The sequence below is a fragment of the Hakea prostrata genome, chromosome 7 (assembly GCF_041222555.1).
Source record: "Hakea prostrata isolate BN-2017 chromosome 7, UWA_Hpros_2, whole genome shotgun sequence".
NCBI classification, from domain to species: Eukaryota; Viridiplantae; Streptophyta; class Magnoliopsida; order Proteales; family Proteaceae; genus Hakea; species Hakea prostrata.
Genome location: NC_142606.1, coordinates 20,321,600 through 20,393,051, shown reverse-complemented (window position 1 = coordinate 20,393,051; position 71,452 = coordinate 20,321,600). Strand labels below are relative to the sequence as shown.

Genomic DNA, 71,452 nt, shown 5'->3' with positions numbered 1-71,452 from the left:
TCTTTTATCAAATTCAGGCATTGATATTTCATAATTACTCTTATTACAATAAGGACAATCATCTACATGGAACTAAAGCCTGATCATTAATGCATTATCAGTCGCACAAAAACAACCTACATTGGCATACAGATTATTGAAATATACATATTTTTCTCCACTTCCCCAGAGAACCTTAAGTCATATCCCTAAATGACCAAATTCTTATATTTGTGACCATGTTGTGGAAGGAAAATCACTAGATAGAATCCATTCTACATGTCCTCAGACTTACTGATACAGTAACTACGACAATCATTAAGGCTCTTTGGCTGCTATATAGGTCAGGTACTTTAGTCTCATTGTCATTCTCTTCAGAGAACATGGAATATCCTACTTAACTAGATGAAACCAAGTCAACGGCACAGTAAGATACGAAAACCGTATGGCACTAGGAGGGTAAATGAAGGAAAAGAGATTTAATAAAGGAAAAAAGTTAAGACATACACAGAAGCTCTGGATCATGCTTAATTCAATTCCAAAAGTATGGAAAGAATTTGAAATTGCCAAACTGGAGAAAAATAAGCATCAGACGGAGGCTGCTTCAAATTCCTTAAGTACAGCTAGGAGGCCAGGAAAATGGATTATCTATTTTAAGTTGTCGAAATCAAGGACACTAGGTAAGAAGATGCTCCCCACCAACCCAAGCACAGCACAACTTACAAATTCTTCCAGTGTTTTGCATCATAGAGAATTGTTCTGTGCCACTTTATTTCAAAAGCCACAATAAAATTTTGCAGGCCATATCTACTAATGTTCAAAACGAATATTAGCTCAAAGGAGGTAGTTTCCTTGATAATGAATGGGGGAGGAGGGGGAGGGGAGTGTGGGTATAGATATAGTTGCACAGGCCTGCATCTGTAGGAGCATGTCAGCTACAAGCTCTATTCCTTTTCCAAGAAAAAAGTAACACAGAAGGCAATTTTGCAGGTTAAACCAGTCCAGAAGGTTGGGATTTTACTTCAAAACTTACACATTAAATAACTTCCACGAGAGCTGAAAATTTCAACTTTCATTCCAAATCATTCCACCACTAACACAGGAGTAACAATGAACATGGTCACCAAAAGTGTTGGAGATGAAAGCATGAAACAGTCTAAGACCATAATAAGAAAATACGCTACTGTGCTTAAAACAGATACCTGAGCATTATTAAATCAAGGAGGCAACTAACTGCTCAGTTATAGACCAATTAGCCTCTCGATAAATCTTCTATAACTGCTCAGTTATAGACCTGCAATCCTCTAAAACTGCCACTACGCAAAAACTGTCACTAAATAAGTAGTTTAATTTCAACAAATCTTCTATTAATGCTTCTTTGACAATGATACAGAGCTTTTCTGGAGGGCACACATGAGCCTCACCCTTTCAATCCCTTAAATCCCCACTCATCTTATGTTGGCATCCAAGGTTACTACAATGCACCAGCCAGAGATGAAAGACTCAACTAACCACTGTTTAGAACGCAACAGAGTGTCTCTACCTACAAATTTTAAAATCTGAGCTACACAATCACAATGTTGAATAAACAAAATGCATTCATCTGAGAGTAGTTAGGATAAAACTATATAACAAATGAAAAAAATGGTTCTCCATGTACATGTGGTGGAATGTAGCAGACAATGATGAGTGGGCTTGGCATTCCTTCCCAGGTTTCTTAAGTGATCTGTTATATCAAATGGAGAACACTGTAAACATCCTTAAACCCTTGAGGAGCATGGGCAGCTTTAAAAACTTCCCAAATGGATATTCATATCAATTAATCAGTATGTATTTTTGTGGCTAAAAAAATGGTCCCTGTTTACATTCCTCTGAATGAAAGTCATCAAGTTGGATAGACGCCCTCCTTGCCCTATACTGGGTTCTTATATCTAAAATTTCTTTAGCAGACCTCCCATATGCAATAGAACCAAAAGATTGAATATGTTTCCACTATAAGCTGATGGTCAACCCAAGGCTACCTGGTTCCTACCCTACCTAACCTTATTGGTTCAAAATCAAATTTACTATTTTTCATCCATGTTTTTGAATGATGGTCACTGCATGGAAAGCACACTAACAAAGAAGGCATTAAGCAGAAGAAGATGCAAGCAGAAATAAAATGTCAATTAAATGACAGATGAAGAAAAGAATCATTCACCTACCAACACTTTTGCTGCCAGAAATCTGGAGGGACCCCTCTTTGAGAGTGTGCTGAGTGCTACCTCGGCTGCAGAATGCTCTGCTTGTCTCAGGGTGGTGCAGAAGGTTGGACTTTCAAAGGTCTCCCCATTGAAGTTAACAGTGGCTTTGAATCGAGGAGCATGATCAGGTCCTTCACGAACATAAGCATACGTTGGCAAGTTGAAACAGCTTCTTTGAGCTAATTCTTGCAACTGGTTTTTATACATGCCTGGATGTTACAAAAATCATGTAGAATGAACAAAATATACAATAGAGAGAGAGAGGGGTTGAGGGGGGAGAACTAGAGGATTTGAACCGCAACAAATTAGAGCAAAGTACTCATTTCCATTATGGTTTACAACTTTAAACTCAGAAATAGGATCAACACCAACGACTTCAACTTACTCTTTCCCCTATACAAATTTGCACCAAAGTCAACTCATTCTGTGAAAGATACTAACAAACTTTTCTAAACCAATCTATTCTAAAGTTGCTCTAATCAAAGGCAAATATGACTAACAGAAGTCTGATTTCAAAATCCCATTTGCCCCCTTTTTCTGTTGGGTTAAACTTAAATGGAACCTGCAACCTCTCTCAAGTCTGATACAAGTTCATCAACAAGGAAATGAACTTGAAACTTGAAAGTGTCACAGCTAACCCAACGACCACGCCAAAGCATTCAAGGACAACAGGGGATATTTAATCGTTTAGGGCTCAAGAAGCTGAGAGCTTCTCAAAACTACCCAATGATGGAAAACAACTAAAACGCATTCTATAGAGGCAGAAATAAACGAAAAAGATACTGCCATAAATTATCTGATCTTCATAATTCAGAACTTCCATAGAACTCCACGTTCACATTAACCAATTCCGCAATGAATTCGGATACTGGGAATCAACTTCTTTAAAGACTAAAACCAAGCATTTACATCACATAACATCACCTCGATCAGATCGCCCATAAACCCCAAAACAACGCAGACCAAGAACTCATCGGAAACGAACCAAACAACCAATATGGTTGAAAACCCATGGAACTAAATAAGCCCAAAACTAGCCTCCACAGGTGACACCTCAATAAAACTTGAAAGAAACATAGAGAAAATCGAACCCATTTCATTTAGTCAATCAAAACGAGTAAAAAGGAAGTTAACTTGCTAAAAAACTAACCTCAGGCCCTCCAGGTGATGAATTCTCGACCTGCAAGTCATTCAAACGTTCGTTTTCTAGTCGGAGACTATCATGAGATTCAATGGAGAAAAATAACAAGATCTGAACAACAAACTGAATTTTCACGCTCTTTGATGAGATGTCTATGCATCCATCACTGCTTTCTCACTCCTTCCCTCTCCCCTCTCTCTCTACTACTATTCTGACTCCTACACTACTACTACGACGATAAAGAAGCTACTTTTCCATCGGCCATTAATACGAATTAAGTCTGGACGTTTTGCTAATGTGCACCTACCGCACTAAATTTCAAAGTGAATTTATCTAAATACCCTCTATAAGGTAATTAATGAAACAGACGACTTTACTGAAGTAAGAGAAGAGAGAGAAGTCGTGCACCAATTGAGTTTGACTTCAACTGAGATTCTTCTGCCTATCAGATAGTGGATTAATATCCTACCTGTCAAATGTGGGATTCCATACTATCACATGGGCCTTATAACCTAAGCCCATTTTATGTACAAACTGGGCCTAGGCCCATCTTGAGTATGAAGTGGGCTTGGGCCCATCTTCTAATCTTATTTCATTATTAACTATTTGTTTTGGACAAATTTTTTTGGCTCCAACTAGGTTGGGTTTCTAGGATTCAAGTTGACTCTGGCTGAATCCTAAGAAGCCAAATTTTGATCATCATTCATCTAGACTCTATCCATGATTCGTCGATGCGCACTATCGATCCTGATTTGGGCTAAACGGGGTCAACCAGTCCTTGTGTTAAAACTCCAAAGTCAAAGAGTTGGAATCCTCTACCCATAGGTGGGGGTGTCAATTTGTAGACCAGATCATTAAGCCAAACTAAACTGGCGGATTATTACCCGAACCAACCCTAACCGAAACTTAATGGGCTAGCTAGTTTGGGTCAACCATGTGGCTTGTTAGCCCTAACCAAATGGACCGGACTGAACCAGACTAAATTTCTGAACCCATTATAAACAAAATATATAAAGAAAGAAAGAGAAACAAAATGCCATATGGTTTATCTACTCAAGCTTGTTATCAATTATCATATTTGCTAACTAAACTAACTAAAAAGGTAAGCATGACTAAAATAAGTGGGTAGTGAAACATGGTTGTCCAATTCCATCTCTGCAATTCACATGTGCTTCTAGTGTTTTTAGATGGCTAATTAGCAATCTAAGGTTGTCTGCAAGTAGAGACACTCCCTGCACAAGTAACCCCACCTTTAACTGAGTGAGACATGCTAGTACAATTTATATGTAGGATAGACTATGATGTATTACCCACTTTTATTAATGCTAGGTTTTATTCTCACGAAAAAAAAAAAAGAAAAGAAGGAAGTCTGTGGTTGGACCTTAAGCCCAAGAGGTAAGATTCGAGACCCACATGAAATTTAATTCAGCTATAACAGTTTGATAACAGGTTGGTAATTGTCTCAAAACCGCCCCAAACTGAAAACCAAATCATTAGTCAACCGAACCCAAACTGCACTAAACCAAAATTGTTATTTTGCAAATGGGTCATGTTTGGGCTTAGTGTTTTTTAGCTCAAAACCATTAAACCCAAAGTGAAACTGCCCCAAACCGAACCGTTCACCCCTACCACAAGTGTTTTGGATTGCACCATCCTCCCACCCATTACCACACATTTAGGAGGGACTCACCTCTTAGTCCACATTGTCAGTGCTAAAAGGTGGACTCCCTTCTAAATGTGTAGTGGAGTGTGAGGGTACTATAATCCTCTACTCTCGTAGGATCTGGACTCCAATCCCAAGGTTAGTTTAGTCATAAACCAATTATGTATTTTCTAGTAGCATTTTCACACTTGGTGACCATAGCTGCAAATGAGCTAAGCTAGGAAATAGTTGAAGACAACCCATTATGCAACTCAACCCATTTAGGGACTACAGTGAAAAGGAGCTAAGTTGCCAAACGATGCAAGAACCCACTATGCAATTCAACTTCAACATAGATGAGGTAAGTTGGAAAAACCTACAAGAGCCCATTATGCTAGTGATTGCAACCATTACCTTGAAAGGGCGAACATATTGAGAGGCTTCTACACAATTAGAGTTTGGGAGAGCAGTTTTCTTATGTAGCCTACCCCCAACAAATTTTATTAAGAAACTACAACTTTGACATCAAGCTATAATTATGGTCCATCAACCATTGCACCAGCAACCACCCCCATCCATTTCTTAGTTAAATCAAGAAAAGTTTTTCCTAGCCAACATACATTGAAAGATTAATGCTAAGTACTCATTGTACAAGAATGGTGAGGCAAAGAATAATATAAGTATAATAACCATACATTTTATGAATCACGAAAAAACATGTAGTTATAGAATTAAGTAGTACAAAGATCAAGAATCTAATAAACAAATTTATAGATAAAAGAATTCTTTTTTTTTTTTTTTTTTTTAATAATCCCAAACTTGAGAAGGAGGTTCAAATCCAAAACTTCATTGGACTTACTATCTCTAGATACGAGGTTGCCACTACTGTATCAAAAGCACATCTACCAATAAATAATCTTATTTGAGATGGAGAAAAAAATCAATTACTATTTCCAGCAATGATATAGAAAAAATTTATTTAGAGAACACTTCGAATAAACAAAATTCAGAGATTTATAAACTACCATAAACAACATTTGAGAGATTTTTTTTTTTCCGTTGGTAGAAACATTTGAGAGATTTCAATTGCACACAGTCAAGATAAGTAATCCTAACAAAACTTGGAAGAATAATAAAACTTAACCCTAAAAACATTAATAAAATGTACATGCAAATATCAGGAATGAAAAATATGAAAAAACATGAAGATTTGTGCCTCCGAAGATATAAAACGATAATAAAAGAATAACCAATAATTATATAAGACAAAATGTGGAGCATTCAACAAATTTATTAACGAATTATGTAAAAAAGTTTAAAAAAAAAACCCAACAACTATTACAAGAACAAGGATATTCTAGCAACCATGATAATAAAAAAACATACAGAGAAAATAGGATGTTCGCAATAACATACCTCTCACATAGTACACCAACTTTTTATCTTCATCTTCTCTTCTCTGCGTCATGTTGTGCAAACTGAACATGGTTAATCAAACTAAGAATGGAGATATTGCTTGTTAATTTTCTTATAGAGAGCAAAGGTATAGAAGGACGGAATTCCATCTTCCCACATCTGGTGCACTATGAGGTGCCATCCACGTGATGCATTGAATAGTACAGGAAGCACAGTAAATATCAAATCTCATATAAAACGTATACCCTTTGATCCACCACTTAAATGTAAGACCGAAAATTTCGCATATAAAGAGTGGTTGTTGAATAGGAAAGTAGGTAGAGAAATAATGCAAAACATACCATATAGAAATTATATACTTTTTTACACTATACAAATATGAATCACAGGGTCATTTACAAGAAGTATGAACACGGATGCTTATCGGATCCAAATTAGACGTAAAACATCTCAATAAAATCCAAACTTGTTCTTTGATATCATTTCTAAAAATGTAATGCTTAGTGTGAGCTTCATGACCAAATAATACAATTTTTACAAATTAAAAATTTTCTTTTGCTAAAGATAGATTTAAATTTGAAATCTATGAAAAATAACTTAAGTGTTCAAAAGAAGCTGTAGATTAGTGTTAATATACAAGTGCATAGTTACTTAAGGGAAAATTTTGGAGAATACTTTCCAGGTATTTTATCTTTTCTTTCTTTCTTTCTCTTGGGAGGTAAAGAGAGACTCATTAATTAGTATTAAAGATCAAGTATCTGAGTTACATAGTTTGAATATCCATTGAGAGGAAATTGGTCAACCAGTCATTAACGCACCGTAAGACTAGGCAATCCGTGATAAGGAACAAAAATCCCGAGAAATACATGCTAAAGAACATTGGCCTTTTGTCATCATGCCACATGATTCTTGTGAAAAATCTAAGTTATCAATTGATCTTGAGGAGGCAATGTATGCATGTGGGGGTGATAAATCAACATGTTCAGTCATTGGCTCTTCTCCTTTTTTTATTTTTTTTGGGAGAGGGGGTTTAAATGTAGAATTTACATTCAAAATTTATAGTTTTCCCCTAGCGTAGGTGATATTTGTAAAAATAAAGCTTGTAATTTTATTTTTATTTTTTTTTTTTGGGGGGGGGGGGGTGGTATCCTAGTATATTAAGGTACACTTTTGTAAGATGACCATTATGGGTTGCAAATTATCAGGTAGAGTTAATACAAGAAGGATGGATGTGGATCTTGGAGTTTTGTGAGGAGACATATGTAGGAATCCTCACATGGTGTCGTGAAACTCATTTTTCCATGAACTTTTCCCCCCCATTAGGATTGAATAATTAAAAAATAAAAATGGAGAATCCAATATATTGCACACTTTTGAATTGATCCCAAACTGTTGGTTTAATCGGGTCTATGATCTTTGACTGAGAAGTCTGAGCCGATTAGGGGGCCTTAGCCCTGTGTCCTCTAGATGGCTTATTAATGGTATAGGATGAAAGGTTGGGGTTACTTCAGTTGCATGAACTAATAAGCTTGAGAAGATCAATGCTGGGGAATGCCTAGAGTAGTGATAGGAAAGGACTTGGAATATAATGTTGTATCCCACTTTAATGGGATATTCAATATCAGATCAGCAAGGATGACGCATCCACTAAGGAATTTACAAAGTAGTTAGGAAAACCGAATATCAAGCAAAGACCTATGCCAATTGGACTCCTACATGTCAAGTAGAGAGAGAATCAGAACCAATGTGGGAGATCCAATGCACAAGCATCTACTCTATGTAAACTACATACCTAACCCTACCAAAGGTTATAGAGTACCATTGAAATTCACCTACTGCGTCTTGTATATGCTCGTTTTCTTTTTCTCCAGCTCTGTAACTCCATATTTTGAGCGTTTTTGCACTAACGGCGTTGCAGTCATCTACTGACTTGATTGTTGGATGTACACGACCAACACTATCGGCTTGCTCTCACTGTTTGTTCTCATATAGGTGTTGAATTGAAATTGAGGTTCAACCTTGGTCCACTTAGAGAAGTTAGACTTGGATGCAACATGATATGTGGTAGATATGTACCCTTAGCATCTTGATATCTCTCTCAAAAGGACCTTAGCCCGTATGGGGTAATACTAAACATTTGACACAATAAACCTTTAAATTGGCTTGTTCACCTTTCCTGACCATGATGGCCCCACTTGTCAATGAGTGGAGTATAGGAGTTGCGAGGGACAATAAGCTTCCTGTCTAGGGGTGTAATGGGTGGAGCTCCTTGACCGATTTCTTTTGACATAATTCACTCAGGATGCCAAAATTGGATAGTTAGAGTTACCATTTTAGACTCATTTCATTTTTAGAAATCATTAATGCCACCCCATGTACTACCCCATAATATTAATGCTAGTTCAAAACAAATCAAAATATCTAATAGACCCCTTATCAACAAATCATTTTAAAAAGGCTAAAATAAGCCTCCAATAATGTGAAGTGTCCTTTAAATAAATAAAAAACAATCGTACGAACATGAATTCAACTTAGTGAGATATTAATCAATCAATCTTTGTTATTATTTTGATTGGTTTTAGCTAGGTTCGATACTATTTACATGTGTATTGTCCTCTTGGTTCAAGGAGTTCATAAGAGGGTGTAACAAATTCTTACCATAGAGGGATACTTTTATCTTTTTCAATAGATAATTTATTAGTTAGGGGTCTAGTTGATAAATGATTTGTAAAAATATGACATTAATATTAAGGAGTAACACAAGGGCTGACAACGATAATTTTCCTTTCTTTTTTGCTAGTTTGATGTTCTATATCTTTATCAAAAATGTATATAGACTTTGGGGTTCCAATTTGTACTGATTCCTATGACATAGTATTGTTTAGCAACTCTATGTAGACCATCAATTCACAATATCACGTGATAGATATCCCACTACAAAGCTATGAGATAACACAATTGGTCTTTGAGGATTCACATAATGCAAAACTGGTTCCAATGGTTTTATTATTTTAAATTCCATTCATTCAAATGAAGGCTTCCTATAAAGAATTGATCAACCTTAGTGAACTCGTTCAATTAATCATATAGTTGCAACGGATGTGCTTTTGGCATAGTGGTGTCAGTCTCCTCTACAAAAGCAACAAACCCAAAGATGTCTTGGGTTCAAACATCTACCCTCTACACTTTCCAACACCTCCCATCCATAGGGCCTATGGATTCCCCAATCATTGTGACTAGCTTGACAATGACAAAAAAATAATCATAAAGTGGTAGTGATTGGATGATAAGCATTTTTTATTATTTATACGCAAAATTATGGGTGTGTTTACCAAAAAAGACTATGGATGCATAGACATTACTACAATTAACCAATGATACAATTTCTTTCACATGCAATCAAGGAGGAATTACCTCACTAGTGAATATAGGTGCCATGAATGGGCATTGGGGAGAGCAAAGAAAGAATTATTATAGAACTTAGTGTTGCAAGAGTAATGATAATGCTATAAGGTTTTAATGATAATGCTATAATGTTTTACTTCTCTTTCACATATGACAAAATAAGACTTTCATCATTATATATTATCTAAAGGGAGCTCATTTGAGCTGATTGGGGGACTCACGGTGATCTTGGTGTATTTGTCGATGGAGCATAATTGTAGTTTACTCATTGTGATCCTAGTGTAATCGTCAATGTAGCATAATTGTAGCATGAGGTCAGGGCATTGGATCAATCTCTTAACACAAATTATTGAAATAAAGCTAGAAAGGAGAATTCCCCTCAAACTCTGCATGTGTAGAAGCTTTTAGCATCAAGTTTTAACTTTATTTGATTTGATTTGATTTTGTGACTTAGGTATATAATGTTAGATGTATTTAAACCTTTATATGTCTGTTTAGAAGTTGACAAACATTTTTTATTATTATGTATTTTCTTACTCCCATAGGTTCATATTATTTGACTACAAAAGGGTCTTCAAACATGACATGATAGTGATAAATCACTATGCCATTAATAAGTGATAGTATAGTTATGCTTGTATTTTGGAAAAGGCACGTGGAGTGATTTTTTTTCTTCTTTACTTTCATTAATCCAAAAAATAATATGCATGTAATACTTAGAGAGATGGATGATTGTTGTCTATGTTGTGTCACTTTGAGCACACATCAATGGGGATGATAAGGCATTGGGATACATTGGGATCGGACTTTGTTAAAAGAATACAACATTTTTTTTATGGAGGTTATATATATGCTTAGAAGCCTCAATAAGACAATCATCACCTTGATTCTGAAGAGATCCAACCCTCTGGAAGTGGCCCATCTTAGACCTATTAGTTTGTGTACGGTTCCTTACAAAATTATTGATAAATGTTTGACTAATCATCTTAAACCCATCTTAGGGACCATCACTAGTCACACATAAAGTGCTTTTGTCTTTGGGAGAACCATAACAATAATGTGTACTTAGCTCATGAGTACCTGCATTTCATGAAAAAATCTAGGTCCAAGAAGGGGTATATGGCTTTAAAACTTGATATATGCTTACAAGCCTTAATAAGACAATCATCACCTAATTCCAAAGAGATCCAACCCTCTAGAAGTGGCCCATCTTAGACCTATTAGTTTGCGTATGGTTCCCTACAAGATTATTTCTAAATGTTTGGCTAATCATCTTAAACCCATCTTAAGGACTGTCATCAGTCAGACACATAATGCTTTTGTCTTCGGGAGAACCATAACAATAATGTGTACTTAGCTCATGAGTACCTATATTTCATGAAAAAGTCTAGGTGCAAGAAGGGGTATATGGCTTTAAAACTTGATCATCTGTAAAGCTCATGACAAGCTAGAGTGGTCATTTACCGAGGCTTCTCTAAGAAGGTTTGGTTTTGCAGATAAGTGGATTGGGCTTGTGATGTAGTGTATTAGAACTGTTGAATATCAACTTAAAATCAATGAGGATCTCTCCGAAAAGATTACCCCCAAGAGAGGGTTTAGTTAAGGTCACCCCTTTGCCTTATATCTTATACTTTATCAATAAACATTTAGTCAAAGGTTATCCTTAATATTGGCATCCAAAGATTGTTTGTTAGCAGGGGTGGACCTATGAAGGGGCCGAGGGGGGCCATGGCCCCCCCAGGATTTTTAAAATTTTTATTTAAATTCCCTTAATTCCTTGTTTTTTCCATTTTTTTTCTCTTCCTATATGTGAAATGTCACTATTTGCCCCCCCCCCAAATATTGAGCACAATTTTTAAAGGTAAAATAATGGGCACATATGTCATTCCTAATAAAAACAATCCTCAATCCATACTCCCCACATCTCTCTATCTTTCTCCTATTTATCTCGTCATAAACCGAAAGGAAATTTTGGAAAAAAATCTATTAAGTATTCAAAATGTCATCATAATTAGAAAGTAACTCCAACCTAATCTCCATGTCCCTCCCTCGCCCTCCTTCTTATTTGGTCTCTCATTTCTCTCTATATCTCGCCTATAAGCGTGGGAGAAAAGGAGAAAAAAACACTCCACAAAGGTACCTCCCAAATATCGTATATTCCTTTTTTATTTATGATTTACTATGTCTTTATCCGCAATTTTGTTATTGATTTTGAACGAATAAAATATCAAATGGAGGAACAAGCCAGGTTGCACCTTACAAAAAAATTGGTTACATCTCCACCAAAGAAAATATGGCTGCATCAACTTTAGGGTAAGCAGGTAATATTTTCATATTTGCGGAAAAAAAATCATTACAAAAGTTACCTTTTTTTCCAAAAGGTGGGCCCCCAAAATAGTGGGATCTAATATAATAAAATAATTAGAGATGGGACCCAATAAATTTTTAAGGGCCCCTAATAGTGCAAAAAGTTATGCTTAACGGGAAGGTTATCGGCTTCGTATTGGCCCCCAATTTTCATCCGGGTCCGCCCCTGTTTGTTAGGGTTTAGTGCGATTAGGCATGCCCCATAAATTAATCATTTATTCTTTGCTAATGATTCTATGATTATTATTCCTGCTACAACACAAAATGCATCACTGATTAATGTTCTATTGCAGGAGTATAAATAAGTGTTGGGGCTTAATATCAACCCAGACAAGTCCACAATGATCTTCAATTCACATACTTGTCTAATTACAAGACCTAAGATAACCTCTTTACTAGACATTGTGGAGGTGCGGTCACATGGTATTTATTTAGGTCTCCTTTCCGCTTTTGGTAAGTTAAAATCCCGAAAATTCTCTTTAATTTTTGATAGATTAAATTAAAATTATTTGATGGGGGGGGGGGGAATTATCTTACCCATGTGGGAAGAAAGTCTTTATTAATCCCATAGCTTTGTGCTCTCCCCATATATACAATGTCTTGTTTTATTTAGGTCTCCTTACGCTTTTGTGCTTTTGGTAAGTTAAAATCCCAAAAATTCTTTTTTATTTTTTATAGATTAAATTAAAATTATATGGTTGGGGGGGGGGGGAGAATTTATATTACCCATGTGGGAAAGAAAGTCTTTATTAATCCCACAGCTTTGTGCTCTCCCCATGTATGCAATGTCTCTTTTTCAATGCCCCAAGAATTGTGCAATAAGTTACACCAGAAAATCAGATAGTTCTAGTAGAAAAGCAATAGTGGGAGGGGAGTGGACTAGGAACCTTGTGTAAAAGGAAGATGGAGGGGGTCATTGGATTTAGAGACCTAAATTGCTTTAATAGAGCCCTCTTAGCCAACATGCATGTAGACTTATTACTAGTCTCGATTTTCTATGAGCTAGGATTGCTAGATACCTCCGAGATCAGGACTTGTTGAAGGCGGGCGTCTCTAGAAATGCTTCGTGGAGTTGGAAGAGTGTTTTATTGGGGAGGGATTTATTACTATCTAGTTTGGGTAGGAAGATTGGCAATGGACTAAATACTTTGATATATGATGATCCTTGAATTTCATCCCTTCCATCAAAAGGCATAGCAAGTCCCCCAATACTTAATGGGTGTATCTTTGTAGGAAAACTAGTTGATTGGAATACTAAGTCTTCAAATAGACACCTCTTAGATACTCTATTCTCCCAGATGGAGATCAATGAGTTTGTCCTCTTGCCTATATTATCCCAAAGAACCTCAAACTCTTGATATTGGTCATAACATACTTAGGAAAATTCATTGTGAGATCAACATAATTCATATGCCTTTTACAATCTCCTGAGATAGCAATGCAATTTCTTCTTATGCCTATCTATCCTGCTCGAAGGAGATTTGAAACATTCCAAATGTTCCCAAGATAAAGCACTTCATATGGAGAGTTGCTAGTGAGGTCATTGCTACTAATTCAAATTCATTTAATAGGCAATGCTGCTTGTCCCCTTTATGTATGATTTGTAGTATGGAAATTGAATCCATAGTGTATATGCTCTAATATTTTGTCCCTTTGCAAAAAATTGTTGGAAAGCCTTAGCCCTCAAAGTTGATTGTTTGAATTTTGGGGCCCTCCTTTCGTGGGTGGATGTTTTTTTTTCCCCCCAAAATAAAAAAAAAAAAAAAATTGGGGTTTTTGTGGGGTGGGGGGGGGGGTCTCGGGGGGGGGGGGGGGGGGGCTCCTCTCGTATCCGGGACGATGAGTCCTGCAAGAAAGGTTAGATGCGGGCCGGCTTGTGTGCCGGGCAACCGCCTCCGATGGCAAAGTCAGATGATGAACCGAATGAGGTATCGTGCAAAAGCTACACAAGATTATGCTCAAAGTGTATTGGTTGCTTACCGGAGGGGTAGATCTATGCATTTATAGTGCGGGTGTTACCTTTTACGTGTTTGGTAAGTTGGTTTGACAAGGACTGATGTTTCTCCTCGGATCATGCTCCCTTGTTGTTAGCCCCCTTCAATCGGTGTCGAGTTGACCTTCTATAATAAGGATGATTGCTATATTTGTGGCGTCGTTACGCCTCGGTTATAGAAGATCGGCATCCCTCCCGACTAACGGCAATGTGGAGCCCCATTCAGCTGGGACCCGATTACGTTGCATCATGATATGGACGGGTGTAACCCGTTTAATATGACGGTACCCATTAACTCGGGTTATACCCGCCTGGTGCATATCCTTCGTATCATAAGCCCCCTATCCCGATCGTTGCTTGCGATGTTCGGGATAGTTAAGTGGTTGGAATGAGTCGTGTCTCGGGAGGCTCCTCGTCTTCCCTTCCCTCGGGACACTTCCGGGGATATCCCTTAGTGGGCGCATTGAATGCTGCGCACTAAAGTGACCAGCCGTTTTTGTAACGGCTGTCCTCGAGACTCGCCCAACTTGGGATTGACACGTCGGGTGGCTAGGCGTAGGCCTCATAATGAGAGCCGGGGGAGGCGAACCGTTTTGCTTTGCAACCGTTGATCGTCAAGAGTCGTAACCGTCGATCCGGGAAGTGTAACGCCTCTTCCGGTAGTATAAATAGGGGCCTTTACCTTCCTTTTCTTCTCATTGTTTTCTTCGCTCTCGACTAAGCAACGCTCCCGTCGACTCCGAAGCCTTCTCAAGCCTTCCTGCTTTTTAATCGGTAAGTTTCTTTTTCCTTATGGCCCGAGAAGATATAAGGCCCCGAAGAAGCCAAAAGTAAGCTTGAGAGGGTTTAGGTATCAAAACAAGGTTCCCGTCCCCATCTACCGTGATAGGCGTCGTCGGGCTGAGGGTTATACCGGCGAGGGTGATAGCGATCAAACGAAAAATACAACTGCCGGGGATCGCTTGAAAGAACTCCATGAGCAATCTTCGATGAGGAGAAATCCAAATCTAATAGCTGCTCAACCCGGGACGACGATCCCGACTCTATGATGAGATTCAAGAGATGTTCCGTAAGGACAAAGAGAGGCGGCGATGCAAGCCTCGGCTCCATCCCTCGCACCCGATGAAGTGGAAGGGAAATAGAGACCGGGGTAGAAGCGAGAGGAAGAGGCCGAGGTTGAGACCGTTCCAAGTGTAGAATCTCGGGAGGGTCTGATCAAAGTTTCGATTCGAACCCTGTCCTCGTTTCTGATTCTGCCACTCCTTCCGCTCAGAGTGCCCTAAGACCCGAGTCTACGGCCACTTCTCGAGATCCCCCTGCCGTATCTTCCCAAGCCTTTCTTGGACTGATGTCCCATCTACCTCCCGACCATCCGGATCAAAAGCTCCCCCTCGACCGCCCTTTCAACGTCCTAGCGGTTTCCGGGGGGCCATCCCTCGTAAACCTGACGTTAAGAAACTCGACTCCGCGGCCTTAGAAATTCTTCAAGCCGAACCCTTAACTCCCTGGCACATTAATTTTGTCCAGAACTCCTCGGGACCTGAATTCTATCTTTGCTCCTTGTTTCAGGGATGCTGGATAGGTTCTTGGGTAGTTTTGGAATTCTGAGGGGTATCGGGTTATTATCCCCGTGACGACGGAGAGTAAATAGTCCTCCCGAGGGATTTTATCCCTTATATTATGATGCTTTTATCGGGGGGTTACGTCTTCCGTTGCATGATCTTTTCATAGATGTGCTTGAGCATTATAAGCTCAGTCCTTCCAATTTGAGCCCGAACAGTTGGAGGATTATGATCGGGTTCGTCGGTTTCTGTAAGTCGATCGGGGTCTTCCCGACTTTTGGCTTATTCCACCATTACTATTCCCTTCATCCTCACGACCAACGCGGCTGGTTTTTCTTATCCAAAAGAATTTCCCCTTCTCAAGGGAACTTTATTCGAAGGATTCCCTCCCGTCCACTACCAAGAAATGGCGGGAGTTTTATCTCTTTTTTAAACCGCCTTCTCCCGAGCCCTTCCGTACCCAATTCCAAGAAGTCTCCAAGGGGAAGATTGGCCGTCTGAACATCCTGTCGCCCTTCATCCCGAGGAGGAGGACTATGTAGATATAATAAACTCGGTTGCGATGGCGAACTCGCAGGTCCATGGGTATTCCATGGAGTGCGAGTCGATTCTTCAGCTATGGGGTTTCTCCCCGAGTAAGTCTCTTTTTGTTATTTATGTGTTGTCTATGTTGTGCTTGACGATACGTACTCTTCGTCTTTCGGTGAGTCAAAACATCTCCGAAGATGATCTTACGGCCATGGCGCTCGGGAATATGGATGAGGCCAAGCGACAGGCTTTGTGTCTACAAGCAAGACTCCTTCGGGAGTACTCAAAAAAGTCCGGCTCAAACTCCTGCCGCTGCCAAGGCGATAGCCCTTCCTCCCGGGGGCATCCCCGGACAAGAGTTCAAAGAAAAAGGCTCCTTCCTCGGGAGCGAGAAGCGTAAGGGAGGCGGCGTCCCTCGTCCTTCAAAAAGGGTTCGTTTGACGAACCGGCTCGGGAGATTGCCCCTTCTTCCTCGGGTGGTGACCTTGGTTTCAACTCCGTTTTCAGCGACTCGGAGTATCTTGAGCAGTGGCTGAATGATGCCCTACGATCTGATGCAACATATCTGTGCAACCTCCCGAGCGGGGAATTTTTTAATGAGGGATTCGGGTACTGTCTTTCCTCTTTTTCTTCCGAATCACTATTATGAATCTTCTTACCGGGTAAATTCTTTCTTCGGATATGTTCTTGGTCTTTGTGCACATTTTTCTGAGTCTCTTCGCGAGCTCGGGACCAAGCCAGCGATTGCGGCGGCCGAACGGCTCCATGGGGAGTCGAACGTTCGGGCCCCGCACCGCTATTTGCGCCAAGGAAGATGCGGAGAAGAAAATGAAGGACGCGAAGAGAAGGCGGCGGCGAAGAAGGAAAGGGATGTCCTTTCCAAAAGCAAGAGCAAATACAAAGGGAAGGTCGGTGACTTGGAAGAGAAAGTCGGGAAGATGTCAGGGATGCGAAGGCATCATCGAAGCCCTTCTATTGGTGGAGAAGAATGAGAATGCCCGGTGAGAGCAGTTGAAAGAGGCTGGGTCCTCGGGTGCGGGGCTTCAAGGCGAAGTGTCTTTGGAGGAATACTTCTCGACTCCGGAGTTCAAGAGTCTCCTCTGGCGGTGGCTACCCCCTCCTTTAAGAGAGGTATGCGGGTTGCCTTTAAGAGGTCTGCAGCATGACCTTCCTCGCCCCCGAGGCTGGAGAAACTCTGGACCCCCAGTTTATGATGAACTCAAACGCCCTCGTCCGAAGGCCTTCCGAGTTGAGGATTTCCCCTTTCGATCTTGTGGACTACATTGATCCTCTTCCCCAAACCCCCCCCAAGCGAAGTAAGGGAGGAAGATGAGGCGAAGCAACACGGTTCGGGAAGGAGATAGTGAGTTGCCGGAGGAGCGAGCGGGCGAGGAGGAGATCCAAGGTTCGCTGCCAACGTAGGCTGCTGGAGTCCCTCAGGCTACCGAACCAGTGTTGCGGAGGACCTTCAGGGAGTCCTTGGTTAAAATTGATTAAGTCTTAATGCTGAATATTGTAATCCTTTTATGACTGAATCAAATTTTTCTTCGTTTTTGCATGAACCTGAGTATACGATATTTTTAAGAAAAAATGCAATTCCCATTTAAGAAAGAAGTAATTAATCAAACGGGAATCATCCCGAGTAAATGGTATCTTTAAGAAAAGATGCAAGTTCCTTTATAAAGGAGTAATTAATCAGACGGGAATCATCCCGAGTGTATGGTATCTTTAAGAAAAGATGCAAGTTCCTTTAGAAAGGAGTAATTAATCAGACGGGAATCATCCCGAGTGAATGGTATCTTTGAGAAAAGATGCAAGTTCCTTTAGAAAGGAGTAATTAATCAGACGGGAATCATCCCGAGTGAATGGTATCTTTGAGAAAAGATGCAAGTTCCTTTATAAAGGAGTAATTAATCAGACGGGAATCATCCCGAGTGAATGGTATCTTTGAGAAAAGATGCAAGTTCCTTTAGAAAGGGTAATTAATCGCGGGAATCATCCCGAGTGAATGGTATCTTTGAGAAAAGATGCAAGTTCCTTTAGAAAGGAGTAATTAATCAGGCGGGAATCATCCCGAGTGAATGGTATCTTTGAGAAGTCGTTCTTTAGAAAGAGTTTGATCCGAAAAGGAGCGCGGAGGTGAGGCATTGACCCGATGTCTTTATTGGTAAAACTTCTTCAAATTTGTGGATGCCATGGCGTCAATCGGGTTTCCGTCTTGATTCTCTTGTCGGTATGATCCTGGCCTTGTTTCTTTTTCCACGGATAAGGTCCTTCCCATGTTGGAGCTAATTTTCCTTGATTTCTTGGGTCTGAAGCCCTGTTCGTCTTAAAACCAGATCCCCGTCTATATCTTGGTTGTTAACCCGAGAGTTGTAGTCTTTGTGCCACTCTTTTTTGATACAATAGATTTTTCTGTTGTGCTTTTGTCGGGTTTCTTGTAAGAGATCTAAATTCTCCCTGAGTCCTTCATCATTTTGTTGTTCATTAAATGTATCATAGCATGATCCCCAATACTTCCACGGGGCTAGGGCCTCGGTCCCATAAGCCAAACAAAAAGGGGTTTCGCCGGTTGGGGTTACGTACCGTAGTTACGTATGACAGTACACTCGGGAGTTCCTCGACCCACATTGCCCGATTATCCTCCAACCTCTTTTTATCCCGTCAGAAGTGTCTGTTGGTGACCTCAAACCTGCCCATTGCTCTGGGGTAGGAAACCGAAGCGAATCGATGTTCTATATGGTACCTCGTACAAAGGCTTTGAACCGCACCTTCAAATTGTTTGCCATTGTCATTACTAGTATCAGGGGTATCCCGAACTGTATATTATCTTCTCTTGAAAAACTTTTCCTCGTTTCTCCGTGATGGAAGATAATGGCTCAGCCTCGACCCACTTTGTGAAGTAGTCTATTGCAACCACCGTACTCCCGATTCTTGGGAGCTTTCGGTAGTTTCCGACTAGGTCCATTCCCCACATCGCAAATGGGGTCGGGTTGGAGATGGATACCATGGGGACCGCTGGTAACTTTGGGACATTAGCGTGTTTACGCACCGTTCGCACTTACGAACATATTCAATCGCGTCTTTTTGTATTGTAGGCGGAATATTCCCGATCTTAATATTTTTTGTGCTAACGCCTTCCCACCCATATGTGCACCACATATGCCTTCGTGGATTCGGCAAGGGCGTAACTCGCTCGGGACGGTCCTACACATTTTAAGAGAGGTTCGTGAAGGACCTTCTATATAGGTGCTCCCAGACCATGGTGAACCGAGCGCTTGGTTCGAACTTTCTTTGCTTCTTTCGGATCGGTCGGGAGGATGTCATCCCGAATATACGAAATTAGAGGTGTGGTCGAGTCGATTCTTCGCTGATCTCAAGGGTTTCAGTTCTTGGATACTCGGGCTATTTAACTCTTCAATGTAAACCGCTGAGTCCAAGTTTTTGTAACTTGCCATTGTGATCGGGAGAGTTCATCTGCATTCTCATTTTCCTTTCTTGGTATCGTCGGTATGTTACTGCTCAAAGAAGGTTTGAAGCTGTCCAACTTTGACCAAGTATTTAGCCATTCTTTCATCCTTAGCTTCATACTCCCCCGTTTGGTTGACAACCAATTGAGAATCACTTCTCACTTCCGGCTCCGAACCCGGCTCGGGCCACTCAAGCTGCTATGTGCCTCTACTCTGCCTCATTGTTTGAGGTGGGAATTTGAATCTTATGGCGTAGCTGATGGTGAAGTTCTCGGGACTACGAGAGAGTCAATCCTGCTCCGATCTGAAATATTACTCGAACCATCAACATGTAGAATCCACAACTCGGTTTTCTTGTTGGCACTTGGTCATTTCTCTGTGGTATAGTGCTTTCGACTATAAAGTCGGCCACACACAGGCTTTTATAGCCGTCCTCGGCTGAATTCAATCTGGTACTCGCTAAGTTCCACGGACCACCGACCATCCTCTGCTCATCGGCCTTTGAAGTATTTTCTTTCGGAAGTTAGTCGGGACTATGATCGGGTGCGGCTGGAAGTAGGGTCTTAGTTTTCGTGATGCCACGAGAAGTGCCAACGCTTGCTTATCAATGTCAGGGTACCGTTTTCAGCATCTATAAGCACATGGCTCACATAATAGATTGGGTTCAGCTGTATCACCCGAACAAGCGCGACCGCTGTTGGCGAGTTGCGGATAAACCGTAAGAGCTTCTCCAGGAGGGTCGGGCCAACCGGTGTTGTCGAGGTATGTTACAAGATGATCGAAGGCTGTTGACACTCCGTTCAAGCAATTGTTCCCGAGCTGCGTGGTCTTCAAGGCTTTGAAGAATGTATTACACTTTTCCCCGGCTCGGGATATGAACCGATTCGCGGCCACCCTCCGTTAAACTTGGATTTCTTTTATAGTGCTGGTGGTGTCATGTTGGCCAATGCTTGAATCTTTTAGGATTAGCCTCGATCCCTCTTTGGAAACCATGAACCCAAGAAACTTTCCGAGGATACCCCAAAGGCGCATTTTTCGGGGTTGGGCGCATTCGGTATGTCCTAAGCACATCGAATGTCTCCTCCAAGTCGGCCAAATGTCTGCCGAACCAAACTTTTTACAAGCATGTCGTCCACATATACCTCCATGTTCCGCCCGATCTGTTTTTGAAAGATCCTATTGTGACCCTCGATAAGTTGCCCCTGCATTTTTAAACCGAATGGCATTACTCGGTAGTAATAGCTCTCCCGGTCATCATGAAGGAAGTGTGTTTCTCGTCTTCCCGACTCATTAAGATCTGGTTATATCCAGTATGCGTCCATGAAGCTAAGGACCTCATGACTGCGGTAGCATCGATCAAAAGATCAATCCTCGGGAGAGGATAGCAATCCTTGGGGCGAGGCCTTATTCAAGTCGGTATAATCGGTACACATTCTCCATTTCCCATTTGCTTTTTCACCATAACTACATTGGCAAGCCGGGTTGGGCATTCGATTGGTTCTATGAAACCCGACTTCTCCAATTTTTCTACTTCTACCTGATTGCCTCATGCTTTTCAATTGCGAAATTTCTTCGTCTTTGGATGACCGGGGTAGCATCTTTACGTATCCGAGTTTGTGCTCTGCTACCCGTCTGTCTATCCGGGCATATCATTTGCTGACCATGCGAAGATATCTGCATTATCACACAAGAACTGGGTAAGTCCCTTCTTGAAATCGTCGGCTGCTCTCGAACCAATGAGCGTTCCTCGATCGGGAAAGGATTGACTAAGTTGGATCCTTTCCAGCTTTCGACGAGGTTCCGCCCGCTGCATGCTTTCTTCATCGCGGTCATCCCGAACCTCGCGTTCATGGCCGTTCCCGAACTTTCGGCTTACGCTTTTCCTTTAGATAGTTTGTATAACATTGTCGGGAAGCCGATTGATCGAGCAACATTCCCCGACTCCGGATTGATCGGGAACTTTAACTTCATATGCGGGAGACACTCTTTGCTTCAAGTCGTTCAACGTTGGTCGTCCCGGAATGGCGTTGTATGCCGGCAGTTCCCGGACCACCATGAAGTTTACCCGAACCGAAGTATCTCGGGGTGACACTCCCACTTTAAGATCCGGATGGATAGTTCCATGCGCTTGTGGATGATCCCGCGAAACCATATAGTGGCGTTGATGATGGTGTTAACAAATCATCAGCCAACTTTAATCTTACGAAGGCATCATACGAGATGAGGTCGACGAGAGGATCCCGTGTCCACGAACTCGGTGAACCTCCCGGTTGGCTATCTTGACTTTGATGATGATTGCGTCATCATGCGGTGACATGACACCGTCAAGGTCAGCGTCAGTAAAGGTTATTGGCTCGGGACATCTTTGGATTTTGCCTTTTCTTAGGCAAATGTACAGCCCCCACGAACCGAGCCTTTTGTTTCGCCTTTCGATCGACTCCACAGTTGGTCCCCCCATTATGGCGTACACGGGTGTTTCCTCCCGATCTTCCTTCTCCTTGCCTTTGTCCGCTTTTTTGTCAAGCTCTTTTGGGCTTGGGGATCGACCTCTTTTCTTTGGCGCGGTGAATATGCTTGACTCTTCCCCGATCGCCTCACGTATTGACCCAACTTTCCTTGTTGAATCAACTTTTCTATTTCGAACTTGATTCCGACAAGCATCCGTATGGTGCCCGTAATCTTGATGGAATCGGCAATATTTGGTCATATCCGGTCTTACGGAGGTGCACGTATCTTCCGGGCCATTTCAACTCCTTTTTATCCCGGATATTCATCAGAATCTCGACGGCTTCGAGTTTAAAGGAGTATAGTTTACATTCACGCTTCAGTTACTTTTTGGCCTTTGATGCTTGTCACTTGGGGATGGTTTTTCCTCACGATCTGATCTTTTGTCCCGATCCGATCTCCTTTCCCGTCTGCTTTAACCGGGCATCTATCACCTCATAGACAACGGCTTGCTTTTGGCACTGCGTAACAGCATGCCGTACGTTTTTGGCTTGTCCGTAAGCAAGACCTCCAGAAGCCTTTGGTGAGTAATGCCACTCCAAAGCGCGCTGTATGCCACTTGGTCATCTAGCTCCTCGATCTCGATGGCAACTTCATCAAATCTTTTCGGATAATCCCGGATGGACTCATTTCGGCCTTGTCGTATGCCAAAGAGAGGCGTCGGATGTCTTTTTACTCCCGATCGCTTCGGAACCGAGCTATGAATTTTTGGGCCAGCTCCGGAAATTATTTATTGATGCCGGACGTGCGCTAAACCATTTTATAGCCGGGCCCTTCGGTGATCTTTGGAAAGGTTCTGCGAGAGCAATTCATCCTCCCGACCTAGCACCGTCATCACTGACTTAAAGTAGCTGATGTGCTCTTTTGGATTTGTTTTTCCTTCAAAAGGGGTGAAGGTTGGCATGATAAAATTCCTTGGTAGAGGCATGTTCATGATTTCATCTGAGAATGGCTCCCGATCTACTACATCAAGATCCTCGTCATGATCCCGATCTTCTAGTTTTCGCTCGACCTCGGCCACTCGCCTCCGCGCCGGTTACGCCTTGTACCTTCCTCATCGGATTCGACTCGTTCCTTTTTGAGTGAAGGTTTGTAGTTTCCTTCCTTTGGGATGGTGCCGAGAGGTCGAGATTCTCGATCTTGAAGGTTGGGGCTGGCTTTCTCCTTCCTGCTCCTTCTCCACGATCTTATCAACATGCTCCCGACTATGCACGGGGGCAAAGACCCTGTTTTAGGCGGCAACGAAATACGTTCTAAAGCACTGATCCTTGTCCCATTAGGCGTGGTTTGGCGCTTGCTTCGATCAGATTGTACCTCCCTCTGCTCCCGAGTTATTTTTGTTCTCGGGATGCGCCTTGGATGTCGGGCTCCTCGCACCGTCTGAAGGCTCTCATTAGCCTTCCCGGCCGAGTGTTACGCCTTGGTCCTTGTTCGACCCCAATTTGATGTACTAAACCACGTAATACCCCTTGCATTTCGAGCATACCTTTACGCGATTCGTCCATATCTGCCATAATGGCCCGGTCCCGAGGTCCTCGTGATGTCCCTTCTTCAATTGGATCGTCCCAGAACCATATTGTCCGGGAGCATCTCTTGTTCTTCGTGGCGGCGGATTAATCGTTTCTTCGGGAATTACTCGATCATCCCCCGCACTTTCTTGTCGGGAACGTCCATTTGTGCGTCTTACCATGACTTGAGGTTTTTGTCGTTCCCACAGACGGCGCCAAGCGATGCGGATCAATTATGCTTCGGATCCGGTGAGCCTCCTCTCGTATCCGGGACGATGAGTCTGCAAGAAAGGTTAGATGCGGGCCGGCTTGTGTGCCGGGCAACCGCCTCCGATGGCAAAGTCGGATGATGAACCGAATGAGGTATCGTGCAAAAGCTACACAAGATTATGCTCAAAGTGTATTGGTTGCTTACCGGAGGGGTAGATCTATGCATTTATAGTGCGGGTGTTACCTTTTACGTGTTTGGTAAGTTGGTTTGACAAGGACTGATGTTTCTCCTCGGATCATGCTCCCTTGTCGTTAGCCCCCTTCAATCAGCTGTCGAGTTGACCTTCTATAATAAGGATGATTGCTATATTTGTGGCGTACGTTACGCCTTTGGTTATAGAAGATCGGCATCCCTCCCGACTAACGGCAATGTGGAGCCCCATTCAGTGGGACCCGATTACGTTGCATCATGATGCGCCCCCCCAAACTACCCCCCGATATCCTCGTATCACTTGGCTATCACAACAAGTCACTAATCAAGTAGCTTGACAACAGTCATGGAGTTGGAGGCTATTAGGGATGAGGTTCTATTGGCAACAAGAGCTTCAAATCTCCAAAGTGATGATACACTTAGATTGTAGGGGTGTGGTTGAGGCACTCAATGGACAGGGATATTTTTTGGATTTGGCATGTTGCTATTTACTGAATGAAGTGCTTAAGTTTAGGAACTCCTTTGAATCTATTAGATTTTTTGTGATGTTAGTAGGGACAATAATGGTTTTTTATTTTATTTCATAGCCCACACTTTGGTGGAACTGCCCACGTTTATTATGTTGGCCAATAACTTTTTTTCCTCGAAGAGCGTTAGCTTGAAGTGCTTGATATAGCTTTTCCTTTAGACTAAATAAAGAAAAAAGAAAAAATGAGAAGTCATTTTTATTTAAATTTGCATCCCAGCTTAGATTGCACAAAGATTCATTCCCTTCATAGATATAAAAAAAAAATAAGAGATGAAATTTCTTAATGTAAAAAATTTGACCAAATAGTACCAATTAACTAAACTTGTCTCATGGGATTGAACATTAGATTGTGCTACGTACATCTAGATGCCTGACTAGGCAAATATCCAAATGTAACCTAAACGAGGGATGCCTCATTATTGATCCTTGAAGGCAAACCACCTATTGACCAGATGAACATCCACATAGATCAGCATCTGAGAAATAATAATTTGGGTTAAAATAGAAAAAAGGAAAAAAAAACATTAAGAGAATTAATAACCCATAAAATAATAAAAATTGATGGTTTTCATTTCACCCCTTGAGTTATCCTATAATATAAATGCACCCTCGAATTATTCAATTCATCAACCCTCTACTACTAACACCATTAATTTCAGTTAATTTTTATTTATTAATTTCTAATATTGTTTCATATTTTAAATTTAAAGATGCTATCTATGGATTATATCTCCCCACTCTAAACAATAGAGGGAGGAGAAGAAATGCGTTGTGATGGGGCCAGTGCTTGCGCTGGTAGTGCACAGGGTTAATGCTTGCATAGGTCGCACTCGATAAAAAGTTCGAACATTGCGTAGCGGGGGGCGCTAGGTCGCCACTGCATCCCCTCTTTTTATTTACCAAAAAAAAGAAGAAGAAATGCGTCGTGCGTAAAAAATTTTTGTTCAAGATATTCTTGTCTAGATATTTAACTTTTTTGATAATTAGGCGTTTTTGACATATTTACCACAAGACTAATAAAGCTTATCAGTCGTAGAAAACCGTGGTTCACGGTACAAAGATAAATAAGTTGAAGTCTGGCGTAAAAATATCAGATTTTACAGTAGAGAAGTTCCCGTCGCTGATATCTAGACGGCTCCACTTCACTTGCTGCGAACCTCCTCAGTTTATGAATTTAACGTTCATTTGGTGAAGCGGTGGAAGTGTGAGGCGGAGCACAGCGTCATTGATCTAGGGTTTCTTTGCTCTTTGGGTGAAATTCCAGATTTTCAGAAGCTCGTACGTCTTGGATTCCCTGGTAAGTTGTATCTCAATCTGTTAGTTGTTGCTTGTTAGTATTTATTCGTTTCCGTTCCAAATCTCAAGCTATCTTTGAGTGAATAAGACTTGTTGGTTTGTTTCGGTGCTTATTATCATTTTTTCTGACTTGTCATGTCTTAATAACATTGAATTGCTCCATCACTAACCTTATAGCCTATTTCTCATTCGGTGATTTATTTTTGAGATGGTTTGCTTATTATTTTTGCCTGGAATTATGGTTTTTTGGGCTAATATGGATTTGGATTAATGAGTTTTCTGGTCAAGTTCCTTGCTTCTAGGCTCATAATCGTTGTTACCATTAGCGTGTCAGTGCTACATAAGTGTTTTTTTTTCTTCTTTCTGGTTGAGCTAGTGTTTGTATGAGTTTAATAGGATAACCTCTGCAACTGTAAGCTTGGTGTCCTAGTTTAACTAATACACCTAACCTCTGTCGCTTTGGTCCCTACCCTTCCTGGTATGAGGTGGGAGAAGATGGTTGAGTATGTCGTCAGTGAAGGGAATTGGAGGTGGGAACGTTTCAGCAGTTGCCTCCCTTGTGAGAGTTGTGATCTTATTGCTGTTTGTGGTCCCCTAGGCCAAGGGCGAGGCGGGATGTCTGGATTTGGGAGCATTCTAGTAATGGGATTTTCTCAGTCCAAGGTGCCTATGTTTGCCCAGAGCGGAGCAAGCTCCCTTTCCGTTGCGGGGAGGTGATGAGGATTTGTGGGGAGCAATTTGGAAGCTTGAGATCCCAAATTGGATCTATCACTTATTGTGCTAGCTTGCCATTAGCTGCTCACAGATGACAGGAAGAGAAGGATTCGGCTTATGGAACGGAAGAGAGGATACTTTCAATGTCTTAAGAGGCTGCCATTCTGCGAAGGGTGTTGGGTTGAAACTCCTTCCCTTCTATAGTGTTGAGTTGTTTGATATGCAGGATGTTAATGAGTGGTTCAAGTTCAGCCTTGTTGTGCCTTTCTGTAGGAGCATCATTGGGGGAAAATGGCCGACCATCTTTGCTTGTTTGGTGTACTCACTTTGTACTTGGTGTAATAAGGATTGCCACGAAGAGGAACACCAGCTGCCGGGAGAGGGCTGCAGGTTGATTGAAGAGTTCTCTTTCTTAGTTTCAGATGCTTGGGTGTCCTTTTAAGGCCATGGTTTCTAGACCCTTGGGCCTTGGCTTTTGAAGGAAAAGCTATGTGAAAATCTCCTCCCCTTGGGGTTGTGGAGTTGAAATCTTGACGCGGCGGTTAACGGGCAGTATGATTTTGCTCAAAATGGAGGGGTTTCTATGGCCATACGGGTTTTTTCTGAAGTGCACTGACCTTTATGCAGGCTTGGAGGCAGAGCTCTTAGCTATAAAGGAGGGTCTGCTGCTTTTGACTATGAAGGGTGTTCGTCCTTTGAAAGTGGAGTCGGATTCCCTAGAGGCTATTTCTTGCCTTTCCATTGATAAGGTGCCTATGGGTTGGCCTGTTAGGTTGGTGGATGAGATTAGATCCACATTGGGCTCCTTATCCCAGGTTTCCTTCTCTCACACCTCTAGAGATGCTAATGGTGCTGCGGTTTGGATGTCAAAGATGTCTTTGGTTTTAAGGGCTCTTTGATATTCTTCCTGAATCCTCATCTAGCCTTGGAGGAGGTTCTGCAAGCAGAGATTCCTCATGTTGATGTCGTCTAGTTTGCTGTTTGTTTTGGGTCTTTGACACTGTTTATGTACCCCCTCTCCCCACCCAAACAAAAAAATAAAAAGTAAAAAATAAAAAATACACTATTGAGAACATTGCTTTGTGTACCATCATGCTATCCCCAATGAAAATTTGGAAGCATCATTGCTTGTTTTCAAGATAGTCTGTCAGGTTCCGAAGCTTTTGTTGAAGTCATGTATTTGGTGGTTGTCCTGTACCTTTACCTGAACCATACACTGAGGATCAGACATCCCCTGAGCAATTGGATTTTTTTTTAGTTGATATGTTGCTTGTCGCTTCCAAATGGGCATTCTAGCTAAAAATTTGGTCATTTATTGCTGCGGTAGGTTATGTTTTCTTTTTCACTTACAGAAATACCCTGGAAGTATTAAATTTTCAGAACCCAGGGTCATAGGATTGACTGGCTACCTGACATTCCCCCTATGATTCTCAAGGAAAATAGAATAGTTATAAATTTGAGGTGCCTTACACATCCAGTTGAAATGGTGATGTTGGGTATCGAGTTCTGAAGTTATTTTTATCATGCTGTATTTGTTATTACTTTCTTTGAAATATGAAAGATATGATAATCATATCTTGTGAACCTGTAATGCTTGTGCAGGTGGGTAGATGGAAACAACTTCATTAGAAAATTCTCAGCCTTCATCATTTTCTTCTGATGCTGTAGATCATCAATCTGAAGATCCTGATAAAAATTTCTTAAATCATGGGTATGTGCTATTTCTCATTTGGTGGTTATTATTTTTGCTATATTGTGTAATGTTGTAAGAGCAGTGATAATCAATGTATTTGTGTTTTCCTCTTATTGTTAGCATTCCTAGTTCGAAGTTTATTGACTGAAGGATACAATAGGGATATAAGAAAGAAGCAAATAAAACATAGTACTTAAACTACCCTTGACTAGAACCAGGACACTAGCGGTCTCTATTGACACCTTCCTTCAAGCTGGAGCATAGATATTTGATCATGCCCTTGTTACAAACATAACCCACTCTAGCACTCCCCAAAGTAAGACTGTGTATAAAATGTACTAGTTGTTCTCATGTGCAAACATGATCCGCAAGTCCCATCCCCCATCAGCCTCCATCAAACCCGAGAAATTCACCTTTGTTGAAGTTTGAAAATTCCAAAATATGGGAATTTGAAATCCAAATTCTAGATCCATATTCATCAGTTTCCCTCACAAATTTTAGAACCCCTCGGTGGTACACTTGACCCCTATGCTTTCTCATCCCCTAACATTCACCACTAAAACCCTAAAACTTGCAACTCCTTATTCCTTTCATTCTAACCATTATAATTCATTCGGTTTTGGGGGGACAGCATCTTCATCACAGCCCCTATATTGATCCAAGGCCCAGCTAGCTCCCAGTAAAACCCCATTGGCCAGCAAGTCATAGATCTCTCAATTGCCTCAAATTTTAGGAATTGAAATTCACCCACCAGATTTGTCCCAGTCTTAGATCATACACTCCTTCTCTAGCCCTCACTACACTTAAATCCAGTTCCACCAATCTGAAACCTAGAAAACATATGTCCAGAAAAAACGCAGTCCAATTTCAAGTCGGTTGTCGGTTGGGATCTTATACTTGGTCCTCAATCCTGTTGAGATTACGTTACTACATCCTCTTAAATAAGCAAAGTACTGAGTCAAGTTCAGTCCACTTAAAATCCTGAGGTAACTTATAGACAAATGGTTTGTACAGATATAATAGAACTAGATGACCCACGCTTTTTTAAGTGTATCAATAGATTGACCAAATCAACAATTTGATTTTCCATGGAGTTCAGCAACTGCCCTGAAATAGGCTTTGTCCTGGTCAAGTGGGCCTGTTGGTCACAACCAATCAATACCAACCTAACAATCTTCTTCCAATAATAAAAGTTGCCGAATCCTTCTTCTCAGTAGCATGGTTGGATGATGAAGACATAACTTCAGGTGCTTCAGGCATTTCACCAAACACAAAACGGTAAGAAGTTGCAATACACACCAAAGAATCAGACAAATAGCCAAAAACCTTAAATGTTGATGTCAAAACCCTGAAAAAGTTGATTATTCTCAATCTCAAGACCCTGAAGCAAGCATTATTTCCTACTTCTAACTCAATGGAAACCACTTCCCGACTGTGTTGCCGTTTAAATGACCTCCAGTACCCTGATAAATAGCCAATCTTAAATACCTACTGCAAAAGTTGATCCAAGCCCTTGGCAAAATGGATGTCCCGTAAGAGTCCTAAATACACCATAGGTTGCTGCACCCCTTTCAGACAAAAACTGATGGTACTTCCAAAACTCAAACTTAGTAAATTGACAAATGATGATTGAATCCTTGAAAGGAAGGAGGCAAGATACTAGGAAGGTTGTGGCCATCCCTATAGATCTTGCTCTGATATCATGTAAGGAGAAAAGAAGAAGGATAACAATGAGAATCGATGTGTTTGTGTATCCCTCAGGAGTTTTCCACTTAGTATTGGTGCTCTTTCTTCATTCAATATGTATTGGCTTAAAGAGACACAATAGGGGAATGAGAAAGAAGCAAATATAACATTATACCTAAACTACCCTTGACTTGAACCAAGATACTAGATTGGCTCTACATATGAGGCCTAACTAGGGTTGGCTTGCCTTCTGCTTTGCTTTATTTGAGGCCGTCCTAGATTTGAGGCCTAAGCTAGGCATGTCCGTTCTCACCACTTCAAGGTTTGCCCCTAGTTCTTCTAATTCCTTTGAGTTGGATTAAATCACTTCTCGGCACAATGGCATTTAAAGGCCTCTGTGGAAGGTGGCCGGGCCACCTCAATCGACTTTCTTGTAACTCATCATTTAGCGGAGCTACTCATAGTCCAATTCCAATATGATCACTTCTTATTTTCTTACCTTATCCTTCCTGATTTGCCACTCATCCATCTTAGCATCATCATTTCTGCTGCGCCGTGTTTATCTATATGACGCTTCTTAATAGCACAACACTCTACACCATACATAATAATTAGATTTATGACAGTCCTATAGAATTTTCCTTTGACTTTAAAGGAGTATGTTGACACAAGCACCCAGATGCACCTCGCCACTTCATCCACCCTATTTTAATTCTTTTGGGAAACATCATCCTCTAAATCATTTTTTTTTCTATTTATGATTGAGCCAAGGTACCTAAAATAATCAGTTTGTGATATCAACTTCTCATCAAGCCTCACCATCTCATCATTCGTCTGATCACGACCAAAGTTACACACTATATATTTTGTCTTTGTTTTACTTAGTTTTTAGCCTTTTGATTCCAAAGTTGCTCTCCATGATTCTAACTTGGTATTAATCCCTACTTGGTCTCATCTACCAAAACAATGTCTTTAGCAAAAAACATACACCAAGGAACCTCATCTTGAATGTCTTTGGTTAAATCATCCATTGTAAGTGCTAATAAATGGTCTTAAAACTGATCCTTGATGTAGCCTAGCTGTAGTTGGGAATTCACTGCCTTGTCCTCCTATTGTTCTTACACTTGTCACTGAAGCATCATAATATTGTTAATTATGTGCAAATATACTTGCAACGTTTCTTCTCTAGTGCTTGCCAAATTAACACCCTAGTCCCTAAGAACATATTATCTTTTATGCTTTTGCATCCCTTTCTCTTGTTGGTGTTTCCAATGAAAGGGTCTCTTCTAGCATGCGTATGTTGGAAGTTTTATTGGTCCTAATCCCATGGAAATCTTCGTATTCTTGTTGTTGACTGGATTGCAAAATTGAGAAAATGGTGGTTTTGAGCGTGAACTGATGGACTTACTTCTCCTCATTGACTATCTTGCCATCAAGGCTATACATGCTGATCTTGTGGATGACAAATTCTATGGCTGCCTTTGGGATGCACAGGATCAGTAGGGTTTTTCTGTTTCATATACTCAGTGTATTTAAGAGAAAAATGACAAATACTTATGGATGCTGTTAGTTCACTCAATTGAACTAATGAATTTAGGAGATGATACCTGAAAGTATATTCATGTTTTGGTTATGTGCCATAGTTGTTGCCCTTAACTCTCTGTCATATTTCTTTGCATCCCCCCTTTTCCCCATTCTCTCTTTTTGAAGCAATTAACTTAGATATTATTGCAGTGAGGAGTCAAACTCTCCAAGAACAACAAGACACACCAGCTTAACATGGCTGAGTGCATCACAATTATAAATGTTTGAGTATCAGAGTGGAATTTGCCTAGTGATTATTTGAAAACTGTTAGAAAACAAGCTTTAAACAATCAAAACAGTAGCTGAACTTTGAGAAGAAAAAAAGAGAAGAAGAAGAAAGAGAAGAGAAGTGAAGAACCAGCAGAGAAGACCTATGGTTTTAGCTAAAGAGCCTAGAATCGTTGGAAGCTTATATTTATGGTTTTCAAGAGATCTAATGCAACTTGAGGGACAAGCAACTGCCTTCTAGAAAAGGAAATAAAAAATAAAGCTTAAAGACTAAACTTACTAATTTTCTAACTCCTAAAATCTGTCCAAAATAGAAACTAGCACCAAATAGAAAGTGAAGTGAAAGGCAGCTGCTGCCAAGGCTTGCGCACCAAGGCAGCAGCCTTGGATTCTACGCAATTCTCAACAAAACCCAATCAAAACTATTACTTAGGACTTCCTTGATATGGGTCCAGATCCACATATATGAGATGTTCAAAGAGGAATTTCGGGCTAAGCCTCTATAATGAGTTAAAACAACTTCTGGGGTTTCACTAGAACCTGAGGCAGCATGGTGTGGAAATAGCTGAGTCTAGCATGATTTCACAACTCTGAAGGTGATTGGAAAGCCAAAGTCATGATCTTTGCTCTGATTGTGGTATCTGCTGTTAGCGAAAGTGCTATTATACTCTCTGGATTCCCGCAAAATCCCAGTTGGACCAACCTGATAAAAGTACCCATCAGAGTTAAGTTGTTGAATGTGAAAGATCAGTCATTATTCTACACTTAATTGCTTGACTATATAAGATGTTCCCTCCCAACCCCCCACTGCATTTTACTAATATATTTTAATGTGCTAATAATGTTTAGTTGTCTTTGTAATTATAGGGATGAAGGAAAAAAGCAAGAGATATCCGATGAAGAAGTTAGAAAAGTACTGGAACTTATTGCAAACACTGGAAAGTTTTGGTATGTTATCTTTCCTTATGCTAGGGGGATCTATTGTTTCTTGGCCAGAGTAGAATGTCTTTACCTTTTCTGTGTGTCAGGGTGGTGTGCGCTCACAGGCACTTTATTACATATAGTGCGTAGTCTATATCATGCAATGCTATTAATTTTCCCCAGTCTAAAAGTGGTCCTTTGGTATATCTATTGCAGCTTTTAATTCTGTGGGTTTTATTTTAATTGACCAAACTTTAAGGCCTCAGAAAGACAGAAACAACCTGGTGCCTGAAAATAAATGTTCTAATCGGTATTGGGGACCATTAGCTAGCTTAGTTGGCTTTTTGTTTATTGGTCATTTTCAGTTGGGTGGGGTCCAAGTTATCTAGAGGATCTGGGCTTCAGAAATTCTTATTAGTTAAGTATTTGTGAGTCCTTATTTAAGCCGGTATGGCTGTCTAATGGTTTTAGAATTAAATAGACTTCTCTTTTTGTTTTTTAAATTTTTAATAAATTAAACCCCCCCCCCCCCCCCCCCCCAAAAAAAAAAAAAAAAAGAGAGAAAAAAGAGAGGAAAATAATGCGATACATTTGTTTTGGTTTTGTAAATGGGCCAGATGACCAGTTATCTTTCCCTTCTTGATCTCTTCCTCCGGTTTTCTTATTTTATTCTTAGCTGCTCTTAGTGGTTACAGTTAACTGTTCTGAAATAGTAGCACATTTCAGATTGTCTTAAACCAGTGAAGTGCGCTCTCTGTCTTCCCCTCCCTCCAAACCACCCCCCCCCCCCCCCAAAAAAAAAAAAAAAAAAAAAAAAAACAAAGTCCTGCCATTCAACTTCTTTAATCCCTGCTCCACAGAACTCTCCTTACCTTGACCCCCTGCAAAGCCTTGCAGCTTGCCCTTCCCCACCCATGGAAGTCCAACAAAAATGAAACCCAACTAACAATTAGGAGTCTTGATCAACCAGTCCATGGAATCGGGATGGTGGCAGATCTACAGAAAGATGAACCAGTTTGCAGTCATATGCTGAGCCATTACGATTGGGTGGAGGTGCTGGTGTATTTGTTTCACCTAATGATGTGAACCTGATTCTAGGGTTAGGGTTTCTAGAATAATTTCCCTAGAATTAAGGATTTGTCCAGAATCTTCCAGTAAATAATGGTAAAATATTATGGGAAGGTTTTGGGATGTTTGTAGAACTCTAGAGACAAGTTAGGAACTAATGAAAAGATCTTGGGCAAATCTTGAACTCTCGTCTTTCTTACTTTTTCTTTTTTCTCTTTTCTTTCTGTGTTCTCTCTTCTCTTCTTTTAATGTTGTCAGATTCTGCCACAAGTCAGAGGAAGAAGAGACACCAATAGAGGGGAGGGTGTGAGGGTTGCCACAAGGCTTGGGGTTGGTAAGGGAAAGGCTGGGGTGGGTCGCAGGGGGAGGGGATGGGGATAGGGGAGTTGCAGGGGCTGGGGAGGCTGCTGCTGTGTTGCAGTAGCAAGGAGAGGGCCTGTTCGGGTTGCACAGAACAGGGGAGGGGTTGAGGGTGGTTGTAGGGGTGAGGGACGGGCTGGCATTTCAAAGGGGGTTGGGGAAGGTTGTTGCCAGGTCACGGCAGCAAGGGGAAGGAGGAAACTAGGGTGCACAGGGATGGGGAGGGAAGGGGAAGGCTTGTGAGGGGTTTGGGAGCTGCGGGCGGGGGGTGGGGCTGCTGCACCTATTAAAGGCTACTTTTGAATGTCAATAGCTGCTGGAGTTGTTGAAGAAGATTGCTACACAGGGTGCTGATCGTTGAAGAAGAAAGTTTTTTCTCAAAATCCACCATGACCTGCTCAAACACGAACCACGGTCGTGCAAACTCAATTTCTTATTCACGTAATCAGACTTACCTTACAAAGAAGAGTTGGTTTTACCTATACTCTACTAAAAGACCTCAACTCTGAGCGGGATTCTTTTGTAGATTAGGACCCCACCACATTATTCACAACCGTTGAAGTAAACATTGAAATATCTAATGGACCCTAATTGACACACGCTAAAACAAAATTCTAAGTAACTTAAAACTCTAATTAGCACATGCTAAATTCTATTTAATTAGAACTCTGATTGACATGTGCTGGACTAAAGACTCAAGGACTTTTAATTAACTCAAACTGGATTTCCTGAATGACTGAAACTCTTCAGAAAATAATTGAGAAAATTATGAAAATAGAAACCAGCCACTAAATTAGGGCTAAGGTGACCGAATACTCCTAGAGGGTTTGGCTTGAGTGGGAGGGATGCACTTTAGGGTTCGGCTGGGGGTGTGGGGTGTGTCAACGCTGTTCACATCACCTAATAGGGCCTCAGTTTGTGTTGTTGCTGACACCAACAGAAGAGCCATCATCTAATTCTTGATGGTCTTCCACACCCTTGGCTTATCACTTCATTCGTGCACCACCTTCTCTATTGCAATCCTGGTTTGGAAACCCTGTTTGGGATTGGTGTCGGTTCAACTTTGGGGAAGGGATATTGAGAGCTGAAAGAACTTAGGAGGTAGTTGCAAAACTATGTCTGGGTGCCTCCTTGATGTTTGTATCAGGAAACTAGATCCTACGTACAAGGGTAGTCAGGATTGGACATTGGGGGGGGGGGATAATGAGTTCGGATCGCCTCCTCGTTGTGTGAGCAGTAATGCCTTTTCACCACACATTGTGTGGGCCCATGTGGGTCCCACCTCTGAATTATTTTATCATATTTGGACATGATAAAATATAGATAAATTAATGGGAGGGTTAAAATATAGATAACAAAATTATAGTTAAATTATTAAAAATATATTGAAATAAAGCCCAAGGGCTAAAATTGTATGATTAGATTTGTTACCATTTAAAACTTTAAAAAATCATGAAAGAAAGAAGGTAGGTGAGAAATTGTTGGAGAAAAGGTAGGTTGAAGCCTATGAACTAAATATGGGGAAAACAGTCAATTTCCATAAATTAAGTAGAAAAAAGATTCAATGGTTATGATTAGATCTGATAAAAAATCAATGGCTAAAACTTCTAAATGTCCAACTAATAAAACTTAAGATTGAAATTGTTATTAAAGCAATCGAAATATTTGGAGAAAGTTTAGGGATTTTTTTTTTTTTTTTTTGGGGGGGGGGGGGGGGATGCAAATACTATATTTCACACACAGAAAGAGAAAATAAAGGGAATACGGAAACTTCAAAAAAAATTGAGGGTGGCCATGGTCCCCTCGGCCCCTTAGTAGCTTTGCCTTTGCCTCGTAGCTAGCTCCTGTTTAATCTACCCAATACAGTAAAATATTACCTGTCTCCTATCCCATGCAAAGATTAAATATCTATCAATCCCTTTGGACCAAAAAGTTAGGTTGGGTGGGTCCCTCTAGGCTTGGGCTTCCACTGTTCCAACCATTTCACTGCTATTGTGCCAACCCCCCTTCTCTGGCTGCAACACCTCTCACCTCTATTCTTCCCTCTCCTGGATGCAACAACCCCGCCTCTGCATTCTTCCCATTCTTCCCCTTTCATTTTCTTTCAGGAACTACTGTTGCTTTTTTACTTTCTTTTCCGCCTTCCCTTTTTTCTGCAGATTGTAGAATGTGGCCTTCATGTAGAGTTGGTTCAGTGGCATGAATTAAGATTGAAAAGAAACAACAGAAATTGGAGTGAGAATCAGATTGGATTGGTTAATTCCCAGTCTGATTGATTCCATACCTGATCTGCTTCACTGCTTCAGAATCAGGGTCAGGCACATGGTCTGCCATTTGGTATCTCAAATGACGTTGAAATTTTGTGGACAGATGGGTCCTTAGAATTCCTGTGCATGTGTCAAGTTTAAGCCTAATCAGTGTCTACTGTGTGGCAAAGCAAAAAAAGGGTATATCCGGCATATGAGGCTCTCACTACTGCAGGTTAGACGGGGGCATTTACACAGCCTTATATCTACATTTTGTGGAGAGGCGGTTTCATCGTCCAAATCATGTGGTAAAGCAAGCCATTAACTTCATTCTCAGGAATTAAAAAAGAAGAAGAAGAGAAGAAAGGTGCACAAGACTACAAGACATACAGGGGTAAATGAATGAATATTTGGTTGGTCAATCCATTAAAGTCCCTAAACATCCAATAGTCAGAATTGCCAGGGAGGGGTAAATGAGTGAATTCAGTGGTCATGCTTGCTATTCATACACAATACACCCCATCCCTCTTGGGTTAGTGTCAACATTGTTCTATCCTCTGATACAACATGTTGTGTGAACCACATGTTTGTTTGTTCTTTCAAATAGCAATTAGCATGACTCGAATATTGAGTATTGATTCTAGATCGATATTGATGTGGATGATTCAAGCTTAAGATATAGTGCAGGATTCTAGATCCTTAATATTTTATCATTTACTTTTACCCCTGGACATAGAAAAAAATTCGAGGGAAACTCAAGTTTCGACCAAGTGAAAATGGGAAACCTAGGTGGGAAACTAGGAAATTTCGAGGAAACTTAGGATTTTTTCGTGCAAGTTTCGACAGGTTTTAGGGAGTATTTTAGGTTTGGACTCTACATTTAAACTAATTAGAGTATAAATAACACATTGGCTGTATTTTGCTAAAAGAGTCAATGTAGATATGTCATTCAATGTACATAACATCAATGTAGAATTGTCCGAGAAGTACACTATAAACTTAACTACTTTAGTACATAACATTCAATATATAATTTTTAACTTCAAAACATCAAATACAAAGTAACTAACAATAAAAGGAAAGTACAACTTAGTGCCTAGAGGAGTTCCAAGAGTGGATCCTTCCTGTGAGTTGAGTAGTACTATCCATGTAACATCCTCTCCTCCAACCAACGAACATAGACATACCATGAAATTTTATGCCTATGGTTATCAAGGTAATCGACAATTGTAACTTTATAAGTCTGGTCATCAACATGCCTAAGATAACCAGTCTAAGGGGATACGCAATTTGGATAGGGAAGTCCTGATGGAGGGGGTATTTGGGGAAACATGAAAGAAACAAAAAAATTGAAAATTTGGGAAAGCTACAAAACTTGCAGGAAAAAGTCTTAGGTTTCCACGAAAATTCCCAAGTTTCCATGAAATTTCTCAGGTTTCCATAAAATTTCCCATATTTCCCATGTTTCCCATGAAATTTGGGAATTTTTTTCTTCTCATGAACCAGGTTTTGAATGTTTCAACAAAATTTCGACTGTTTCGATCGATTTGTGATTTTTTTTGTCCCCTAGTATTTCATTTTGAGGTTCCCAAAATGGAAAATTTCGGTGGAAATTTCGCAAGTTTCGACGGAATTTTGTTCTATGCCCCTGGATCAGCTGATCCTTGGGTACAGGTTGTCCAATCCAGAATGACATTGTTCAGTACTGCGTAGGACCATTAATGCCAAACATTTAGCTCTCATCATTTCATGTAATATTTGGGCTGCTCCAGTTTTTTTTATTGTTATCGTGGACCATGAAAGCAAAATATTTGACTTATCATTTGTGTGGGTTTAGGCAACTTTAAATTCAAAGTTAGTATTTTCTTTTTAACCTTTCATAGATTAAATTAAAAATATTTGATTTTATAACTGCTTATGTTGCTTGTTGCACTATAGGAATGATTGGGATACATTGAAGAGCTTGTTATCATTTCAGCTGAAGCAGGTATGGGGAGGTACGCCAGCCTGATAGTCTCCAGCTAACTGCATAACATGGATATTCTTTTATATTTGAAGCGGTCGTTTAAGTCGGTGTTTAGAATGGATTGTTTTGACTCTCTGTTTCACTGGTTGTCCGAAGGTCCTATTTGAGTATCCAGAAGCAAAGATGGCCAATGATCAACAGAGCTCTTTATTAGGAGAAACGCATGCTGAGTTGGTAAAAAGGCTGGATGAAGGTATTTTAAAATTATTTATATCTTTTAACGTTGTCAGTAATGCTATTGAGTTACTTCATTTGTTGAATTTGAAATGCAAATGAAACTTCATCTGTGAGTGATGCTGTTCTAATGTGGTTATAAGATATTGTACATGGTCTGGCACAATATGTTGTTCAAACGGTAGGTGGTGTTTGGAAAGTCTTTTCTGTGCATCACCTTCTGCCCCCTCCCCCCTCCCTTTTCTTTTCTTTTCTTTTTCCCTCCTTTTTCTTTCTCTTAATCTCAAGGGTGTCTTGGGTTTGTAGATCTGATTCAAGAAGCTTAAAAAATAGGGGTTTGGGTATTCATTTTCAGAATGTTAGTTAATGTAACACTAATATATCTTGGTTTGTGCCTCCAAACTTTTATGTGAAGAATGTGAAATTGTAAAATAGATCTGAACTTATGCCAAACATATTAGCTCAGGAAAAAATAAATGTAGAAGCTGACCATGAATATGTGTATTTTTGGACTCCTGCATTTGTCTGTCATGGGCATGGGGTCAAAGTTGTAGGTCCTTGCTACAGTAACTCTATTTCATGTGTGTCTGTTTTTATGTTTATTCTTGTTTTGATTAGTGAACCAGTTCTTCAGGTTACTCTCTGCTGTTTTGCAGCTCTCCTCAGCTTTGTGGAAGGTCCTCCATTCACCCTTCAGAGGCTTTGTGAGGTTATATGCCATTTTTTGGTGTGGTTTCTTGTACTTTTTGAGTTCTAGTTTGCTGTTGACAATGAGATTGTTTTGATGTCTTGTCTAGAAATTTGCAAGTAATACACCAATAGCAACCCTCAAAAAAGGTGGTGAAAAGTCAATTAATACTTCCATGTTTTGAACATGGGGTTTTTATGTTAGTCATTCATGGGTTTCTTTTTATAGTATTTCACATTTCAAATCTGTAATATGTCAGTTGTTTTTTTTTCTACTTATTTTCTTGTCATAGAATAGTCAATTACATTGTTTATGCTATTTGATTTTTATTTTTGCTTTTATTGGGAATTGAGCAGATTCTCCTTTCTGCGTCAAGCATATATCCGAACCTTTCGAAGCTTGCTCTTGCATTAGAAAAGGTTTGTTGTCATAACTTTTGTTGGTACTGTTAAATACTTCGGGTTCAGAACCCTGGGACCTAAAAGACCGTGCCTGGTCCAGCCTGCAACTTAACTTTTGACAACTACTTTTTTACACAGGAGTTTACCTTTTTGATGGCACGAATTGATATCATGGTTAAAACCAGTTTGTTTCTACAATAATTTATAGGATATAACATTGTGACTTAAATTATAACCTACTTTTGATTTTGAAAAGAGAATAGAAATGTTCCAAGATCATAATCATTTTAATTACTGGGAAAACTGAATTCTCCTTTATCAATATCAGGGTTCAACTAGGTAAATAGCCTCTCCATAAGTCCATGAATTGGGGGTTAAGACTGTATGCTGTGATCCTCCCTAGACCCCACAGTGGCTGGAGCCTCATGTACTTGGTACACTGTTCCACATATATTTGAAAAAATGTGGTTCTAACTTGTAACCGGGTTGCTGAAAAGAGAAAGTCGTAATCTTGCTTTTTTCCCCTTAGTATCACCACTTATTTTGCCTATGATGGTAAATCCTGTCATTCAGATGCCTAATTAAAAACATGCAGCTATATATTGAAATAACCAATTTCAAATTATTGTTTTAAACTTTTATTTATTCCTACATTAAACAACACACCTGCTACTTTTTTTGATACGAAAAAGAAAGTTATATTACTTAAAAACACTTACAACCATAAGTTTGCAAGCCATTGGCTTGTAACCTAGAAAAAGTAGCCTTTAGAGCTATATTAGTAATCCATCGCTGAATTACTGGATCCGGGAATGTTTTCATCCGCATATTTTGCTCTATACTTGCTATCTGCATTAAGTTAGGTATTACATAGTAAAAACAATTAACAGGTTTAGGTAAGAGATTTGGTAGAGTAGTGTAGTTAGTCCAAATTTCTTCCACCTCCAGTCCTTTTTCCTTGGCAGCATTTAGTCCTTCTTGTAGAGCTACTAGAGTTGCTTCCAAACAATCTTCGATTTCAAGCCCACCAAAATTGACAGACTGTATATGTCCATCTACTACAATCCCAGTACTCCATCCTGCCGTCTTCATCCATTTGTTAAAAATCCTTGCACACATTAACACAACATTAGAATTATGTGGTATTAATGAGCAAATATTTGCTTCTATTGTTGTTGAGAATACATGATCATCATTTGATGCACTTAAGATATTCTCAAGGTTCTCATTTTCCTTTTGTTCTAAATTTAGATATTTAATCCATCTATTCACTTGAGATAGAATTCGCCTAGGGTCAGGCATTGATTGTGAAAAAACTTTGCCATTCCTTTCATGCCATATAAAATAACCCGTAAGAATAAACACAGAGAAGATCCATGTGGCCATTGGCTTATGTATTTGATGGTGTATATTTTGACACAAACTTAATAGTGTCGTGTCGGTCCAATACTCCGTTCTTAAGCCTAATGGTCTGGCTGCATGGATTCTCTTTGTCCAATCACACGAGATCCGTACATGCCAAATTGTTTCTTCTTCCTTACCACTAACACACAATGTGGTTGGATATCCATCCATTGAGCAAGTATGGCTCTAACTGGTAATCCACCAGTCAAAACTCGCCAAAAGAAGATGATGAATTTAGGGTGTAGTGGTAGTTTCCAAAGGAACTTCCACCACCTAGTCTCCTGCTCCGTGTGGGAAGGAGATCGCAGCTTTATAATAGTGCGAAGAGCCAACTTAACTGAAAAATCCCCATTGGAGGACAGCCGAGATATCCAAACATCATCCCTTTGGTCAGACAGACTTTGTGGTAAATGTGAAAGGAGGATGAGGTGAGAAGAGTTTGGGTTTGAAGAAAACTCCCTTTGAAGTCGTCGTTGGTTATTAAAAACTTCTGCCACAGTTGCCTGTCTTTGCTGGTTTGAGAGATCGTGGTCACTGATCACAACTGTTTGTTGCTGTGGAATCCAAGGGTCAAACCAAAACGAGGTATGAACCCCATTCCCAACCCGCCGGTTAACCAAAGTTTTTAGTTGCGGAAGTATACTTGAAATGCCATTCGAAGTCCACGACCCTCTCTTCTTCATCACCTTTGGATAAAAAACCGAGCCGTTTTTGAAGTATTTTTCTTTCAGTATCCTGACCCATAAGGTTTGTGGTTGAGTGATACACACCTGCTACTTGGGTGGATCAAATATGCTGGTCAAATGGGCCCATATATGACGAGGAATACCGCAACTGAAAGCTACGCCAAATACCTTGGTACCTCATGGCAGCAAGGAATCCTTCCAAGTAGAGACTGTCTACCCTGCCAGAAAGACTATTGGCTATGTTGACTTGCAGGACAGGAAAGTTAGGGTGACAGAAATTGGACTACTCATAGCAGCCATCTTTGAGCCTTCAGTGGAATAGATTTTGGAATAATTTTGACAATTTAAGCACAGATTTTAGGTTCTTAACAGAAACAGGGTAAAAAAAAAAAAAAAAAAGAGGAAAAAGAATTTATTTTTATTTATTTATTTAAAATTTTTTTTTTTTGGGGGGGGGGGGGGGTTGGTACAAGGAAGGTCTCTAACTAGCAGCTTTGGTTATTATATGGCCAAGAATAGTCTCTCTCACTAACTGCAAGGTATCTCACCTTACAGTCTCTTATAGCCCGCCCAATGGTGCCAACCCAAAGCATTTTTCATTTATGAAATACACTTGTGTATTGAACTCTAAGGGGGGCTTGGTGCAATGGTTGGTGGACCACAGTTGTAGCCTGAGGTCAACGTATCAAAACAGCCTCCTAACAAAAATTGTTAGGGTAAAGCTGCATAGGAAAAATGTCCCTGGGGACTCTACTTGGAAGCCTTTGGCACCGAGTTTGCGCTTCTTTTTACGTGTTTATTGAACTCTGTTTTTTATAGGCTGACTAAATCATTAGGAAAAAGAAAATAATAAACCCACAAAAAATGTGCTGACTTCCACCTAGCAGCCACCATACATTGATTAACATTGATAGGACCTTTTCCTAATTTTAACAATGGAACCACCCCATTTGAAATAGGGCCTTCTTTGTTAATATTTGAAGTACTTGTAGATACATTCATTCCTGAAATAGATTGGAATTGGATTTATGCCTGCCCCAGTATTGGTCTTAGACTTTGGGCCTTCTTGATCCTTGAAAATTTATGAGCACAGTCCTATGCTGTTTAGTGTTTAGTTCTTGTTCCTTGAGCATATTTTGGTAGGAACTTTTGGTCCACATTAATAAATTTTGGGAATAATACATGCTGCAATGAAAAGAATATTAGAACATCACTTCACCTGAGTAGAGGTATTAGTCAAAACACCAAAATTGGGATTCCCCCTCCCAGTTCACGGGGTTGGGTGTGTGTGTGTGTACATTCATCACCTTGATATGCTTTTCGAATAGATTTTGCTGTGGAGGAGAGGTACTAGTGAAAACACAAAATTTGGGTTTTTTTTTTTTTTTTTTTGGGGGGGGGGGGGGATGGGTGAGGGAGAGGGGAAGAGATTTGGCATTTTATAGGGGATGGTGCTACAGTTATCTGAATCTTAGTACAGGTATCATCAGACCATTTTGAAAAAAGTGCTGGATTGATGACTTTCTTTTGCTATGTAGTTACATATATACTACAGACTATTGCCGTTTCTGAAGCTGAAGATCTGGTGGGTAAGTGGGTCAGGGTTTTGCATTCTGAGTATTAATGTTCATCAGGAACATGTACTCTGTAAAAACCATGCTGGAAATGTCCATGCACCCCGATATGCCACAACTTGTAATATTAGTGACATTCTGTCGAGGACTACTTTACTTGCCAATTTAGGAAAACCTTGGTGCAATGGTTCCTTTGCACTATTGCAAAGGTTGTGGCTTCAAACTTGGAGACAGCCTCTTTACGAAGCACGGGTATGGCTGCTCGTAGACTCTACATTAGTAGCAGCCTTGTGCCTTGGGATGCTCTTTCTTAAGGGACACATCTATTGCCAAAAGTATATTTGTTCTGAAGTTCATGTTGTTCCATCCCCTGCTTTGTTTACTGGCAGAGGTTGATTTATCTCATTGACTTGCCCCTCTATGCAGAATTTGTCAGTGACGTCAACTCTATCAATGTCCACTGATCCATTCCCTTCGATGAAACAAAAGCCAGATGAACCTGCTAATGGAAACAAAGATCTCCAAGATCATTCTTATCCAATACAAAATGGGGTAGAAGGTGATGCAGGTGATGGGGATGAAGAAATGGTAGAGGCTGAGGCAGAAGTAGAGGCAGAGGCAGAGGCAGAAGCAGAGGCTGAGGCAGAGGCAGAGGAAGTAGTTGATGAAGATAACAAAGACATTAATATGGAGACTACAGGTGAAATTATGTCTGGAACACAAGACACAGGCTCTGAAGGAAGCACCAATTCTGAACCAGTCACCGAGTCATCTCCTTCAAGTGAGCAGCTCAATTCTACAAGCTCATAGATATAGTCATAAAACTTTCCTTGTCCGCAAATTAACTGGCCCTTATCATTGATTTGGTCTATGTTGGCTGAATGTGCTTCACTATAGCTTTATTTTCAGTTGGAATGAGCTACTATGATGGTAACAATCACATTGTTCTGCTGAGGATAATAGTTCTTATGGTCTGCGTCATGCTTTTCTATTTATCGCAAGAGCCACTTGGCCACTTCAGGTTTTGTTGCTCAAGAAATATGAACCTGAGGAGTTCTTTAGCCTTGAGATCAAGGCATTGAAACAGTTTCTATATAAAAACTGTTGGGGTAAGCTTGCATAGGAAAACTATCCCTGCTGGACTTTGCTAGTGCGAAGCCTTTAGCATTTGTTTGCCGTTTATCCTTCTGAGAGTCCTGAGAGACGTAAGGTTTGTTGTGTTGGTACTATGAAAAACTTTGGGGCGAGCCTTTAAAGGTCAAATCTATCTATCATTTTGGGTTGCAGTCACTATTATCTGATGGATGGATCAGTTTCTTCTGATTAAGAAAATGAACAACACAAAGTACGTGGAACACTGAGTGGGTCCTCTACTCCTCTTGGGGTGAAACCCTGTTGCATGCCCCTGGTGTAGAGCCAAATGTTGAGCAAAGGCCACAAATTCTTGATGATGCGAGTCACACAAAAGAGAATATCAGAGCAGACAGAAAACAAAGTTGAACAAAATTGGTACTATATTTAAAGGCCAAGGGAATCAGGTTTCCGGTGGCCAACGCGGCCGATGCCTGTCATTAGAAACTGTTTTAATTACTGAAATCTGAAGAAAGACTGCATCATGCAAGTCCACCCAGTAATCCTTGTATCACCGTTTCTAGCTCTTCTGCTGGTAAAAACATGTGCTGCGTTTACGCACTGGCCTTTCTGTGCATGACGAAAGCCCAACCATTGGTGCTCATAGAATCCATGGAAATACCCAAATAACATTTGGAATGAAGACTAGCAGAAATCGAAACAAGATTACAGTTTTCATCACTTAGGTGTCAGTTGATGTGGGTTCAGGTCCAAAAGGGTCAATCTCAAAAAGAGTTACCCTTATTAAATTCTTGGGCAAAGCTGGGATCTGAACCAGAGGATTTAAACTTGGATTCCAGATCGGAATCCGTCTTGTTTTATAGATCAAATTTCTATTCATTCGCACGTGTACATGGTAGCAAAAATACTAGCCCAAGGACCATTTCCAGTCGAAAGGTCCAAAGTCAATGAGATACCTTTCATTCCCAAGTTTGAATCCTTGCTTGCCTCAACGTATAGAATATGCTTTACTGCAAATGCCAATTTAGAATCTAGAATCTGTGGAACTGTCATGGGCTGGTAACAGTAAATCTTTGGCATCAAAGGTAACCCAGATCACAAAAGTATTTTGTGTGACATTAAATCATTAGATACAGAAAGGTGGGTTAGGAAATCTTAGTGTAAATACTCCCATGAAATATATTAGAATTAAATCAATGAAGAGAAAGAAAGAACAAAGCAGAGGAAAAGCATCTTTGGCAAGCTCTGATAACTTCTTGTGCTTTCGGTTAGGCCTTCAGTTTTCTTCCACTCTGCTCTCTGTTTTTGTCTTTATTGTCCACTTACTTTTCTCAATATTAGCTTTGCTGCCCAAAGAAGAAAGGCATGTCCCTACAGCACACCACACAGCCCAAAGCAGAGTAATCTAAAACAGAACCAAAGGCATTGTGATAGTGTAAGCTTCCTTGTGAACATATACAAAAGGGAATGGTGCCACTTTAACCCAGAATCTAGCTAAGGTAGCATGTACTGCATTGTTCATCATAAACCCCAAAAGGCCTGCTCTGTCTTCTTCTGATGGTGCCTTTATGCAAAGAGCCCATTTGTTTTCTACTAAAGAAAGAATTTGTCCACCTCGGAAGCTTTTGAACAACTCTTCATACCTCATTTCCCTACCCCTTCAACCCATCTGTCAGGTGAGTGGTGTTCATGGACGGCTTCTCAATCAAAGCATTCTTTTTTCTCTACAACCAAAATAAATACCTGGAATGATGTCCGGCCAAAATCTTTACTATTCCTTCCTTTAGCTTTTGCTTTCCTGCCTGGGATACCTTTGCTTCAGAATCGAGCTTCGGGTTTCTTGTGAGGGGCCGATTCCTTGCAGCTTCTCACAGCAGCAAACTAGCTGAAAAGGGACCATGAAGCTTGATAGATGTGCTGGATGGTATGTTATGTCCAAAGGCTGGGAGAGAGAGAGAGAGAGAGAGTTCCATATTGGATGTTGACTTTGAGAATCAAAGAACCAGAGAACCTAGAGTCCCTAAAAACCTCAACACTGTCCGGAACCAGACACTTCACTTTGGATTACTCCAACACCCTCCATCATCATAACATCAAGGTCTCTGTCTGTAACAAGAGGAAATCATTCCCCAGTTGGAACTTCCCTGAAAAGGTATGAATTCTTGACTCAAGTATAGTTAGAAAAGGTGATATTGGCCTGAATTTATGTTGCACTTGAATTTGGATAGAATTCTCCCCCCCCCCCCCCCCCCCCCACCACAGCCTTTTTCTTATAACACTACAACATTTTTACAGAATATTTTGCAGCTTTTTGAACTGTGGCCAATTCTAGTAGCAGTAATTTCACAACTCCTGCTACTTCCAAAGCTGCTGTTATACTACCAGAGTTTCTGGAATCAATAGCTCTGCCCCAGCTGCAATTACTAGAACCAGCGGTGCAGCAGCTACCGCTGCCAAAGAGCCAGAGGAGGACGTAAAGGAGCCCATACAAGTTAAACTTGAGAAGATTCAATACATATACAAGCATCAAGTTTCCCAAAAGCTGGAGTATCAGTTGAGAAAAGCCTGTAGAATTGACACCAACCATGCTGCAGATCAACCCCAAAACCCATTCTAACAACCAAGGAGACTATGAATTGAAGGACACCAATCCCCGCTTAGGAGAACAGTGGCCAAATGGAGGAGTACTTGCCAGTGGAGGGTGGATGACGGGAGACAAATTCTCCAGCACATATGACCTTGTAGAACAGATGTTCTATCTGTATGTTCGAGTTGTCAAAGCGAAAGATCTACCCCCTAGTGCCATCACTGGAAGCTGTGACCCATATGCAGAGGTGAAACTTGGGAACTACAAAGGGAAAACAAGACATTTTGAGAAGAAGATCAACCCTGAGTGGAACCAGGTCTTTGCATTCTCCAAAGACCGAATCCATTCAACAGTGCTGGAAGTTTTTGTCAGGGACAAAGAGATGGTGGGTAGAGATGATTACATCGGCAAGGTGACATTTGACCTGAATGAGGTGCCAACCAGAGTGCCACCAGATAGTCCCTTGGCACCTCAGTGGTATAGATTGGAGGAACGCCGGGGAGAGGGCAAGGTCAGAGGGGAGATTATGCTAGCGGTTTGGATGGGAACACAAGCTGATGAAGCCTTCTCAGAGGCCTGGCACTCAGATGCTGCTTCTGTTCAAGGAGAGGGTGTTTTCAACACTCGATCTAAGGTCTATGTCTCACCTAAACTATGGTATCTAAGGGTGAATGTGATTGAAGCCCAAGACATACAACCATATGACAAAAACCGTCTCCCTGAAGTTTCTGTGAAGGTTCAAGTAGGCAACCAGGTGCTCAGAACAAAGATATGCCCTACACCAACTGCCAGTCCGATGTGGAATGAAGATCTAGTTTTTGTAGCAGCTGAGCCCTTTGAAGAACAGCTGGTCCTTACAGTTGAGGATAGAGTGCACCCATCGAAAGATGATGTGCTCGGGAAGATAAGTCTCCCGCTCAATATATTTGAGAAGCGTTTGGACCACCGGCCTGTGCATTCTCGTTGGTTCAACCTTGAGAAATTTGGGTTTGGGATCTTGGAAGGAGACAGAAGAAAGGAGCTCAAGTTTTCAAGCAGAGTTCACCTAAGAGTGTGCCTTGAGGGTGGTTACCATGTGCTTGATGAATCAACTATGTACATAAGTGACCAACGCCCTACTGCAAGGCAGCTTTGGAAGCAACCAGTTGGCATATTGGAGGTAGGCATCTTAAGTGCACAAAACCTCCTCCCAATGAAGTCGAAGGACGGTCGAGGTTCTACAGATGCTTACTGTGTGGCAAAATATGGACAGAAGTGGGTAAGAACTAGAACAATAATCGACAGCTTTAATCCCCTATGGAATGAGCAATATACATGGGAAGTGTATGATCCCTGTACAGTAATCACACTTGGGATTTTCCACAACTGCCATGTAGGAGGCTATGAGAGATCCGCTGGTGGTGGCCCTGCAAGAGACTCGAGGATTGGGAAGGTAAGAATTCGACTATCAACTCTTGAAGCAGATCGGATTTACAAACACTCTTACCCACTACTAGTTCTACATCCATCTGGGGTGAAAAAGATGGGGGAGCTGCAATTAGCAGTTCGTTTCACTTGCCTGTCTGTGGCTAACATGATATACATCTATGGTCATCCTCTACTGCCAAAGATGCATTACCTCCATCCTTTCACAGTGAACCAGTTAGACAGTCTCAGGTACCAGGCAATGAACATTGTAGCTGTGAGGCTTGGACGAGCTGAGCCGCCACTCAGGAAAGAGGTTGTTGAGTACATGCTGGATGTGGATTCTCACATGTGGAGTATGAGAAGAAGCAAAGCTAACTTCTTTAGGATCATGTCAATACTTTCAGGTATTATCACCATTAGTAGATGGTTAGACGATGTTTGCCATTGGAAGAACCCAATCACAACAGTGCTGGTTCATGTTCTGTTCTTGATACTGGTCTGTTATCCAGAACTGATACTTCCAACAATCTTTCTCTATATGTTCCTCATTGGGGTATGGAACTACAGGTTCCGCCCAAGGCAACCACCATACATGGATACTAAACTTTCATGGGCAGAAGCAGTCCATCAAGATGAGCTAGATGAGGAATTTGACACCTTCCCAACATCTAGACCCCACAACATAGTCCAGATGAGATATGATCGGCTTAGAAGTGTAGCCGGAAGGATACAGACTGTAGTTGGAGACATGGCAACACAAGGCGAAAGATTTCAGTCTTTGCTCAGCTGGAGAGACCCAAGAGCAACCAGCCTCTTTATACTCTTTTGTCTGTTGGCTGCTGTGGTGCTGTATGTTTCACCATTCAGAGTTGTGGCACTTGTCACAGGCCTGCACACGCTCCGCCACCCTAGATTCCGGAGCAAATTACCCTCAGTACCTAGCAATTTCTTCAAGAGATTGCCAGCTCGTGTAGATAGCATGATCTGATGTCTGATAAATGACCCTACTACTGTTATATGTTTGTTGGCTAATTTGGAAACCTTTCTTCCTTTACATTTTCAGTTTGTGTCCTGTGGAGATGTATGTTTGTACATTAACTCAAGGCAAGAGCCTTTGCATCAATGTTTAAGCTTCCTAATGTAATAATATGCTTCAACATATTATGTTTATGAGTTCATTGTAATCAACAACTTCCCTTTCCCTTCCCTCCCCCCCCCCCCTTTCCTTCTCTCTTCTCACTCTCTTTTCTGTTTGTTATTATAAAATTAGACATTCCAACGAAATCAAGCTTGTGAAAGAACTCTAAAATCCAAACCATCATTAAGAAAAAAGATCGCCTTTTTTCCCCAATCAAGAAAAGAGCAGCAAGGAAAGCAGGAATATGGTACCCACCCTACAAGAAGAAGTCCACTAAAGCAAACTTAAAAGTGTGCCTATGGACTTTGGGTGTTGCTTCAGTGCTGTGCATTAAGCAAACCTAAAAGTGTGCAACATCGATGGACTTTATATCCCTCTATGTTTTCTGATTTTTTGGCGAGTGGACGCCAACAAATCTTATGTGGAGAGATCCACATTACGCATGCCAATTTTTTGGTATATGGAAGTTTTTGGCTTGAACTCCAAGTTGAACGACTGTATCTCACAAATAATTTCTTGCAGAATTCTTTGAACATACATTTTAACATAAGTGTCTCCAAGCAGAGAAAGGGATGAAAATTCACAATTTTCCACCAAACCTGCCGGCCCCAGGTAGTTGATCGAACAAATTAGCAGATGAAAGAGGAAAACATCAATATAAACAACTTAAAAACCCAGAAAACATGCTAGTCTTTAGAAACAGGGGAACCTGAGCATGGTGGCCCCAACCATCAGCTTGTGGATCATGTCGTTCCTCAGTTCGTCAACTTGTGTACCCCATGCTGAGAATCAAACTAGGGTTACAGCATGGTAACCACTTTTAATGCTCTTTGAGCAGTTAAATTAGCTAATTACCCCTCCTTAACTCACTTATCCCTCCCCACTACACGACTTCATCTCCTCCACCGTGTATCTCTCTCTCGCTTCCCCGCTACTCCCCCCACTGCAAGTCCTCTTCTCCGACCACCATCGTAAGTCTTCCATTATATCTTCTTGTTCTCCAACCAATCTCACCACTGCTACTCTCCATTAATGCACAACAAGCTACTGTCCCTCCCCATTATCTCGTCTGCAACTCTGTCGTATCGCAACTCTCTCTCTGCAACTCATGTCAAGAAATCAACATTAAAGAATTAAAAGGCTTTGGCACTAACCTTTATCTGGGTTCAATCAATCTTCTGGATTTGAACACAGAACATTTAAATTGTCATAGCACAATTAAATCTGAGTAATGACATTTGAAAAACCATGCATAAGATTTGATAAATCCTTCAATTCTCATCCAAGACCAAATCAATTCCTCCTACCACCATTTTTTTTTTTTGAAAAAATTAGTACTCCGTACCCCAATTTACTAATTTTTTCAGGCAATTCTATGTTTTTTATCCAAAAATCAGCCCAAAACTCACCTACATTTATAATGTTCTAGATTCTTAAAAGAAGAGTTATTTGGACGCTGTGGTTGGCATCAACACCTCTCAAAATCAAAATCATGTAATTTAGATCCGCCTGGAATCATGGAAATAATAATCTGTTGCGGGATAAAAGAAATCAGAGATGAAGCATGAATTTCTTTGACATTCAGCTTTTTGGAGTCTTTAATTGGGAAACTTGATTTAAGTACCAGCCTTGTAAAAGTTCTTGTTAGGCTTTGATCGGTTCATCAGCACCAATACGCAATTCTTGCTATTTGTCAAGCATGGGTTTCCATAGAACTATCAAACTTGTTAATTTCAATTGCATAATTTACATTTTATTACATTTTAAATGCCCCAATTGATAAAGGCATCCGCAGCATCAGCAATCCACTTAAAGCTCTAAACTTCTTCTGGCTCTTCTGAAAAACCATGAAACACCAAAATAACAGAAACAACCCCCCGGGGGGGAAACAAAAAAAGAAAGGGGGGGGTGTCGGGGAGAAAAAAACCACAAAAAAAAAAAAAGGGGGGGGGGGGGGGGGGGGGGGGGGGGGGGGGGGACGCCAACTCCACACAAAAAGAGAGAAAAGAGGGGGGGGGGGGTGGGGGGAAGGGAAGAAAAAAAAAAAAAAAAAAACCAAACAAAAAAAAAAAAAAAAAAAAAAAAAAAAAGCAAAGGAAGGGAAAAAAAAGGAAAAAGGAACAGGGAAAAGAAAAAGGAGGGAGAAGGGGAAAAAAAAAAAGGAACCCAAAAAAAAAAAAAAAAAAAAAAACAAAAAGGGGGGGGGGGGGGGGCGGGAGACGGGAAGGACAAACACCACAGGCTGAGAAGGAAAAAAAAAAAAAAAAAAAAAAAAAAAAGGGGGGCGCCGGGCTCGTCCCCCTCCCTCCTTCTTCCCTACCCCCCCCCAGAAAAACCAACACCAAACCAAAATATCGCAAAACCATGAAATGTCCTACACAAATAATCAACCCTGCTCTAAGAATGTAAAGTACCATCTAGGACCGATACATTATATTCATAGAAGTGCAGGCATGCACCTAAATTCATTTTCCTCATGACAAAAATATTTATTATATACAACAATTAGCTCCTGAAGAATGTGGAACCACCAACATGTGGCCTTCGATAATTTGATGGGATTGTAAGACCCAAAAATATTATATATCGTACAAAGACATTGGGAAGAGAAAGGGGGAAAGAAAAGGTTCCAAGAAAACAAACCTACATCTCTTCTACAAAATTCCAGCGTGGGTAGGTAAATTTCAATGAATGAGTTCACCATGCCATGCAGTCAGTGCACAGTACTCAGCCAGATGCTCCAGCAGCAGCAGCATCAGCATCAGTATCAGAAGCAGCAGCAGCACCCTTGTCATTTTCTCCTTGCTCCTCCTTTGCGTAGTCTTCAAATAGCTTACGCTGTCTATGTGTCAAGTGCCTGCATGTTTAATCATAAGAAATAAAGCTTCATCCGTCTGAGAGAACTAAGGGGAAAGAAATCAATTTTTACTGATAAGAAGCTGAGAGCAAGCAGACTCACGTTGGGATGCTAACATTGAAGTGCACATATTGATCTCCAAACATTGAAGAAAGCCTACCCTTGATCCCTATAGGAAGGTAGCAGACAGATATCTAATTAACTATCACACAGAAATCTTGCTATCCACCACATTGATAAGAGATCGTATTGAATATGTCATCAGTTGAAGAAAATTTTAAAGTCCATATATGGGCACCTGAACCCAAAAGGATGACAAGATAATGACATTATTGAGGGCTATTTTTCTTCAAATACTTGCATGTATACCTCAGTGACACACATGAGAAACTCGTACCCCTATACCGAACCTAGCATGCTTTGGAAGGGGCATCAAAACAATTAACATCTCAAGTTCTGCCAAGGAGGGCCTCAGATGGAGTTCGTTCTACAACAGTTTTGTAAACAGAACCACTACCTGAACTCCATTTGACACCCAATCAAACAGGCCCCATTGATTTGATGCCCCTCCCAAAACAGGCTACCATCAGTATAGAGGCAGATGAGTTTCCCAGGCACATCATTGATGTACATGCAGATGTTTGGTGAACAACAGGCCTCAGTAATGACATTACAAGGTAGAGCCAGACAGGCATAGAAACAAGAAATATAATGAATGACAACAGAAATGCATGTGAAAACCAGAATGATGAGAGAGATCGCATAAAAACAGCAGCTATGTAATTGAGTAGACCTCACCTTTTCTCTTCAGAACAACTGTCTGTTTGGGTTGAGTGCCTGGACGGACCTGGAAACCACAAAACAAATTACTCATCGAACCTGAATGACTGAACTATAACATTTTTTCCAGAAATACAGGGGTCCAATACCACAGGTTTGCCACTTTTCCATATTAATTGAGAGTCAGCTTTCCTTTAACCACATTCCCCCCACGTGCATGGACTTGGGGGGTTGACTTTCTGTCACTCATACCAATAAACCTCAAAACAGACTAATGGTAGAATAGTAATTCAACATACCTTAAGAACAACATCTCCTGTAAGAGTTGGAACCTGGACGGTTCCTCCAAGAACAGCCTGCAAACAAGAAAGAAAAAAAAAATGTAACACTACTTAACACTAAATATAAAACTAGAAGTGGCTCAGTTCATAATCTGTGTGAAACAGAGAATAAGCCAATAACATAAATATGTTAACAGTGAATATGAGTTCAATTCTTTTTCCAGAAAGCATGAAATAGTGAAAGGGGGGATTCTGCTATGCATAAAACTGAGGATGCATATTATAGTGGGATTGTGTAATTCCAACCCCAAATCATCCCTACTACATGATCCTGTTTTATCTTAGAGGAAATGCACGAATATTATAGTGTGAATCAAGACTGGAAGTCCTGCCAAAAGGGGTTCCCATACATGATGTTATAATTGCATAGAATTAAACTGTTCTCACAAATATTATTTGCGAGGGAAAATTACATATAGAACCCCTGGATTTGCAATCAATTACATCTACACCCCTAAAAAGAAATCAATTACAAATACCCCCTTACCGTTAATATCATCATTTAGCTTTACTACTTAACAGTAAGGGGGTACTCGTAATTGATTTCTTTTTAGGGGTAGTAGATGTAATTGATTGCAAATCCAAGGGGTCTATATGTAGTTTGTCCTCTTTGCAAATCAAACCTGATTGGTTACATATCGCCATAGGTCGCACATTTTGTCAATGTGTCAAGACTTGCACTACTGGGACACTTCATTATCATCTGGGAACATGTGGAAAAACAGATATAATCAAGAGTAGGAACTACCTGAGTGATACTCAGAACAGCCTCAACATGGATATCAGAACCTTCTCTCCGGAAAACCGGGTCCTTCTGGACCTGGGGAAAAATTGAAGCAACAAATTCTGAGCAAACATGGACATATAGAAAACTGCTAATAATCAATCAGATATTAAAATAACAGATGACAAAGTTGGACAAGTTACTTTGATTGTAACATAAAGATCACCAGGTTGATTGCCATCAGGATCTTCTCCACCACTTCTTTGCATCTTTATTGTCTCACCATCATCAATTCCTGCATGCAGCAAGTCATGAATTGAGGGTCTTCTCTAATGAATGTACATTATCAAAGATGAGCACATAGACAGAATGTCCAACGCATAAAATATTGTTTCTTCTGTTCAATTTATGGGTTTGTTTTCTTCTAATATTAACAAATACACATGCAAAGAAAAATGTATCCAACTAACTTGGAGATAAGGAATGGTTTGAATGGTTAATGGTATCTTAATAAGAAACACAAGTCACTTGTATGGGTCTCACACTATAGGAATTCTGTATGATGCAGATTTCTCACGAAACTAGGGGCTACTTTCCTTAGAAATGAGTCCAGGGTTGGGTTGTATACGTGCTAAGCCTGTGATACCATAAAATTTTTCAATGTGATGACCATATGGATCTGAAGCATGCGCAAGAAGGTTGTATATGGTATTAGCTAGTTTGCTTCTTTACTCACATTATTTTAAAATAGAAGTTATATTTGATTCAGAAGTCACTTGAAAATACCTGGCATAATATCAAGTTTGACTGATTTTGAACCCATTACAACACGTTCTCCTTTACAGGATTTGCAAAAGCTCTGCACAAAATGTGGATGAAATAGTAAATTAAGGCCACAATTGTTTCAAAAAGGAGAGAAATTTCAATAACTGGAAATGGAAATATGAAGGAACGAGAATTTATTTGTAGCAAAGAAAACAACCTTCTTTTCTAGTACCTGAATCACATACAAATAGAATAACGACAAAAGAGACATTTTTATATCTACAGGCCTACTACTAAGAGAATGATTTGGCCCATTTCTTTGAAGTTGTTGGAGTACATTGAGAGGTTCCTCTGGATACTAATCCAGGGAAGGAACTAGGCGAAACAGTAGGTTGTTCTATAGCAACTTGGTGGTGGCGCGTTTGAGATGGGAATGCAAAGGTGAGGCTATGCACATTATGAACCTTCCCACAATCCCACAGTAATGTGACCCTCATGCAACAGTTATGTTGAGGTAACCAGGGTTGGGCCCCGGCCCAAAGACCAGACCTAGAAGGCCCACTTTAAAACTGGCCGAATACCCCAGGGGCATTTTAGTCATTTTCCCAGCCCTTTCAGGGCTGAAGAGGGCTCTGGTTGGAACGCAGTCATGGATATATCTTCATTTTTCCATTTTGCTCAGTATTTGTGAGATATAACAGAGTCCCAGTCTAGTAAGAATCCCAATTGGAGTCTAATTTTAAAAAGATTCCTTCTGGATAATTACCTATCTATTTTTGCAAGCTTCTTTAGAAGACTCCTCTTGACTAGTCTCGAGTTGTAAATGGTATTCTAATCCGAGAAGATTCCCTAGTTAAAGTCCCTATCCGTTAATTAGTTAAGAGTCCAAGTGTCAATGTAATATGGCTATAAATAGAGCCACCTCTCATGTAATTGGCAGTTATTTGGCGGAAAAAAAAAAATTTGGCTGTCAAAGATTAATAAGATTGAAGGCTTAGAATCTTGGGTAGCTTTCACACGACCTGGGCTGAGATTGAGGCAAATTTTCTGAAATTCAAGCTCCCTACTTCAACTCTGGTAGGACACTGAGAGGTAGCCATGTGGAGGAGAGAGAGGGGGTTAGGGGTGATTGAGAGGATTATAAATAAGGAGGAATTGCTAGGAGAGGGCATCGGATATTTGATATTAGTGTTGGGACAGCCTCTAGTTGAAGGCACCGTGTGGTGTAAGGGATGACTGGTGACATTAAAACCAGAATTGCTTGTTAATTCCTCTATTTTGTCATTGTATATCATAGTCAATTTGAAGGATCCTATCAAATTGGTATCAGAGCAATGACGATCCCAGGGAGTTGATAAGGCACTACCTTCGTTTATTGGCGAAGGAAAAGCAGAGCAATGGTTAACAAGTCCTGCTATTCTGCTTAGAAAACTAGAGTGAGGAGGATCAACGGCATGGGGGGGTTCCCCAACACTTGGAAGGGGATGCTCTAGATTGGGTTTACCAAAGAAACTGGTCATAATCCAATTGGTCATGCCTCAAAGAAGCTCTGAAAATGGAGTTAGGTGAAGAAAAGGCCAGCGAGTTGTATATGATGGATGTCAATGGGGGTCCCAGAAAGAGAATTGCAATGGAGATCTATGAGAAGAAGAAGAGGCAAATACAAGATGTCGAAGGGATTGAATTGGTAGATTAGAGCCAAGTAAAAGAACCACTACTTAGTCCATTCATTTCAGGTAGGCGGTCAAAGAGATTCCTCGTCGTGAGAATCTCCCAATTTCTGCCAATCACTAGATAGGTGAAGGTGGAGTCGCTCTTGATTTGTGTCTAAAATTGTGGAAATTTCGCCAGTTCAAAGGCGAGTTTGATTGGGTAGCGCAACCTCCAGCAAAACAACCCTAGAGGAGGGCGAAAGTGTAGGAGGATTACTCAGCAGCAGCATGGGGCCAGCCACGTATGGTTTCCAGCGTTGTTCCGTCCAAGAGGAGTCAGCTACATCCCAATCAGCGGCAAGATTTGAGGAAGAGCTCAAATCTATTATTCTAGATCTAGTGGCAAAGTTTTGGGCGACAGTTAAGGTATGGATCGCAGGAAGTGAGGAAGAAGAAGATGGTTTGAGTGGCAATTGGACCAATGGGGCTGGTCCACTCCAGGCAACTAGCCCAGGGAATAACCCAGCAAAATGGGCCTTAATTGGTACAACTATAACACAACCCCAGCAGCATTCACTTGACTACCCAAGAATTAAATCATGGGCTCGTTATGGTTACTATTTTCCGGCCCAGCCCAGAAGGTCTGCCTTTTATTTTGTCAATAGTGGCCTAGCAAGTATACCCATTGACAAAGGACAACCAGAGGCAATTCTGGGAAAACACTATTCATCCATCTCCTTCCTCTGTTCCTTCAACCAAACCCACGCACTAGGCTATGCCGATAGTAGGCCCAAATCACTCATCGAACACCAGCGCAAAGGGTTTTCTTTCCCGCCGAAGTTCCAGATTAGGGTGGTCGATTCCACTGGAACTTCAGACCATGCTCGACGGTAGACGGCAAACCAAAACCATGTAGCAGGGCCACCTACTGAGCTCAACAATGGTGGTGGCAAACCACAAATGATGGCGACAACAGAATGTGCTCTAAATGGCAACAGCAATTTCACCATGGTTTCCATTGGTAATCCGGCAATCTGTGAAGTTCCGGTTCGTTGAACGCAGATGCAAAGGGCTTTCTCTCCCCACCGAAGTTTCAGATTAGGGTGGTCAGTTCCACCGGAACTTCTGTCCATGCTCGATAGTGGATGGCAAACAGGAACCACATACCAAGGCCACCTGAGAAGCTCAACTGTGGTGGCAAACCCACAATTGATGGTGACAACAAAATATGCTCTGAATTGCGACGGCAATTTCCCCATGGTTTCCATTGGTATTCTGGCAGTCTGTGAAGTCCGAAGAGGCTGTATTTGCTTTGCAACAAAGGCTGTTTTTGTGTCACAGTGGGTCTACAACTTCAAGTTGCCAACAGTATGGCATAATCAGATCTGCCATTTGTCCTCCATTGTTCTTGCTATGAGTTTTGCTGCATGTTGTATACTGCTGCCCCTGTTTCATTGAATTTTTTTTCCCTAAAAATTCTGCTGGTACTGTATTGCTTTACCACTGCTTCCATTGTTTATTTCAGAATAAACTTCAGCCTTCCTTTTACTACTGCTTCCTTCATATCAAGATCTATTAGAGTTTCAAATCTAGCAAAAGTTTGCAGCTATGGTCCCAGGTAAAGCACAAGATGTCTCTTTTCTTCTGAAGATCAGACTGCACTAGCAAGGACCTCTGGGATGTTTTCTTATGAACTACGAATTTAATTGAATCTGCACTACATTGGCTGCTTTTTTTTTGGGTAAACATGTCTGATATTATCTGCTAGTGCGGCAATTGTTATTGCAGTTCTGCAGAGGTATTCTCTGCCTTGTTGGTCTGATTCTACCTAGGGGTTTCTGAATACTGTTGTGGGTGCCACTGCCAAATATTACAGTGGGTTGCTGCAGCTACTATTGTCTGAAATTCAAAGCTGGTTCAGTAATTTCTTCAGATATAATTTGCTGCTGTCCTGTTTTGAGTGTTATCGGTGGTTCGGAATTTCTTTTTCTAGTAAACAAGACTTGTCCTGCGAAACGATTTACTATTGCTTGATCAACTTTATTGGTGAATATCAGTATAAAAAAAAAACTTTATTGGTGAATAATACACTGCTCTGTGGCTGCTACTTTTCCTTCTTGGATTTCTTTTGTACTCATACTTTGAGATGTTGGCAATTGGTCATCATTATTTGTTCACGTGTAATGCTACACGTTAGGGGGAGATTGGAGAATCCTATATCTAATTAGGGTTTGTTAAAGAATATTATTGGTGAAGATCTTCATCCTCCTAAGATGGTATTCTATAGCAACGCCTAACTACTTGCTTGCCTTTTATCTACCTAGTTGATCCTTACTAATTCATGGTCCGTAGTAACCCATACTACCTTTACCTACCTACTTGGTTTGTAGTAACTTATACTACATTTAACTACCTACGTGGTCCTCAGTAACCCATACTGCCTTTTGTCTACCTATGTGATCGTAGTAACCCATTCTTTTACCTACTACTTGCCTTCTTGTGAAGAGCTTATTTCAACTTTGGGCTGCATATTTTGTCTTCATCTGTGGAGATTCCTCCCTACTACTGGCATTATTTGGATAGTGCCCATGATGTAATTGTTCGTGCTATGCTTATGGATAGGGTTCATTTCATCACCACCAATTATTCTTATTGTTGGATGGTTCGCTCGACATGAAGCTTGCTTACTTAAGTTACTGTTGATTATCTCCTAAGCAAAGTACTATCAGCGCTTGTTGTAGCTACATATGCTCAACAGTTAACGAAGTTCATTGATAGGTTCTTGTAATTCCAAAGTGGAGCCTTTTATATGTATACTCCAGCTTGGGGGAAGTGATGTAAACCCGGATCTAGGGCTAGGAGTAATTTAGTAATTTTCCCTAGATCTAAGGGCTCCCCAAGAAGTCCAGCAAAAGGGAGGGTCGATTTAGGGTGTTTAGGGAATTCTAAAACTCGAAAAAACCCTGCCGTAACAGATCAGAATTTTAACACAAAATGTCTGAAAACTAGGGTTTGGGTGTTTTAAGGCTTCTAAGGTTGAGTAATGGAATGATTCAAGGGTTCTCTTAGGCTAGAATTAACTTTGATTTTGTTGTTTACAATTTCAAAATTAATCCTTTAAGGCCATGGTTCAAAATAGGTTTCCTATTTGGCTTCGGACTCTTTGTTAGGGTTAGGGCTTTGGTCTGATTGGTTTGAAATTAGGATGGAGGGTCACTATGGTTAGAGGGATGATGTTCCTAGAGTTTGGCCCAGATCTAACGGTTAGATTGCCATAATCTGACCTCAATTTTTGGGGCCAGAAAAGGTTTGAAAATTCAGAAAATTTCTGAAAAAAAATAAAAGTAGGGAGGTGAGGAGAAGCTTGCCAGTGGTCTAGAAGAAGAGGGAGGGGGTTAGGAAGGGGCTGCAATGGGGTTGGGAGGTGACTGGACTAACATGGGATTGATCTGGAGCTGTCGTTTGATGGCTGCAAATTGCATAACAGAATTCAAGAGCTTGAAGAAACCTGCTGGAACTTGAATGATGCTGAATATTGAAGATCTTCTAAAATCTGCCAAGGTCCCCTCAAAACAACCCGGTCCTAAATAACTTTCATTCAATCCAAAACTGAAAATCACAAAGAACTAATAGGCTATTTATAGCCTTCAAAATACTCTAACTTGGATTGGGATTCCCTAATGGATAAGGATCCCACCCCTTAACCAAAAATCCTTAGATTGGAATCTAATTAATTAGAAGACTTGGACTCTAGGTGGGGTTCCTTTATAGATTAGGATCCCACCTCGTAACATGAACTCTTTAAATTGGACTCTACTAATAAAAGACAACTCTTAATCAAAAGCAAACCCCCAAAAAATAAGAACCCTTCTTGTAAAAGAGTCTTATCTTCTGATTCTTATCTACAATTCTGACCAAGGCCAACACAACTCAAGAAATTAAAATAACTATAACTCCCAAACTACTAACCCAAATAAAAACAAAAAATAGATCCAAAATCCTTGGATCAAGGGGATTCCAATTAGACCCATACTGATCCCTACAAGGGCAAGAAAAATGACCAAAATACCCCTGGAGTGGGTTCGGCCAGCATGCTTGATGGTTCTTGGGGCCCATTTTAGGGTTCGGTTGTGGGATTCACTCCGTGTTCACATCAGGGAGTGTTAGAATATCACTTTCCGTTTTACCTTAGGTTTCTATTTTGGTTCCTTTCTATTTTAGTTACTTTCCATTTTGGTTACTTTCTATTTTTCTTATTGTTTGGTTGACAAGTAATCTTCCTAAGATAGTGTCCTTTTTAGTAGATTTGGGAGATTCTATGCAGTAATTTTCCTTCTTGCTACAACTCAAGAAACTTTACTAAACTAAGACTTGATTTTACATCATAAATAAATTACCAAGGGAGAGTCAGAGTATACATGCACAAGCTCTCTCCCTCTTCTCTTCTTCTCCTCCTCCTCCTCCTTCTATTCTTCTTTTCCTTTCTGAATTTCTTTTTCAGCCCCAGGCTGATTATTGGTATTAAAATTCTAGCACATCCCATCTCTCACCCTTACCCACACACCATAGTTGTCACGGCGACGAGGCGATGCAAGGCGGTTTAGGCTAATTGAGGCGATGAGTCGATGAGGTGCCCTCCGAGGCGCTTTTGAGGCGGTTGAGGCATTTTAAGTGAAATTTTTAGTGTATGTCTCATTCACTCTAAATCTATCATATCTTATATAATAAAAAAACTAATATCAGACTACCTCAAGTCATCCAACATACTACAAACCACACATAATAGGTCCTAAATAAAAAGTCTCAAGAAGAAAGGAAGAGAAGAAGTTGCTTGTCACTGGCCACTGCTTGCCGGAGTGTCGCTGCGTGAATGGAAGAAGAGAGGAAGAGAGGAAGAGAGAAAGAGATTAGGGATTGGAGTGAGAGTGAGAGTGAGAGTGAGAGTGTGAGACTTGAGTCAAGAACTTATTCTCTTTCAATTTTGTTTGTTTTTATTTTTATTTTAACATTTGATCACATGTAACGTCATTATACATATGCATATAGGTTCAAACAATAGATACTTTACAATCGGAATCTAATAAGCATTTCAATATATGCCTTCGATTAGGCATCTTTCTCGTGATTTAAAAAAGAAAGAAAAAAAGCGGACGCCTTATTGCCTAAAAATAAGACGACGCCAATTTGAGGCGCTCCGAAGGAGCCTAGACGCCGAGGCAACGATTAAGCGACGCCTAGGCGACGCCTTGACAACTATACCACACACCCAAGTTAAACAATATATTTCTCATCTTCCTTCTCCCAAACCATTCGAAAGGTTATCCAGTAATTTTTAGCCATCTCAAAGTAAACCCAAAACCACCCATAGGGACGCCCATAGGTTTCCTAGCCTTCTCAAAACATACCCAAATGATCCCAAAGGTAACCCTAAAACTTACTGTGAGCCCATTAATTAGCTGGTCCTGATTAAAGAGGATCCTGGAAAGTTAAACCCTGGGTTACATAATATGTCCTTTTTCTTTTGGAAACTAATGTGTTTTAATAGGCTTGCTTCCTATCTTCAAGAAAAAATTGAAATATCATGTTGAGGCTGGAGATATACTTCCAAGTTCCAGTTAGGATGCAGGCTACTAACATAGAAAGGGAACAATAAAATATTCATACCAATGGGTTGAGCCAAGTAGTGTTAAATTAACTACCTAGAAGAAAAGTGAGAAACAACATTGAAAATTCTCTTGGGTAAAAATTTCATCACATATGGGTGGAATTAATGCAGATCAATGCATAAAGAGAGGATGAAATAAGATTTCAAAAACATCGCTACTGTCAGAGATAGGGATCCATTCAACCCATTTAATAGGATAGGGCAATATTGTTGTTGTTGTATCCAACGTGACATGCTGATATTATAATAGAGGCTCCATCAACTGATAGGATTTAAAACTGAAATTCATGGCAATCCAGGAAAAGTCAGTCTTTTGTAAAGCCATTTGAAAACACATCAGAGGCATATAGCAAATGAAACCGCACTAAGCATACAGTCTCTGGTTTATGTATGCAAACAAGTGAACTACCTTAGAATATGTCCAATATAGAGCAGACAAAATGTGGTATAATTAGGAAAATAGTTTATCAAACATATACAACAGGTTCTATACCGTCACAGTTTTTCCTGTTCCACCACAATGTGAACAGGTGGACTGCAACCTGAATGGCCCCTTCTGCATGTATATCTGAAAATAGATAAAAATAAAATAAAAAATGCATCAGTTAGCCATAAACACAGTCAGGATGTGAATATTGACATATAAAGAGTTCAAGGAAAACTAACCATTCCAGAACCTCTACATGGTTTACATGTTACAGGCTTGGTTCCAGGGGGAACACCACTGCCACCTACCAACAAAATTATATGGACAAACACATTAAGATTCAGAGATCATTGACACCAAACCATTTTATTGGCAGTAAAAATATATAGAAATGACCACTAAGAAGATTACTGTCATACCACATGCATTACAAGATACAGCAGCCTGAAATGTCACAGTTTTGGAGCAACCCTGAACAGCATCCATGAATGACAATTCAAGGGGAACCTGTGGAAATGGGAAATAAATGAAAAAGAGCAGGCGTCAGAGAAAATAATTTAAAACACTACATAAACATAATGTGGAGGATAATTTAATAATTAACATGTAATGGGACAGACAAACCTTGACATCCTGACCGCCACGCTGATAGAAATTCTTGAAAACCTGGGTTCCAAGTGAAAAGATGTCCCCAGTCCATTAATAATACGAACAAAAATTAGATCATAATAGTAACTTCGAAATTATGAATGCAGGAAAAGGTTAAAAAAACTCTTTAAGCCCAACTCAAGTCATATTTAGGAACAGGTGCAAACAACTGACCACAGCATGGGGACCCAACAATTACTCCAAAATGTTGAATACCCACATAACAGAAACAGGAACCAATTTCTATGGTGGTAACAGTAATAACAATAATCACAATGGAAATCTATAATATAAGTCATATATAAGGAATTCCTGAGGCCTTAAGGTACTAAATTCTAGTAAATCAATTACAAGTTCAAATCCTTTGAGGTTCTATTTTCCTTTACAATACTTAACAGGCCTAAAAGCACTCACTCATCTATTCTGAATATGTACCATCACCCAGCGGCTACCAATGAATCATAATTCATACCTGTGAATTCAATCACAACCTAGAAACAACATAAATCATCATCTAATAGCTCCGGCCACATTTTAAAGGGGGAATAACTGAGTGGACACGTGTATCTAAACCTTTTTCCTGTTACCCATGACCAGATATAATTTGGACTTCAGAAACTACTTAATATCACCTAGGCAATGCCTTGATAACTATGAATGACTTAACTCCGTAAAACAGAAGGAAGGAAATTTACATCACCAAATCCACCACCATTAAAGAGATCCTCAAACGGGTTACCAAATCCACCTCCAAAAGGACCACCAGGGTCACCACCCCCGGAAGCAGCTTGTTCAAATGCATCAGGACCAACCTATTCAATTTGAAAAAGGAAAATAAATTTAGTTTTGAAAAAGAAAAAGGAGGGGGAAAGGAAAAAGAATTGCGCGACTGATATATAGTATAGAAATGAAAAAATTAAAACCAACCAAATATAATTCAGTAACTCATCCTACAGGTGAACAATTCAGAAGCAGTTTACAGGCCACACAAAGTAGCAAGTTAAGATTATCACAGAGAACATCCACAGAAGAGTTGATATGTCAAAGTTCAAATTTGAGAGAAGTGCCCTGCTGATCCTGCCTGGATCCTTAATAATGTGAAAAAAAGTTCAATTATTAACCTCCAGCTCCCCACCCCCCCCCACCCGGAACTGGGGAAAGCCGGCTTCCATCTTATTATCATATTATTAAACAATGTATTTGCAATGTTTTTCTCAGTATTTAGTTTCTATTCACATGCCGACTTTAATGTGTGCAGCCGCAGGAATTCTTTTTCCAAGTTGAAAAGATCATGGTGGATTTGTGGCCTTCTTTTAGAGGGGTGTTTCCATGTGATTAGCATGGGGCAACTAGTGTCTCTCAATTTTTTGGAAGCCGAACTGGTCTGCATGCAACGTGGGCTAGATCATGCACAACTTGTCCCTTGCCAGCTTCAAAAGATCTGGTGTAGTGGACCAGAGGTTCTTGATCTCTCTGCACCAGATAAACCCAGATCGAGTTGGCCTCTCAACCTTTTATTTTGGATATTTTGAGTAAATCACAACTTAGGAATCTAGGAATCCATCTCTCTGACCAATGTAAAGGGTAACAATCTTAATACAAGCTTGGACTAATCAACAAAATTTTCTCTTTATCATCAAAAGAATTTTCAGAAGCAGTTTTCTTTTTATTTCCATTACCCCAGTTCAGGAACCCTGTTTATGTTTCTAGTACACCTAGTATTCAATAAAGTCACAAGACCTAAATCAGTTTTGACTGACTGTCAATACATACTTCTGCCCTCCCTAGTTCCAACTTTCATTTATAATCTCATGCTCACAGCATAGTACTCCTGAATGATGATGTAATTTATAGTTGATGTAGCCTCAACAGGGTTAGGGCCAAGAAACAAAGATCAAATAGATTAACAGCAGTAAATTAGGCTTTGCAAAAACCTGTGGCTAAGGGATTCTAGGCTGCTTAGGTGTTTTAGGGTTTGTAGGGTGGGTATATAGGGTCTAGTTAGAGGTTATAGGTTGGGGTGGAGTGCTGGAGGGAGCGCGGGGGGTTGTGCTACAATTGTAATATTATAACCAGCTAAAGTAACTTAACTACTTCAATCTCAAGAAGACAAGTGCAAGAAAAATAATTGATTTCTTTATCTAATTCCAGATTGCACACCTGGTCGTACAGTTGTCGCTTTTCTTCATCTTTTAAGACCTGAAAAGAAAAATAAAATTTTCAGTGCTGCAAACACCATCCCCTCACCAAAGTTCAACAAGAGAGAAGCATACCTCATAGGCCTTCTGAACTTCTTGGAACTTACTCTCTGCATCGGCGTCCTCTTTATTCGTATCTGGATGAAGCTTCTTTGCGAGCTGCAAAGCATGCCAAATTATAAAATATCAAGGATAACCACAGCTGAGAAAGACAATTACACTTCAAAGGACCTCAAAGGAAATTGAACAACGAAGACCCCTAACCCCATAATAAGCTTTCTTGATCTCCGATGCATTGGCATTCCTGCTTACTCCAAGTATATCGTAATAGTCTCTGGCAGCCATGTACGTTGACCCTAACAGGTAAACAGATAAATAAACATTCAAAAATGAGATGAATCTGACATAAACACAACAAAGATCAATTACATATAATGTAACGGAAAAAAGCAGGGATTTTTTTTAGTACCCGTCCCATGAAACAACCTCTTCGAGTCCAAACCGTAATGAGAAACTCCAAAGCACACTCCATTTCTTTGATTACCTGATAACAACCGAACCAATCAATTGTAGGCACTGAAATAGACTTCATTCGCCAACTGGTGAACAAATTGAAACATTTAAACTCAATCGAACATCACTAAGAAAAAAATACCATTTTTTGAATTTCCCAATAACCGGGACGAATTGCAGATTCCTGAACCAAATTCCCGAGAGTTCCCTAGGCGCAAAGACTTGTTTAACTGTCCATGGTAGAAGAAAAAAAAGCTTGGATCAATGAAGATAAGATAAGAAGGGATTAAAGAGGGGAAAATAAACCAAAAAAGAAGAGGGCAGCTACGCTAATTGATGAATCATTGAAGCTGACGAGCTTCGAGCCGAGAGACCGTCGAGCGAGCCCGTAAGCAAGTCTAGCACCATTAGAGCGCACCATTGGATTAGAACGAAGGGCGTTCAAACGAGAAACAATTGATTCAGGAATCCCTTTAACTTGGTTTACTAAAACTCAGGCGAGCAGATGACTTCCCAGTTCCCTCCCGCCACACCCGCTCGCTCTCTTGCTTCCTCTACCGTCCGAAACGTCTAGAGAGAGAGACTGTGATTTTTCAGACGCACTGAAAAGGTTTCAATTTGAAACCCTCGTTTTCTCCAATAATGTTGGGGTTCAGCATTCTGGGACATTTGGTCGTTGGATTGGAATCTTTTTTAAAGATGATTAGTTGTAAGCAGGATCTGCTCATCGCAAGCGTTTGAAATAATTCGCCGTTTCGGAATCATTCCTCTTTTGATTCTCCTGACACGACTCAAGATTTAGATTCTAATCCAACGGTTTCGATTAGGTCCTGACTTCTCACTAAATTCCATGGGCCCATTTGAAGTATTTATTGGTATTGGCCCAGCCCAATGTAGCCCGGTCGGTTATTGTCGGTTAAACCGACCGGTTCTGAACCTTTAAACCATCTTGAAGGATATTTGGTGAAATTTAGATCTTTTTTTATGCATAAAGATGCAAAAATTGCTAACTTAAGTGGTTTAAATTTATATTAGTAATGTAATTTTTTTAGGGTTAATACCTAATTTATGGAGATTCAAGTCTAAAATTATAAATTCCGGTAATATTTTCCAAAGAATTAACTTTGCTAGTGTGTTAACTAATGACTAGTAAATTAAGTGATGCAAATTTAAACTGATATATAGTAAAAATAGTTTAATCAAATGATATGAATGTTTAATTTAGGGCTATACTTTTTTATGGGTAAAATGGTTCGATAAGGCCTGACTCACACTCTAGGTAAGTTTGTGATGGGAGATTGTTCTTTATTTGAAAGCGGGCATTTGATAAATATGTTATAGAAACATTTTCCAATTGAACTTCAATATGAAAAACTTGCTTTCAAACCAGGATGCAAGGCAAGAGAGCAATATATAAAGGGTTTATGAACAACGGTCGGGGTGGGGGTGGCCTCCAAAGACCTTCACCATTGCATGACTACGTAAATGGTCAAACACCATGCAATCTTAAGACCTGGTAGTCCCAACCGAAATCCATTAGGCCGTGTTTGGTTTCGCGTTTCCCTAGAATCAGATTCTAGGGAATCGTGATTCCAATAAAAAAAAAACCATTTGGTTCAATATTGATTCGGAATCAGAATCAAGAATTCAACAAAATCACCCTAGAATCCGCATTTTAGGCTAAAATCCCGATTCCATTGGAAACCACCTCTCCAAATAGAATCACCCAAGTTTTACCCTAGTATAAATATGGTGATTCCGTTGGAATTATCCCTAGACTCTAGATTGGTTTTCGAGAGCTTCAGCAGAGATTCACCGTTCGAAGGTCTTCATCGTCAAGGGTTCAACTTGTCCAGAGTCCTCTTTCGTTCCTTGTCCTCCGTATTCTATTTCATTTGTCGTCACTATTTTTGCCTTTTATTTGCTGGGGACAGCAGTAGGGTCTTTGTCGTCACTAGTTTTGCTTAAAAGACCTTCTTCTGTAGGCTTTATTTTCTTGTTTTATTTGCCTTTTGTTTCTTAAGTAGATCTTTGGAATATTAGTTGGATGCAGTGATGTGGTTCATATTCTCATATGGGTTGACAATAAACTAACCTGCTTGAATTCTTTTTATGCTTCCATTTTTTACTTGTTTTTGCATCCCATACTTGTTCTTTTTATGTTTCTATTTTTGGCTAAGCTTCATGGTAGAAATTGGTTGCATCTTGCAAGTATATGTGGAATTTGCATGTCATAGATTATCTCTGTCTTTGAAATTTAACAAGGAATTATGTTCCAAATATTATATTAGAAGACAAAGGTCAAATACAGAAGGGTGAGAATGAAAGTAGAGAGGAAATTAAAGTGTTCGATATTTGGTAGGTATTTGAAACTTTTTATGGAGGGAAATTAAGTAAGGTGTTTGATATTTGGTAGATTGTTTGAACAAATATGATTCTAAAGAAACTAATTCCACAGAATCATGATTCTATAGAAACATGACTTTAAATCGGATTCCATAGAATCGTGGAACCAAACACGCCCTAATTGCTAAGCGTAGTTTTAAGTACTATTGTTGCTTAAAGCGTAACAATTGATACATATTCAAGGTTCGACATGTCGGCAAAATGTCGCATGTCACTGGCTGTCAACACCAGCGACATGGTGACATTTCGCCAACATGTCAGTGACTTTTGACAGGATGTCGACGAAAATTCAACCCCTAGTTTCAAGGGGTATTTAGGGTTGTTTTGGTTTGAATTTTGTTATGTAGCCTAATTTGAGGTCAATAAACACATTGGGAGCATTATTTTGGCAAAAAACATCACTTAATCTAAATTTCTTGATTGACACATACCCAGCTATATGCAGGAAAAATCGGAAGCCTGGAAAACTCATAAAAGCTAATGTAAACATGCAAAGATAACACAAGTACACAACTAGTGAAGAGAAATACTAAAGTCTACAATTCATTATACAATTATGTTGAGTATGGCTCATGCTTCACATTTTGTTGTCGACGAATACGAGGGTCCTTCCTCCGGAGCATGTAGAGGTCCTACATAACTAGGGCAAAAATCGAATGAAAAATTAGTGAAAAATCGAACAAAATTTTGCTAAATATCATGAATTTGGCGATATATCGCCGAAAAGTTGGCAATATATGGGTGATTATTGGAACATGACATTTCAGGTGGGGGTTTCATATCGCCTATAAGCGACATTGGCAATATATTACCGACACATTGAACCTAACATATCGTTGTTTCATAAAGAATAGTGAAATTACTTTAGAGTCCAGATCTTGTACGTGTACAATAAGCTACATAACATCAAAGAATCCACAACATAAACAATGCCTTGAAAATAGAATCACTCCACTATGGTCCCGTGATTGATTCTAAGTGATTTGCCTTCTAGGTCCCATGATCGAGATTTTTTTTTTTAATCTATCTTGTGCTTAGGCATTAGGCATTAGGCATTAGGCATGTAGCTTTTGAAACTATTTTTTCCTTTTCCAAAAATGCCTAGAAGTGATAGAGACCAGACTACAACATGCGAAAACATATGTTGAAACTTGACCATAGAACCTTTCTTTTTGCTACAACATGGGTATCTTCTGAATCCGGATCATCTCCCCGTCGAGGGAGCACAGAGTGCTCCTCCATGGCTTCCTGACCATAAAAACCAGTGGGTCCCACTGGTGAAAATTTTTATATTTTTATTTTTTCCAAAAAGTGTTTTTCACCGTAGGCCCCACTGGTTTTTGTGCTCCCATTAGGGTTGCTGATCCGAACTCGTATCTTCTCTATAGCCCTCAAAAGTCAAACTTCTCATTATAGTAGATGGTAAAACCGTTAAAAAACATCAATTTGGTCCTCAACTGTCTTGATAACAACTTGATCCAAACACTCCCTTAATTGCTCTACCCTATTTCAGGTATCCACAAGTTTCTATTGTCTCTTCATAATGATGCCTAATGCAAATCGCCCTGTCAACTGCTATGAATGAGACTACTATCCTTCACTCCTTAATTATCCTCCCCTTTCTCCTCATCTCTATAAATCTATGAAGACTCAACAACACTGAACAACTATCGAGAATGAAACTCATGATGAATGTTGTCAATGAAAACAAGCCAAGGGCTTTGGAGGTGCTGCTTAGGATGTTGGCACTAGTTGCCACTCTCATAGCTATTATCGTCATGGGTCTTTCTAAAGAAACTGAGCTTATTGCCGTCACCGTCTTACCTAATCTCCCTCCTTTGAATGTTCATATCAACGCTAAGTGGCAATATTCGCCTGCTTTTGTGTATGTGATTTCAAATTTTGAACATCCTCTATAATGTTGATTATAATTTTTTTTTTTTTTTATCATTATAGCTGCACTTAAATAGTAATTCATTTTGGTTGCAGGTATTTCTTTGTAGCAAACATGGTGGCTTGTGCTTATGCATTGGTTTCTCTGGTGTTGTTGTTGGTGAAGCTAGTGAGAATAAATATGACTATTATCGCCCTTGATCTGATCATAGCAGCATTACTCTTCTCTAGTGATGGAGCTACTTTTGCCATTGGGTATTTGGGATATAAAGGGAATGTGCATACTGGATGGACGAAGATCTGTAACAAATTCCCCAAGTATTGTCGATTTATCACTGCTTCGGTTATTATGTCTCTCATGGGAGCTATAATCTTTCTTATAATGGTTGCACTCACAGCTTCTCGTCTCCACAAGAGTAAAGTCTAGATTGTAATTTATTAGGAGAAAACAAAAAAATGTCAAGACTGTAATCTTCATCTTCTTCCTTAAATTTGTAAAAGCTTGTGGTTAAACATTTATTATTATTATGAAATGATCATTTTATCTTTATGTGTACTCAATTACATTTATATCTTAACTATCTTCTTCTATTCCTTTTAGGCCTGTTTGGTTACTTGAGTGTGGAGATTTCAAAAATTGTTGAAACTTATTGATGAATCTGTAGAAACACTTAAACGGTTGTTGTAATCGCAATACTTTTTCAGAGCTGAAACGTAGCAGAGGTATTTTTTTAAGGTATTTAGACACCCCAAATTGTGCAATACGGGTTCTAATTGTGTCTTCACCCCAAAATCAGTCAGCCCTAACCTTCAACGTTGCACCCCAGAGAGGCTACTCAAGGTGTAATCAGGTATGTTCACTACTTCACAGAATAACAACAGGGGGAGAGAGAGAGAGAGA

The 71,452-nt window shown here is 40.2% G+C and overlaps 4 protein-coding genes and 1 pseudogene across 5 annotated transcripts in view; 3 read left to right on the top strand and 2 right to left on the bottom strand.

The window, feature by feature from the left end:
• The window catches only part of LOC149010432 (double-stranded RNA-binding protein 2-like), a 6,228-nt gene extending 2,618 nt beyond the window's left edge, over positions 1-3,610 (bottom strand). The window contains 2 exon segments of the mRNA XM_089163652.1: positions 2,184-2,431; positions 3,373-3,610. Coding sequence (XP_089019778.1) covers positions 2,184-2,429 — 246 coding nt within the window. The 5' untranslated portion in view covers positions 2,430-2,431; positions 3,373-3,610.
• Positions 3,611-25,798: 22,188 nt separating this feature from the next.
• Positions 25,799-45,178, top strand: LOC149010431 (serine/threonine-protein phosphatase 4 regulatory subunit-like protein). Of its 2 annotated transcripts, XM_089160318.1 has the most exons (8): positions 25,804-26,006; positions 28,322-28,430; positions 32,778-32,858; positions 38,444-38,492; positions 38,628-38,724; positions 39,362-39,414; positions 39,750-39,812; positions 43,885-45,173. In XM_089160318.1, the coding sequence occupies exons 2-8, from the start codon at positions 28,330-28,332 to the stop codon at positions 44,266-44,268; spliced, it is 828 nt and encodes a 275-aa protein (XP_089016444.1). In that variant the 5' UTR covers positions 25,804-26,006; positions 28,322-28,329; the 3' UTR covers positions 44,269-45,173. The 2 variants fall into 2 exon arrangements, with proteins under 2 accessions (XP_089016445.1, XP_089016444.1); XM_089160319.1 differs by lacking the exon at positions 39,750-39,812 and having other exon boundaries at positions 25,799-26,006; positions 43,885-45,178.
• A 1,724-nt stretch (positions 45,179-46,902) lies between these two features.
• On the top strand, positions 46,903-49,720 carry LOC149010430 (FT-interacting protein 1 pseudogene; annotated as a pseudogene).
• A 2,326-nt stretch (positions 49,721-52,046) lies between these two features.
• LOC149010429 (chaperone protein dnaJ GFA2, mitochondrial-like) lies at positions 52,047-66,834 on the bottom strand. Its single transcript, XM_089161178.1, has 18 exons — positions 66,581-66,834; positions 66,395-66,482; positions 66,209-66,283; positions 66,004-66,095; positions 65,815-65,898; positions 65,702-65,740; positions 64,237-64,353; positions 63,518-63,559; positions 63,313-63,400; positions 63,133-63,197; positions 62,960-63,034; positions 55,171-55,243; positions 54,588-54,679; positions 54,409-54,480; positions 53,619-53,675; positions 53,338-53,386; positions 52,642-52,708; positions 52,047-52,539 (listed from the first exon to the last, which is right to left on the bottom strand). Exons 1-18 carry the CDS (start codon positions 66,671-66,673, stop codon positions 52,410-52,412), a joined length of 1,398 nt encoding a protein of 465 aa, XP_089017304.1. The 5' UTR covers positions 66,674-66,834; the 3' UTR covers positions 52,047-52,409.
• A 3,500-nt stretch (positions 66,835-70,334) lies between these two features.
• On the top strand, positions 70,335-70,978 carry LOC149010428 (CASP-like protein 1E1). The gene is made up of 2 exons (XM_089162431.1): positions 70,335-70,543; positions 70,648-70,978. Exons 1-2 carry the CDS (start codon positions 70,335-70,337, stop codon positions 70,976-70,978), a joined length of 540 nt encoding a protein of 179 aa, XP_089018557.1.
• Positions 70,979-71,452: the final 474 nt, after the last annotated feature.

Excerpts from the sequence above, each read along its gene's own strand:
- LOC149010429 (XM_089161178.1), bottom strand. The coding sequence starts at position 66,673 with ATGGTGCGCTCTAATGGTGCTAGACTTGCTTACGGGCTCGCTCGACGG. Across the intron at positions 54,481-54,587 it reads ATCTTTATGTTACAATCAAA|GTCCAGAAGGACCCGGTTTT; the intron begins GTAACTTGTCCA and ends ATTTTTCCCCAG. Across the intron at positions 52,709-53,337 it reads AGTTGTTCTGAAGAGAAAAG|GGATCAAGGGTAGGCTTTCT; the intron begins GTGAGGTCTACT and ends ACCTTCCTATAG.
- LOC149010428 (XM_089162431.1), top strand. The coding sequence starts at position 70,335 with ATGAAACTCATGATGAATGTTGTCAATGAAAACAAGCCAAGGGCTTTG. Across the intron at positions 70,544-70,647 it reads CAATATTCGCCTGCTTTTGT|GTATTTCTTTGTAGCAAACA; the intron begins GTATGTGATTTC and ends TTTTGGTTGCAG.
- LOC149010431 (XM_089160318.1), top strand. The coding sequence starts at position 28,330 with ATGGAAACAACTTCATTAGAAAATTCTCAGCCTTCATCATTTTCTTCT. Across the intron at positions 38,725-39,361 it reads GGTAAAAAGGCTGGATGAAG|CTCTCCTCAGCTTTGTGGAA; the intron begins GTATTTTAAAAT and ends GCTGTTTTGCAG. Across the intron at positions 39,415-39,749 it reads CCCTTCAGAGGCTTTGTGAG|ATTCTCCTTTCTGCGTCAAG; the intron begins GTTATATGCCAT and ends GGAATTGAGCAG.